This window comes from Dipodomys ordii, unplaced genomic scaffold (genome assembly GCF_000151885.1).
Source record: "Dipodomys ordii isolate 6190 unplaced genomic scaffold, Dord_2.0 Scaffold139, whole genome shotgun sequence".
Lineage (NCBI taxonomy): Eukaryota > Metazoa > Chordata > Mammalia > Rodentia > Heteromyidae > Dipodomys > Dipodomys ordii.
The window spans coordinates 2510846-2571737 of NW_012267355.1; the positions used below are offsets into that span (position 1 = coordinate 2510846).

At 36.3% G+C, this 60892-nt stretch overlaps 1 protein-coding gene across 1 annotated transcript; it reads left to right on the top strand.

The window, feature by feature from the left end:
• The first annotated feature begins 9560 nt into the window (after window positions 1–9560).
• Window positions 9561–56677, top strand: Olfm3 (olfactomedin 3). Its single transcript, XM_013031407.1, has 6 exons — window positions 9561–9796; window positions 21251–21397; window positions 28829–28984; window positions 34393–34612; window positions 53898–54004; window positions 55345–56677. Exons 1-6 carry the CDS (start codon window positions 9668–9670, stop codon window positions 56020–56022), a joined length of 1437 nt encoding a protein of 478 aa, XP_012886861.1. The 5' UTR covers window positions 9561–9667; the 3' UTR covers window positions 56023–56677.
• Window positions 56678–60892: the final 4215 nt, after the last annotated feature.

Here is a 60892-nt window from a genome sequence, read left to right on the forward strand (position 1 = left end):
AAAAAAAAAAAAAAACAAGATTGAGATTCCACCTCACCCCAGTTAGAATGGCTATAATCAAGAACTCTAATAGCAACAGATGCTGGAGCGGATGTGGACAGAAGGGAACCTTACTGCATTGTTGGTGGGAGTGTAAACTTGTTCAACCACTTTGGAAAGCAGTATGGAGGTTCCTCAAAAGACTATACCATAGAACTTCCCTATGACCCAGCAATCCCACTTCTGGGTATTTAATCAAACAATCACAAACAAGGCCATACTAAAGCTACCCGCACAACTATGTTTATTGCAGCATTATTCACCACAGCTAAGCTTTGGAACCAACCCAGAGGCCCCTGAGTAGATGAATGGATCAAGAAAATGTGGTATATATGTACAATGGAATTCTGTGTTTCCATCAGAAAGAATGACACCACCCCATTTGTAAAGAAATGGGAAGACTTGGAGACTGAACTTTGGAGTGTATGTTTGGTATTGTGTAGCAAATTCAGTTGAATCCCTGTTTAAAGAACCTAAAACCAGACAGTCAGAGACACTAGCTAAGCTGAGGGTCTCTTCATCAAATCACCTGACGTCCCCCTTTCCTCTAGCTTAATCTTATGTTTATATTTTTTCACCTATTCAATTTTGTGAACAAAGTCAAAGAAAAAAATAAAGTCTGCCCTGAATCCATTCCTCCCTCATGCATCCGATTTTTCTTCTTTGAAGCAGTAGCGGCTGCCAAGGCAGGTTCCCTCGGGCCTATCGAGCATCAGTCAGCTTCGCAGATGAAGGCCAAGATGGGAAGACAGAAATCCCTCCTCTAGAGAACATTGCTAATGTTTTTCACTCTAAATTCAGTCTTTCATTATTGAGCACTTTTAACACAACGCTGAAACCTGAAAGGAAATAATGCAAAGTCCTGGATTTCAGGAAACAATGGATGCTTTCCTATTGACTGCCTAGGGCCAAACTGAAGTTGGAGAACTGATCGCTCAAAGGTCTGATTCATTTTCAATCTGTTTTTTTCTTGTCTTGTTGTTTTTAAATTTTGTGCTTAAATTTTAGCATATATATTTGAGATATACAACAGGACATCTTCATATGCATATACATAGGAAAATAGCTTTCCTTTAACTCATCCTTCCCCATTTTTCATTACTGTATTAGAGACAAACTTGATTAGCCAAAGACAAGAAGAGAAATCTGCCTTCACATTTATTTAAGACTTCAGTGGCCCTAGAGCCTTATCAAGAGAAAACAGAAGAGTAAGAGGCAGTGTTTTTTAGCTTAGATAAGAATTGCATATTCTAATCTGAGTATTGAAAGAAGAAAAACTAGAGAAAGAAAAAACACTGGTAGCTATCAGCATAATGTTTTAATATGTTACAATATTATTAGTCATATATACTTCTGTAATAGTTATCTTTATTGTCACCCAACTAGGTTAAGAAAAATCTACATTAGTAAGACAAAACTCTAAGTGTTTCCAGAGAGAATATTAGATTTTGTAAGCTCTGACTTATTGGGTCAAGGCTGGGAAGTTGGCTTAGTGGTAGAGTGCTTGCTTCATATGCATGTGGCCCTGGGTTCAATTCCTCAGCACCACATAAGCAGAAAAAAGCTGGAAGTGGCACTGTGGCTCAAGTGGTAGGGTGCTAGCCTTGAGCTGCTGCTGAAGGACAGCACCCAAGCCCAGAGTTCAGCCCCCACAACTGACCAAAAAAAAAAAAAAAGAAAAAGAAAAGATGTACACCACTGACTTATTAAGTCAGAGTTTAATGGTTTAATTGTTTAATCCACTGATGAATTTGAAATTTCAAATAGATGAGTAGGAGACAGTAGAACTTCTTGTATTGCATAGTTAAAGGAAAACAGTCACTGGGACATATCCTCATCAGAACTATACCTGGCAGGTCCCTTTCTGTTGCTTGTCTTCTTCCTGGCTACCATGATGTAAACTACTCTGCTCTGACAGTATGAGTCAAAATAAATCCTTTCTTCTTTAAATTGTTTGTAGCATGTATTTTGTCACAGTCACAAGAAAAGCAAATAAAAATGCATCCATCATACCTTCAACAATATGTAAAATGCAATATGTGAAGATTTTACATTGGCTTACTTTTATAATAGGCTCTACTATAAATTTGTCCTAAAATTGGCCTCTTTTTAAAATGGAGAACAGATTAGTAAGTCAACAATAATATATCATTTACTTAATTCTTAATACCTATTTATTGACAACTCTCACTACATTAAGCACTGCCTAGGCATTGAGAATTTCTCAGGGAACAGAAAATACATCATTCCTGGATCTTGATTGGCAGTGCAGAAAACAAACAAGACAAATAGATAAAATACAGTAGACTTGTTCCTGCAGATAGATGGTTCCAAGGAGCAAAAACCAGGAATGCTCAGGATACACAGGATTTAGTAATATTCAGTAGGTGTTTGTTTCATTTTTTCCCATAAATATTGCCCAAATTTCACTAAGGAGATATTTTTCAAATATATTAAAAAATAAATGTTTGTTTTATGACTTAAATTAAGCACATTCACTTTTACTTTGCTTCAGGGGTACCATATTTGATTTGGAATGTGAATATTTTCACAAAATTAAAGAACAAAGCAAAACAGAAAAAGACAATATTGTAAGTTGCCATCTGGAAGGATGGCAACTTCTTTTATTATCATCTTTAAGTAGTTGTATAAAGAAGTTACCATCCAACAAAGCAACTTATGAATAAAATATATCTTAATCTTTTTTATAGTGTGATTAAGAGGACCTGATGAGAAGCTGATCTTTGAATAGAAACAGGACAGAAATAAGAATATATTTGGCAGAATAGAAATTCACCAGCAAAGAGCAAGTGCACAGACAATGAAGCAAAATCTAGTCTCACATCACTAAGAAATGATCAGAGGCAAACAAAAGGAAAGATACAAGAAATTAGAACAGAGGGGGAAAAAAGGGGCCAGATTCTTTGTAATTATATAATGACAGCAAAATAGATTTACTTTCCACGTAAGTAGGATGGGAATCTCTTAAAGAGTTTAAGTAAAGAAATCACATAATCTGATTTGCATTAACACCATCTGACTTATATTTTAAAAGGATCATACCGATTAGATTACAAAAGACTGAAGTAGTTTAAGGTCAATTGCTTTTATAATAATCCAAATGGGAAACTACATTGACCTAGCTGATTGCAGTAGAAAAGAGTACTATGTAAAAATCAATGAATTTTAATGATATCTAGAAAGTAGGAATTAGACTTGCTGATATACGTGTGTGTGTGTGTGTGTGTGTGTGTGTGTGTGTGTGTGTGTGTGTGTGTAGGGGAAATTTTGAAAACTAAATGTTTGACCTGTGTAATTAATCCGTGGTGTTACCAACTATCTACTTAAGGAATGTCATGTTTGTGGGGGTCTTTGTTTACTTGTCTGGGTTTTAATTTATTTATTTTGATCTATTTATTTTTGTCTTTCCTGGGAGTGGCAGAGCCTGATCAGGAACTCATTTATGAATATGTTCAATTTAAGATGTCTATTAAACATCGAAGTTGAGATGTCAAGTAGATAATTGGATATGCAAGTCTAAATTGATAGAAGAGGTTTGCAAGGAAGCAAAGAATTTGGGAGTCATTAGCATATAGATGAGGAAGAATCACCAAAGGAGACATAAAGAGAGGTCAGAAAGTTAGAGAAAAACTAGGTGACTGTCATATTCTGAAAACTAAGTGCAGAAATTAGTAAAGGAGAAAATAAAATTGATGGATGCTGTTTATAGGTGAAAGGTATTAAGAACTAAAAATGGCTAGAGTTCTCATTGGCAGAATTCATACAAGTAGTATGGACATCATATAGAGGCATAGACTGAAGTCTGATTAAGAAGAGAGAAATTAAATATAGTAAGTCTTGACAACTCTAGGTTGCTATAAAAGGTATGCTATAAAAGAATGGAAAGAAATAAGGGATGGATTGTAAAAATAAATTGGACTAAAATTTGATTTACAGGGTTAAGTATATGTTACTCATTATGGGAGGGAAAGGAGAGAAGAAATAGTCTTTATGACTCTGAATATTAAAGGGGAAAATACTGATGCTATAAAAAGAAGAAAGATCTCAGTGTGGTAATGTATGCTTGACATCTTGTCACTTGGGAGGCTGAGGCAGGAGCAAGTTTCAAGCCAACCTAGCTGAAGAAACAAGGAAGGAAGGACAAAGAGAAGGAAAGAAGGGAGGGAGGGAGGGAGGCAGCAAAGAATGAAGGATTGATTTACTGATTTAAGATTTAAGAGAGTTGTTAATATGAAAAGTACTATACCCAAAGATTGGTCCAAGAATAAAACAAGCTGGGAGATGGTTAGAAATGCAAGTTATTTTGTGTTTTGCTAGTGCGGTCAAAATTTCTTGATGTAATCCTAAGAATCTGGATCTTCTCAAGTTTCTAGGTAATTCTTATGCACGATGATCTTAAAGACATTGACCTAATGCTAAAGGGTGAGGTCTACCTGGCATAGGAACACAGACAGCTTATGTTTGGCAACAGGAGAGGGGATGCATATATGGGCATAGGTGAAAATGGGAGGACAACTGTGATGGTAAAACCTTATGGATATTGTCTTGCCATTGCTTTAGCTTCTCAATTGGGGAATCAAGATCAATTGTCCCTTTCATCTATCCATTTTCTAGCACTACAGCCCCAGAATATCTTGGTGTTCTGCAGCTATCTTATATTATGATCTTCCCCCCATGACCACTGAGTTGCAGAGCAGGACTTACTCCCAGCTCAATTCACCATCCCCTTGTTAAGCCCCACCCCTGTCATCATTGTTCTTCCAGCTCAGCTACTCCTTTTGACCTTCCTGAATGATAGTCTTATCAAAGATAGATAGAGTTGACATGAGTTAGGCATCCAGCAAAGACATATGTGAGCACTTTCAAATACATGCTCTTATCAGGTTTTTCCAATGACCCTTCTACACAAATACTTTCAATCTCATTTTATAGATGAGAAAAGTTGAAATCCAGAGTTCATCAATGTCAGTTTGCTAGCCAATGAAAGAATCTGTAATACTATACCCTAAACTGCCTTTAAGGTCTTGCAGCAAAGGGAAAGAGACTTATTTGTCTAGTAATTGTCCTAGCACACCTGCACCAAGGTACACAGCATCCCCAAAATGATTCCGTCTCCCACCCTTTTCCATCTTTTGTGACTTTTCCTGCTTTTTCTATTTAAATTGTTAGCCACTGTCCACTGCTTTTTCTAGAGTTCATTAAAAAAAAAACCTTTTGTTTACTGTAAAGATGTTGTACAGAGGAGTTAGGGTTACATAAATCAGGTATTAAGTACATTCCTTTTTGAATGGTATCTTCTGCTCCCTCAGTTTCTACCAGTTGTTTCCATCCTGACTACCCCCAATTGTGTAGTTTATACCAACATTAAGCTGTTCTTACAATCTGTCAATCAGTGAAATCCATCAGTGTTCTACCCAATTACTAACTTCATCCTTTTCTCTTTTTTTTATCACTCCTCCCCTTCTTTCTGCTCTTCTTCCTTTTTCACCTCCTTCATCAATAATCTATTAATCTCTGTAATTATTTTTTTCTTTTCTTTTTTCCTTATCCTGGTACTGGGTTTCAACTCAGCTCTTGCTTAGCTTTTTCACTCAACGTGGTGCTCCACCACTTGAGCCACATCTCTACTTCCAGCTTTTTACTGGTTAATTAGAGATAACTGTCTCTCATATTTCTCTGCCTAGGCTAGCACCCAACAATTCATAGATCTCAGCCTCTTGATTAAACAGGATTGTAAGTGTGAGCCACCAGTACCAGTCTTATTGTTGTTTCTTTACAGCTGTATCTAATTTACAATTTCTCCTTTTCCCTTAAAAATATTATAAATTACAAAATGTAAGTTCACATTGATTATTTCTTTTTCCCTTTTTGGTGCTTCGTGGATATTCTTAAATTCTTTAATTTATTTTTCCCAAAATCAAATTTGGAGTACACAATTATCTCTTTATCTAGTTATTTTCTACCATATTTTGTGTGACAATCAGCACTTTTGCATTTATTTACTTTGCCATATCTGCCTGTGCTGTGTTCCCCAGGAATCCCCAGCCATCTATTACACAAATGGATCCAAAACTTAGAAACAAACATGGAGAATTAAAAACTATATGCTATGAATCAAAAGAAAAACTTTTCTGTTACAGAACATACCTAAATTATATGTCTTGCTTACTTAATATTTATTTGCTTAGTAATTATATATTACCTAAGTCTAACTTGAAATACTCAAGGTAATAAAAAAGACATCCTGGCATTTAAAAATATCTAATGAATAAATATGGTAATCAATGTATTTTAGAATTTCATGAGCAATTACGCATAGTTGTAGATTTTATAGCTATTGATCCACCTTGAGATTCTATAAAGAAAATACATTTATAATCAGGACATATTTTCAGTGTGATTACTAGATTGAGGCAAGTATTTGTTACTTACTGGAGATAGAAGTTGTTTCTGTTTCTAACTTATTGAAACAGTATGTAGATAATCTAAAGATTATCATAAGTTAAAATTAAAGAAAATCTCTGGTTGTTTGAAGATTGGGATCTATATAGGCTACACTGGTTTGTTTTTGTTTTTGTTTGTTTTTAACTAGACCATAAAGGTTATGAGCCTTAGGTAAAGTAACCTTTTTCTGAAATTCAGATTACCAGTCTTTGATGTTCTATGCCGCAAGCAAGTCACTCTTGGTATGGATAACAAGGAAGTCTACTTCTTTGCCCCATCATGATTCTTCGGATGTTTTTCTATCCCGATAAATGATACTCATCATCCAAATGCAAAGCTGGAGGCTGACCAATTACTTCTTCCTAACTTTTCACACGTACTCAACCACAATGAACTGCCAACTCACTTACAAGCCCGCATGGAATCCATCCACTCACATTCCACTGACAGATTCCTTATGCTTGGACGCCACCCATCTTTTACCTAAACTATATCTGTAAGTGACCTCCTGCTTTTGCTAAGGGTTGTTCACCCTGTAGCCCTTACCTGTCTCTTTTCATCATAAAAATGTCGAAGTAATAATTTACATGTAAGACGAATGATTTCACTGCTTTGCATTAAACACTTGCATGTCATGCACAATTAAGTCCAGATACCTCCGGGTGCTCTGAAGCCTTGGGACTGGTCCAGCCACTATTTCCAACCTTCGTTCTTACCATTTCCGTCACAGGGCAGCCGTTACTTCTCCATAGCAAAAGTCTTTTCTATCTGTAAACTAGATTTAAACTTTTGAAATGGAAATCACAGCAGGGCATAATGTTGTACAACTGTGATCCCAGCTCCTGGGAAACTGAAGATTGTGAGTTTGAGGATAACCTATGCAATATGGATGTCCAGACTTTGCCTCAACTAACCTAAATAAATCCAATGGAAATCACTCTGAATCTGAGAGTTCTGCAAACTATTTAGTTCTTTGCAAATTGTAGTTATTTTATTTCCTCCAAGGAATAATCATTATACTTTAAGGTTTTTCTATTTCTATTTGTGCATTTAAAGCTCTTCTCATAACCAGATATTTTAGCTTTCATGTTGTTTGTAAACATCAATAAATCATATACCTCATCATTTTTTTCCAGTTCTTCAGTGTACTTACTTGCGTCTCTAGGAAATTGAAATAAGCACTGCACTTATACTGTTCTGTATTTCTTCCTTTCTTTTTAATTTGCAAATAAGAGATTTGTTTTCCCCTGACAGTCAATCTTATACTCTTCTAAAGATGCTATTATTTTGTTGACTGATCGTTCATTAATAAGTAAAATTACCATCTGCTGCATGACTTCCTAAATTATCCAGTAATTGAATGTATATTAATTTTCCATTTTGGAAATTAAACTATCAAAATGACACCACTGTTCTTTGTTGGAGTTAGATAGAGTTCCAGGTATGCTTAGATTTGCACTCTGACATTACCACACTTATATACTAATGTCCACTTTCCCAGTGCTTTCTATGAATAATCTGCTAACTTAATACATAAACTAGTGTCCTTTATCCTTCTTGGTTTTTAATATGGTATAACTTTTGAATCACCAAAAAAGAATAATACTTGTTTTTCTGGGCACAATGATTATATATATATATATATATATATATATATATATATATATATATATATATAGCCTCGATTCCAAGTTAATAGATGCAAAGAAGATTTAGAGTTTCTTAGACTCACCCCATTTAGAAATGGTCTGGAAGTCTAAAGTACATACACACAGTATAAATATGCATGCCTTTCAAATTTATTATAGACATTTTTCTTTATTTGTCCTGTCAAAACTGTTAAGAAAAACATGTATCTTTGGTTGAAAATTGCAGATGCAAACAGTTTCAGAATTCTCCTAAGGAATCAACAGAATATTTTTCCTTTATATGATCCATTCTATTTCATTTAATTTTCATGCAGCTACATTTCCTTTTGTGTCTTTTCTGTTCTTTGTTTTAAAATTCATTATTGTATATAACGATGACTGCCGATTTATTCCTTTTGGGGCCTGAAGTTTGGATGGATGCAGTTTGTAGACTTTGTTAAAAATAAAAATAAAAAGACTACAACAAAATTACAAACTAGCTTTGAACACGATATCCTGCATTTGCCAATGGAGTTCTAATAAACAGATTATTGAATTTTAGAGCTGAAAAGGGCCTCAGAGAGCATGGAATCCATCCCTCATATATTATAGAAAAACAATAAAGCCAAGGAAGATTAAGTCACTGACCACTCACACAGCTAACTAGGGAACAAGAACCAGACCCTCAAACTTACAAATCCAAGTCCTGTGGCCCATTTAATAAATCACACATCCTCTGAAGACAGATTTTCAGAATTATCAGACTGTCATTCCTCATAAAGTGAAAATACAATTAGCTGAGTTTGCCATGTGACTCTATACCTACAAAGCAAAGCAAACATTCTCAAAGACAAACCTGGGAACATGGAATTTCTATAACATAAAGTTTCTACAAGGCCACCCTCTCTGACTGTTCAGATATAATATGCCTTAAGGAAATGATCACACAGGCAACGGCTATTCATTTTTAACATGGTAATTTCCTATTAGGATTAGTATCTGCTTATCTTGGAAATTATATACAGACTTCCATTTTCAAAAGCCCTGTGCCCTCCGTTGTCCAGAGAAATCTGTAAATATTAAATTTGGCGTTTGAAATGCATGCTTTGGCAGATCTCCATTTAAAAGGAGGTTTGTGGTGTTTTATTTTTCCTATGAAAGATAAAGCACAGCTGATTATACTTGTACAAACCCCAAAGGAAATGGGCTTTGTTGATGGTAACTGACTGCAATGAAGCTGGAAAAGCTCTCATTTCTTCTTGCCCTCCAACCTCTGCTCTGATCATGACAAGCCAGCCCTACCAGGAACACAGTGATGATCCAGCAAAGCGTCTTTACTTGGGAGGAAAAAGAAGGCAGGGCACTCCTCAGGAGGGTGGGCATTGAAGGTTCTGTATGCTTTCCCTAGTGATTAGAGCTGGGATGTTGATCTCTTTTCATACTGTAGAGGTGGCTTGCTGCAGTCACGCCTCCCATTGCCAGCCAGGTTCCGGAATCCTAATCAGTCACTATGAAAACTCATTAGCTCCACAGCAATGAGTCCTCCACTGCTGAAGCTTGGTGCTCTGCTCAGTACCATGGCAATGATCTCAAACTGGATGTCCCAAACTCTACCGTCTTTGGTAGGACTGAACACCACGAGCCTGTCGACGCCAGATATTTTAGTAAGTCATTCCCATGGGTTTGACCATCTTGGGATGAGAATTTATTACATCAGTGTAAATTGCAAAAGCTAAGATTTTTATGTATAGTCTGACTTCAAAGAGATCTTATCTATACGATAACTTTAATCATAGATATTAAAGAACAGTTTAAAGTTATGCCAAAGTGGGGTGGGGGGGTGGTGAATTGACAATTCTTTGAGAAATTAGCTGTAAAAAGAGGCACTAGACTCCTTAAATTCTTACGAATAAAAAGCTTTAAGTGGACTATATTAATTTGCAAATTGCAAGGAATCTTAAAAATGCATGGTTTACTTTTGGATTATCATTATTTTGCTTCCTGTGATGTCTGTAAATTTTCCATAACATCTCCCACAGAATGAGATGTCCAGTATATTCTGCCCAGTTTTTTTTACTACAGTAGGTTTTTCTTTGAAATGCAATTAATGCAGTGAGTAAATAAAAATAAAGAAATAAGCTCATGTATTTAAAGCCTGCCCAAAAGACCTGCAAGAGAGCTAAGTAACACAAATGATAGAAAACACTATATCATTGTATTATTTATTACTTTATAGACTTTCCTTGTTACTGGTTTAACTTGCATAGTTTTCTGTCCCCTGAAACTAATGGAATTTAGTCCTTCCCACTTTATTTTAATAAAGCCTTTTCTGGTACTTTGAAGCAAAGTTTGATTAATCACACTCTGAAATACTTTAAAGACAAATAAAAACTCTGTTAAAAATAAAACTTTAAAAATTCAATTAAAAGGAATAGGCTAAGCAAAAAGACAATTTCCTTAATACAATATTTTTAAAAAATCTACAGAAACAAATAGGCTTTGAGGATTTTTAACCTTTATATAGATTGTTTGAGAAACTAAGACCTGAAAAGTAGCCTTCTATTTTTAAGAGTTGTCTGCAGTTACTAATAATAATTAATCTATCAATCAATGTGTAATTAACTGAGTAAAGCTAGACTGAATTAGTTACATAATATGTTAGCTTCTCCTAGGGCTTAGGGACCAAGGGAATAATGTGAGGAAAACTTCTCCTGCCTTCACATTTTACCACCCTTAAGTCATTCATAAGGTATTACTGAGTAAAGTCTCTTCCTTACTTGCAGGTGATGGCTTGGCAGAAAGGATTTAAAGAGATTCATGGTTAAAAAGCAAATATGATATGTCATTAACATTACAATTATAAAGAATTCTATACTATTTATATTTAGTGAATCAAGGTTTTCCAAAGCCTAGGTACCTAATTCTTTCCATAACATAGTGTTGAGTTAACCCTTTCAGAAAACAGTACCCAAGGAAGAAAGTGATTGATGAGTTAAATTAAAAATTTGACACCATTATCCTGAGGTGTGTTTTTTTTGTATTTAAACATTGGCTTGGTTATTCTTTATTGTTAATAAATGAAGGGATGTAAATTTACAAAGCCGTAAATGATTCCTTAAGGACTTCTAGTTACCTTGCAAGTTTAATCTTAGTTATTGCTACTTTCTGACTGATAATGTGTTCAATTAAACATACAAAGCATTGCTATAAGTATACATACTTTTGATACACTAATGCTTTGGATATTTCCCCTTGGCGAACAAAATCTCAGAATATCAAGGAAGTGTTCACAATGGCTAGTGTTCATAAGTTAATAAATGGTATTCTCTAGAAAAACAAAGAAACCAGAAACCAAAACTTTATTTTTGCCTTTGTCTGCTTTATAGAAGAGTAATATCAGTTCAATAATTATTATAGATGACTACTCATAACTTTAATTAAAATACTGAATGAATTGGTATTTCTTAGATACAGCATAAAAATATTGATGCAGAAAGTTGGATAGAATGTTTAAAAAATCACAAGCATCTGGATGGATTATTTTAACTTTATCTTTAGTAACAAAAACTTTTTTGGCAAAGTACATCTTAGATAATATATGCAGAATAGATATTGTTTCAGTAAAGCTGTAAAATAGATAATTGATCAAATAACATGTGGGATGATCACTTATTAGGATTCTATCATTTTCTTCCTACCCATTCAAACTCTAAGCCCAGTGAATATACTCCACTGAAGCCTTAGAGATGAATACATCTCTACTGGGATTTAATCATGTGATATAGAAAAGTCACATTTTGAGAGGTCGAATTGGTAGTCTGTGTTAGGAAACTGGTGACTGTAAGGCAGAAACATGTCTCCCCAAAACTTGCAGCCTCAAATACTTAATTCTGTTAGGAAACGGAGCCATGAGGGTGGGAGTGTAAAGAAAGAGCAGAAAAACAATCTCAATAAACCAGATTAACTCTAATGGGGAGTTGAAGTGGGTCCCCATGGTGACTTGAATCAGGAGACACCAGGCATTGTGCAAAAAATGGCAGCTGAGGTGGTCAGGGCTTAAATAGGGTCATGATCAGAGGGTAGGGTCACAGGAAGCTCCAGAGTTCAAAGAGTCTCTCTAGTTCATGGTACAAGTCTGTCAGGTGCAGTAATCCTGACTCTAGGAATTCAGACAAACCTACCACCTGGGGTTGGAGGTGGGGTTTCACCTCTAAGAGTTTTCAGAAAATCCCCATCCACCAAGGTGCCAAGATGGCATCAGTTAGACCCAGTATCCAAGTTTCAAAGGTCTCAAGATTTTCAATGGAAATACACCTCCTATAACCCATCCTTGTCATATTGGAAATGAAAAACAAAAAGTCTCAAAATGGACAAGTGATCAGTGAGATTGCCTCCAGCTGGTTAAGGGCAGAACCAAATATGGATCCAAGTCAGTGATCTGCAATTCTGCCCAAAGAAGTCATTTCTCACATCACTTCCATTGCTAGGTTTCACCCTGCCTGGTCTCTGCTACCCCACTAGATTCTCCCTGACTCTTATGAGACTGTTTCCAAAGTCCTTCTACTCTCTAACAAAATCCTATTACTTAAAATATGTCTTTTCATCTCTTTAATCATACAGAGCCAGAAAAAAGCTATAAACTCAGCTAGGTTGTAAGCCTTCCAAAAGGTTTGGCATGCATAAAGAAGACAAGATTTGGGAGGGTAAAGGAGATAACATAAAAGGTGGGACAAGGGTGAACAAATACAACAGTGATGCTCACTAGATACTATGTGGAAAATGAAGTGGATATCTTGTGGTTGGGGATGGGAGAGAAAAACCGGATGAGAGTGATGGAAGGGGAGACATGGTTAAAAAGAATTGTACTCATTATTCATTACCTGATTCATGTATATCAACTCTACAGTAACAATTAATAAAAAAAAGAATCTCCTCTGTGGCATCTTAGTCATTGGGACAGAGCAGTGAAGGAGATGTTTCTGATCAGAGTCTGTGCTTCTAGAAGCCTCTCACAAAATTCAATAAAGAGCCTTATGATTATTTCTATGGAGAGGGTGGCTGGGACTCTTAGCTGGAAGCATGAGCAGATCCTTAACCAATAGGTATATCTGCATGATAATAAGCAAAGCCAGCTTTTTTCTTCCATTTTCCCCCTCACTTTCTACCATGAATGTGATCAGCCTTCAACCAGCACATACCACACATGGAAAAGGAGGTCTCCAAATTTGTTTTCATGTTTGTCCCTAGAATGTGCAAGTAATAAAAAAATGCAGCTGTGAGTATGAATGTGGTCTTTCTTAAAAATAATAGCTTCAAATGACCTGAATGTATATAATATGTATTATATACGTGTATAAGTGTGTATGTGTGGGTAGATGTACATATGGATATATATTTTTTCTTTTTAAAGGAAAATTTGAGTCATTAAATCATAAAATGGCAATGAAATTTGCTTCTGAAATAGGCAGGATTTGATTGTCTCAAAAGCTGAAAGACTTTTGAAATTCCCAGAACATTTAAGAAAATAATAAATCATTAAATACAATTCATGAGGTGATAAACACTCTTTAGGTACGACTTTTTAAATGAAACTTTCATTTATTCGTCTCCTGTGGCCCTCATTTCCATTTTTGTTTGTTGCTCGGTTTTTCTATTTGCCTTTTCTGTGCCTTACTCCCCTGTTGTTGTTATTATCGACATTGTTGTTTTTCCTTCTACACTGTAGCATGGGGCTTGGCCTTTGGAGAGATTGGGTGTCTGAGAGGAGAATTCAGCTCTCTGAAGACTTAGGCTCCCTCTGGCTCTTCCCTCTGATGCACAGTCATTTCCCCAGGAGGCTGAGCTTCTGAGAAGTCCCTCATGCTGTGGACTCCACACCAGGAACAACACAGGAAAGAGCAATTAAATAAAGCTAGAGGACATAGAACAGACACAAGCTGTTCTCAAATAGTCATCCTTACCTGCTGTTGGTGGTAGGACAAGGCCTGGAGGGGATTTGTGGGCATAAACCATTTGTTTTATTACATTTTAAAGTATCCATCTGAATTCTCCTTATAACTACTTTGATGAATTACTCAACTTGAAAGTTCTGAAATACCTCCAAACAGTCAATATCCCCTCTAAGTTTCTTATCCTTGACTAACCAACCTGTTTTTAATTCTAAATGCAACTGTCTGACTTTAGTAGTTTTGGTTTGCTTTATTTATGTTTTGGAGGAGGAATGTTATTTTGATTTGTAGTGCTGGAGGTAGAAACACAGGGCTTTGTGCATACTAGGTAAACACACCACCACCGAGTTACATCTCCAGGCTCTACTTGACTGACTTAACTGTTTCATTTAATTTGTTGTTGTTGTTGTTTGTTTGTTTGTTTTGAGACAAGACATCACTATATAGCTCAGGCTGTTCTCCAATTCAGCCTCCAGGTGCTCAAATTCAAGTGCAACTAAATTCAGGCATCTTATTGTGATTCATATGATCATTTTCCCCTGAAAAACCATTATGAAATGTATATTTCATGGTGAGCAACTAAACAAATTAAGGAGAAGAATTGGGTGAAAGAATAGAATGGCAAACAAATCATTTTTTGAATTTATCTTTAAAAATTGTACCAAGGGGTTTTAAGTCACCATGTCAAGTACTCTATGTACTTAGGCATATTTATTATATGTATTTGTGTGTCTTACATTGATCAATATTTTGATCAATATCATCTCTTCTGTCAGTCTCCCTCACCTTCCCATCTATCCCAACCTCACCCATTGTCTCAAGTTTCCTAGTTCCGTTTTCACATTGCACTTTGAGTCTCGTGACTCTATTTGTCCACAGAATGGCAAATATTGTTAACGGAACAAAATAGGATAATTGTCTTTTAATACAAGAGTTACCCAATGGACAAGAGTAGGTTTATTGTTAAGTGCCTGAAACAGAAATAGGGTCCATAGAGAAGATGACAGAGAGAGAAATTCAGCTTTCCATCAGGGGAAGAGGCTGTGGTGGAAGTACTGAACTCTCTATGGTACAGTGGTCCCACAATTCTACTGAGAATGGAAACACAAGAATTTAGGGCTGAAGTTTCATTGAGTAGAAAGATAGAGGACTAAATAAGAGTTCTAAAGTCCTTCCTAACTCTTAGTCATTATGATTTGTAAAAGAGCTGAGCAGAACTAACTACCCTGAAGGTAATGATACTTTTTTTGTTTCTTATTTGTTTTGTTTTGATAGTTTTTTGTTTGTTTGTTTGTGTTTTTTTCCCTCTTAAAGCCTGGAGATTTCACTGAAGAAGGAGTATTTATTTATCTCAGTTCTAAGTATTCTTATAAATAACAGCCAGAAAACTGCTCAGGAGTGACATCTTTATTAACACCTCCTCCAGAACACAGCTTCTTTTAGTGTGATCTGTCAACCTCTCTCTAATTCCTTCCCTCACATCTCTCTTCTCACCACAACTGAAGTCATTAGCATGCCAAACCACATTTCCTTCTCTGGGACCAAACATATCCTTAGATAGAAAATTTATGAAGGGTTTTCATCACTCAGGTATCTCTACTCTAAATCAAATAGGTTTTCATAAATGAAATTTTTTCTGCTTTATGGCTCTACCTTGTACACTATTTTCAGTAGCTTTATCACTTTTGCCTAAGTGTACTTTATGTGAAAGACCTGGGAACGCAGCAGAAAGCATAAAATGCAACAATGTTCAAGTCACTAATTTTCTTCTGTCTAAAGGATTGAAATTCTCCCCTTTTGTCTGCTGCCCTGCTCCTTTGATTTCTCCTCCCCACAAAATCTAGCCCCTTGCAAATGATCATAATACCTTCCATGGGAATCCTCTGCTCCATCTTGCTGTTCCTAATCACTGCTCTGCTGGGTGATAGCCTGTGCTTATCTGGATGTCATGAGCTGCAGAGGTGTCTGTCTATTCTAACAGTCCTGCTATGGCTAACAGCCCTTGAACATAGATATGCTATCTACATTGAGTTACAGAATGATCATTTAGAGTTCTGGCCTGAAAGTTACAGTAAACTTATATGAGTCTCATATATGACATTTACTAAATTGGATCACTTGGGGAAAAAAATCCTAAAAATCTTTGAGTTTCACTTCCTTCATGAGTCAAATAAGATATTGTCTATTTCTAAGTGCAAATTGTTCAAAAGGCATAAGATAAATGCAATTGCTAGTGATTTGGTAAGGGAAAAATGATCAAAATCCAGGTATTTTGATTTATTTTTCATTCCTCAGGGTATTTTCTTACTGATATGAAAGATTTACCAGGTGATAGCTTTATATTTACAAAGCATAAATTTATGATGAAATTTTAAGCAAGGAACCTAGAGTTGAAATAGTTGTTAAAAGTATCATTTTAATTCCTCTATTTAGAGTATTCTTAAATATTTCATGAGTTTTATCATATTCAGAATAGCTAACCAGTTCATTTAGTTCTTCTAATTAACACAAAAGGTTCAAAGAGAATGGCATCAGTAATCAGATTCAGGATGCTTTGAATAGCAATAACCTATATGGGCATCCCAGTTCAAAGTCTTGGGGTTCCCAGTAGCCAGAAAATGCTCTGGGATACTGTTACATATTAGGGGAGGGTAGAAATGATTGGGGGTAGATCGTAGTGGTTAAACTTCATATTCTGAAATTAGGCTATACAAGAACAAATCCCAGTTCTGCTGACTTTCCTGCCTGACTTTAAGCAAAGTCTCAGATTCCTCATCAGTAAAATATGCAAAATGACATCAGCTGCTCCATGGAGTTATTATTCAAAGGTAATGAAACACAAAAAGTTAAGTAGTAGGGTTGTACACATGCTCTTTCTAGAGAAACAAAGGTTGCACATTTTGCATCATTTGTGGTAGCTAGAATGTACCTATAACTCTGTATATAAACCCATTGGGCGGTATGCAAGTGGTTACTAATGAGTTAACTGAGCACATTAGACTGTATGGAGAGCTCCAACAGTATATTCTTTTAGAAAGACTAAATCAAATCTCAATAAAATCAACACCAGGAAAGGGATACATGTAAGAGACAAGTATGGAGCCAAGCAGAGACGGGTACATGAGTAAAGGGAGGAAAGGGGGAAAAATGTAGTTAAGACTTCATTGTCTGTACCACAAAATTAAGAAAAGAAAGGGAAGAGGTGAGCTGAAGATGGGTGAACATTTTAAAAGAGGTGTCAATGATCATGATTGTAATCCTAGCTATTCAGGAGGCTGAGATCTAAAGATTGCAGTTGGAAGCCCTCCCAGGCAGAAAATCCATGAGGCTCTTATCTCCAATAAACTACTCAGAAAAAGCCAGAAGTGTTCCTGTAGCCCAAATGGTAGTGCTAGCCTTCAGCACAAAGAGGCTCACAACAGGCCTCAAGCCCTGAGTTCAAGCCCCAGGACTGGCCAAAAAGAAAAAAAAAACAGATGCATTGTATTCATAAACTGCTTTGTTATATTTGTTGTATGGTGCTTCCTTTGTACAACTACTTAAAGATAATTTTTTTAAATCACAGAAAAAGAATAAATGTTCTTCTATTACATGAGTTTACTGATACTTGGATCATTGCTCTTGAAAGTAATATGAATATCTAGGAAACATCCAAATATGTCCTTCTTCCTAGCTATATTTTGGTTCTTTTTTCAAAACCAGCCTGGATGCTCCCAAAGCTTCCTCTATTTATCACTGACCCTAAGAGAGAGGTCAATAGTAAAATCCACAGGATGATTAGCACTGATCTTTTATATAAGGTTTTTCCTCTTTCAGGTTACCTTTTCCTTGCTAGAAGAGGTGACTTTTTACAGTCTAAACCATTGAAAGTAGCTGTGGTACAGAAAGTCATGCCTCTTTTCTGTGTATCCTCCAAGGAAACAATTGGAAGTACACACAGGGCTTGTGTCTTTAACAAGAAATGTACTCATTGCCTTACTCAAATAACTGTAACCCCTCTGTACAGTATCTTTACAATAAAATGAAATGTAATAAGAATGAGGAAGATATATGGCTAATGTTGATTGGGATACTTTGTATATATGTATGGAAATGTCATAACTAAAGCCTCCCTGTATAACTAACATGTGCTAATAAAAAGAAATATAGAAAAAAAAGAAGCTAACAGCTGACTGTTCACCTTTTCCCTGCCTCACCACCTAGCCTTACAATGATGAGCTTCACTTTCAACTAGCAAACACTTGGCAAGTGAACACCAGTATTAATGGTGCTGGATTTAGTAATCAGTGTTTACATCCCTGTTAAAATATTTCAATATTATAATTAGGTGGTCCTGTCTCCTTCATCCAAAAGCTAGATTTATTCCATCTGCAAGCCTTAATTTTCTGACATATTTGAAATTTACATCCAATGTTGGGAGACAACTCCAGAGCCTATATTTAGACAAACTAATCCCATCCTGTTACTTGATTTAACCTTGTAATAATATCAGTGAAAATACTCGGCTAAACTGTTGCTATCTTTGTTCTGGAGATAATCTCTTTATTTTCCCTATAACTCCAAAGAATATGCTAAGATCTGTAAGAGATTACCAGATTCCAACAACGTACAATTCTAAAAACATCTTTCTATGCTAACTAAATATTCAGGCATAAATGCCACAAAGAAAGAGTAAGTGGAATAACAACAACAGAAAAAGAAGTATAATAATGAGTCTGATCCCCCTCAAGAATATAAAGCAGGAAGTAGACAGATAAACACTGAATCAACAAGTCTGGCTCAATTTGCTTTTAATAATAGAACAAAGACAAGGATAATGTCTTTATGATTTTCTCAAATTTATAGCTTATGGGCATCCAAATATTAGTTTATATTGGAATACCTGTCAGTATCCCAGATTGGTTATCATTTGAGCCTTTGAAGTCAAAATGACCTGTGCATTGATTTATAGTAAGTACTTGATAAGCTGGAACTTGAGACAGAAAAAAAATGTAGATAAGATTGCTTTCCTTCATCTGTAGATTCAAGAAATTATTTTTATCTATCATATCTCAGAACAGTACAGAATTAAAAATAGAACCAGGATAAATAGAATTCATATCCTAGCTATACAAATGGACTCAGGATAAGTAGGAAAGACCCTTGATTTCTCTGATTTCCTCAGGAAAAAAAACAAATTCACACAAAAGGAGATGATTTACCTGTACAACATTTGGTAAGCATTTTATTTTCAATATTTATCTCAGTAATTTCTTAAAAATTACATTTATACTTACCACCATGTTGTTATGGGGATATAGCATACAAATTAAAAATCACATACCTAAAAATCTACTTCTCCCCGCCCCCAAAACAAGCTTTTCATGTCTGTGAGACATAATCAGCACAAATGGAAATGTGCGGTAAATGAAAATACACACATAGTTCCAAAGAGAGGACACTTCTTTTCTATGAAATTTTACTAATATTTCATTAACAATTTTTATAGTAGATATTGAACTGAAGGTATTTTGGATAAATTCAAGTAAATACTGAAATTACTGTCACTACTTTCTTTCCTTGTCAAATGCAGTTACTAGAAAATTTGACATCACACATGAAACACTTGTTACACTTCAATTATAATGTACAGCTTGGAGCAGAGCACGTGTCATCAGACTGGAGACACTATTTACATTTTGCACATTCTAGGCAGGTTGGGCATCATCACAATCATAGTAGTAATACTCAATACCTGGAATCAGGCTGCTGTTGTTGTTGTACCATTGCATCAACAAGTCAATTAAAATAAGTCTCTCCTGAAATGTAGCCCAGACAATCCTCTAAGCAGACTCAGTGCAGACATGAGCCACCCAGTGCTCCCAGTACTCATAAGAATGGGAGTCACACTAGTATAGCAGCTCATCTGTTATAGCTTATATTGTACAATGGCAGGAGCTATTCATAAAAAATTAGGAGAGGCAAGCCTTTCCCCTGTGTTAATGCAGATACTTCTATTTCACTCATTTTCAAGTCTGGTTACAGTAAAATTCTTCTACAGCTGAAGAATGAAAGTAAGTGTTGTCTGCTTACATTATTTGAGAACCTATTAAACTTCTTCTTGAAAGAAAATGAGACAAACACTGAGGTTAATTATCTATGCACTTGCTATGTATAGACAGGATGTGTTCATATATCCAATAGCCAGGCATATGTAATTGTTCAACTAAGGTATCTGAACTAAGACAACAGTACTCTACACATTTAATACCTAATGAATAACACAATTCTTCCAGTAGAACTAGAAGGAATGGATAAACTCATAGGTATGAAGTAGACAAACGAGGTAACAGAAGGGAAATGAGCAATGATGAGGGTCAACATGACATGCTTGTATGTTGGCTGGAATGAGGGTTTCTATTGGCCAGGAGGCAAAATTATGAGTATAAATGTGAGGTGGAACTGAAATGACATGCCATGGTTCAGAGAGAGAGAGAGAGAGAGAGAGAGAGAGACTATGATATGGTTAGGGCATAGATATTATTGAAGGAACAGGTTGATACTTTTTCCAAAAAAAAAAAACAAACTTTTACTCCCTCTAAAATTCTGTCTTTCACAAAACAGCACTGGTTTATTACCCTGTATTACCATGTAACTTATTTCCCATCTTATTAATAATTACTCCCTCGATATATAGGAAGCTCCTTGTTTTATTTCAGAACATCAGACAGGAGTAATGATCAGGAAAAAATATACTATTAGTTGACATTTGCTGTTAAAAATGACAAGCTAGCAGATCTGGGGCAGAAAGAAGCCTATAAGTTATGTATGATTAAGTGGTTATCAGAAAGTTCTAAAATGGCATTAAAATATCAGACAACTACCAAAACCAAACCAAACCAAAGCAAAGCCAAAAAAAGGAAGCAGTCAATGTGAGATCATCAAAGAGTTGTTCATTGAGAGTCTAAAGAAAAACAAAGGATTTCCATCAGGGCATTCGTTTTAGAAAGGTAGTTAAATGAAGTCACACTGCCTATGTAAATCATTTAATCTTTCTCTTCTCACTTTAAAGGATGAAGACATCAACTTTATACAAGCAAAGATGCTTTGCTAACGATGTTACAAACTCACATTCTCCTGATCCTATAACAAGAGCCTGTGTTTTGTGTGTTTGCCATTGGTTTTTCTCAGACTCAGATTAGCCCTAAGGAAGGGTGGCAAGTATACAGCTCCGCACAGGATCCTGATGGGCGATGTATCTGCACTGTGGTGGCCCCAGAACAAAACCTGTGTTCCCGGGATGCCAAAAGCAGGCAACTTCGCCAACTGCTGGAAAAGGTAGGTGTCTTGGGTCCTCTCTGCATATGTTTATTGAGATCTATCATTCTTCGGGGAAGAAGTATGACAGATCAGGTAGCTGAGTAGATCCCTCTGATTTTTGTCATCTTTTTCAAATAAGTTTTTTTCTCACTTCTTAGGAGAAGTATCTCAAGCTTTCTACCATATTTTTGAACTTCGAGAACTTTTCCTTTTCCTAACCTCCTCTTCTTAAGACAAGGCTTTCTAATTCTTAATAGTCAGTCTTTCCTAAAGGCAAAAAAAAGAAAAATCAACAAGCCTTCTTGTGATACCAGAAATTTATCTCTAACTCAGGATCAGATCACACTTAGCTCTTTGAGCTCATGATTTCAGATACCATTAGTAATCTTGCAAGGAAGTTTAAATAATGGCATGCAATATGCAAGCTCTCTGGGCAGATAATGAATAATTCCAAGTATTTATCATCATTCTCCAAGTCATTCCTTAGAACATTAAGCTCTTCAATTTCATTCAGGACCATTCCCTCTATAATTTACTTAAGCTGAATCCATAACAATCAAATGCAGAATGCCCTTGATGTATTCTCTTCTACAGATAAAAGTCAGCTCATGAGAGGTTATTTATGTTTATTTAGGAGGGGGAAAATCCAGTGACTGGTTCTCTCAATTATCCCATTCAGGCTTGCCCTGTGCTCCAGGCAAGGATGAAAACATGCTGGAATTTTAAATATCAGGAATAAGAAGATAAATTCAATAGAATGGGCTTCAGTGGGTACCGTGTTCATGAATTCACTCCATGCCATATTATTTCCATGAAGATCCAAACATTTATGACATTACATAGGAGCTATTCAACATAAAATCGAGACAGCAAATAACATGAAATCTAGCTTGTTCATATAGACAAGGACATTTTTCACTATTTCAAGCCCAATTCTCATGACTTTCTTTCACCTGCCATAGAAACAACATACATTTCTTTTAGGTACATTGTTTGGAAGTCTGCTGATGATAGAACTTATTGAGAAGTTTGCTTTCATGTTTTTACACAAAGCTTAGTTTGTTTCTCTCTCCCCTGTCTTGGAACTCTTAGTGTCTATTGGCTGAGTCTTCTCAGCTCTTGCATGGTGAGATCGCAGTCTCCCTGCTCCTTCACTATCCATCAGCAGACAAGAACATACTATATATCACTTCAGATCAAATTAATGACTCTAGCTATTTTGTGTCCTAACTGTTAAATGTCATTGATTAATAACTATAATAATCTTAGGGGTATTGTTTTCCAATTAATTATCTTCTTTTTTAAAACTTTAAATATATAGTGGTTAGAAAAAGATTTAATATTTTAAATTCATTTTTGCTTTTCTATTAAATTGTATAACTACTCAAATGACTGACAGTCTGTATCAATCTTGTGTGTGTGTGTGTGTGTGTGTGTGTGTGTGTGTGTGTGTGTGTGTGTGCCAGTCCTAGAACTTAAACTCAGAGCCTGGGTGCTGTCTCTGATTTTCTTTTTGCTCAAGGCTAGCGCTCTACCACTTGAGCCATAGCTGCTCTACTTCTGCCCTTTTTTTTGTAGTTTAGTGGAAATAAAAGTCTCACAGGCTTTTCTGCCTAGTCTGTCTTCAAAGTATAATCTTCAGATTGCACTCTACTGAATGGCTAGGATTACAGGCGTTACTTACTGATACCCAACTAGTACTGAACTTTTCATCATATAACTATCTTTTTCTATGTCAAATATGCAGAGAAACATTTTAGCAGCATAACTTTATCTCATGTGTCATTTTTTTCAGTATAGCATTAGATATAAATAAACATTTCTTCAATAATCAGTTGAAAACATTCAAATAAAGTGTAAATGTCACAGAGTAAATAATCCTCTCTACAGGTCCAAAGTGAAACATATTTCAGAGATATGGTAGAATTAGAAATTAGGAGGGGATGAATAGGGGAAAGAAGGATAAATAGGAGTTTGTTTGAAAATAATCATGGAAATTAATATTCTATTTAATAGTTCATTTGGGTACATACTTTAAAGGGATTCCACAAAATCATGCCTTTAAAAATTCATCAACACCCAAATGAGAGAAAATGTATAAAATTATTAACAAAGTCTAAATCTGAGCATGCAAGGTTTATCAAATTTGCTATAAAGTAATTTTATGATAGAAGAGGACTAATAAATTGTGTGCATACTTTTATAGTGGCCTGAAGGACATAAGCTGTAATGATCAAAAAAAATTTCAAATAAGCATTATTTTTCAGACTGAGTAGTCATTGGTGTCTATTGTTTTATTTATACCCAAGATTTTATAAACAAATAGAAATGAAGCAGCACACTCACCCTTTACCATAAAGCTGAATAAAAGGGAATATTATCAAAAGGAATAATAATGAACTGGTACAGTGTCTCAGGCCTGTAATCCTGAATTCTCAGAGTACTCAAACTGGAATCTGAGAATTGAGGTTCAAAGCCATCCCAGACAGAAAAGTCCATGAGATTCTTCTTTTTTTGGTTGGTTGTTGGGCTTGAACTCTGGGCTTGGGCGCTGTCCCTGTGCTCTTCAGCTCAAGGCAAGCAGTCTACAGCTTGAGCCACAGCGCCACTTCCTCCATGAGATTCTTATCTCCAATTAACCAGTAAAGAAACAAAAGTGAAGGAATAACTCAACGAGTAGAGTGCCAGCCTTGAATGAAAAGCCAATTGAGAGCATGGGACTGTGTTCAAACTCCAGTATGTGGTACATGTATGCACACACACAGAATAATAATAGTAGTCCTCATTATTATTGTTATTATATTATTTTATACCATTCAATCTTTGCAGAAAAGATTAGCTGTTTTTGTAAGTTTGCATAAAAGGAAATTGGAGCTTTATCAGTCTAGGAACTTTCCAATATCACTAGACTTATATCAGATCAATTTTTTTTCTGAGACTTTTGTTTTTTTAAAAAAAACCACCCTGAATGTCATTGGCAGCAACCACACCAATTTAGTAATGTTTTGTTAAGCATTTTTACAAGTGTGTATACCACTAAACATTAGAAAATTAATTCTAAGGTAAGTCAGATCATATGCTATACTATAACTGTTCATCTAAAAAATATTTGGTAGCTAGTTGCTCCTACTTTATTTAGGCCAGTATTTCCTGACTTTTGGACTACTGCATGGACAACAGTCTCTTTATAAATACAAATGAGAAAACCTATATATAACCCTTTCTCACTGAAGATTTCCAAGACACAGTTTAAAAGTTTGTAAAATTCATGGTGAACAAATCTTATTGTTGTTGTTTTCTTTTAAAAAAAATGTACCATTAGTAGGGCTTGAACTCAGGGCATGGGTACTACCCCCTTAGCTTTTATTGCTGATGGCTGGTCTTGTACCATAGCTTTAAGCCTCTGTTCCACTTCTGGCTTTGTAAGTGGTTAATTGGAGTTAATTGTCTCATGGATGTTGCCAGAGCTGGCTGTGAACCACAATTCTCAGACCTCAACCTCCTGAGTAATGAGAAACCCATTCTTTTTAATAAACTCAAGCCTACCCAAATATATTGATCCATAATGCTTTTTCAAAAATAAACTGGCCTTCATTCTAATCAATGCGAGTGACAAAATGTAAGTTAATTTTTGTTCAGAGAGATACTTAGCTTATAGGCAGAGGCACAAAATGATCAGTGAATGCAGACAAGAAGTGGGCAAAATTTTCTAGTGTGTCTCTCTTAGTCAGATTTTTGTCATTGTGACGGAAACCAGATAAAAACTAAGAGGAGAAGGATGTATTTTCGTCTCCCAGTTTCAGAGATTTCCGTCCATAGGCATGTGGCTCCATTATTCCTGGGTCTTGGTGAGCAGAGCATTGTAATGGGAATGTATGGTGGGACAAAGTCCTCTCACCTGGAGGCAGACAAGAGGCAGAGTGCAAAGAAATGGCAAAGAGGGAAGCAGAGGCAGCAAAGTTACAGCTTCTAATCACACACACACACACACAGACACACACACACATACACACACACATCTATGATCTACTTTCTCCCTTTAATACCCACTACCTAAAATTTCTAGAACCCTCCAGAATATCATTTCTTGTTGGGGATTAAGCTCTAAATATATGAGCTTGTAGGATACATTTCACAGTCAAATTCTAACAGAATCCCAGCAGGGGGACATGCATGGAAAACTGAATTTCAGCACAACTGCACACTAAAAGAGGAAACACAAAAGATAGATCACCTTCCTACAAGTCAAACAATTGAGGTCCAGTGCCCTGTGTCATTAGAAAAACGATGCTCCACCTTCAGTAGGAAGCTTCAACCAGCAAGAGAGCTGGCTAAGAGCAACACAGAGCCAGATTCCATTCACTTAGGAAGCTCTCCCTCTAGCCTTCACCCCAGCTGTAGCCTTAATAATTACTCATAATTATCATATATGAACTATCATAATGAATATCAGCAAAAAATTTACTGAATGTATTTTTCCACCAACACAAATTAATTTCAAAATTAGCTTGATATTTTGAGTCAAATGCAAGATAAAACAGAAGCCACTTTAACTCTTTTCAGAATATCATTTCTACTGGGCACCAGTGGCTCACACCTATAATCCTACCTACTCAGGAGGCTGAGATCTGAGGATCGCGGTTCAAAGCTAGCCCGGGCAGGAGAGACCGAGAGACTCCTATCTCCAATTAACCACCAGAAAACTGGAAGTGGCACTGTGGCTCAAGTGGTAGAGTGCTCACTTTGAAGAGCTCAAAAGAAAGCTCCCAAGCCCAGAGTTCAATCCCCACAACCAACAAAAAAGAAAATCATTGCTCACACATCATTTTCTTTATCTAATGTATTTTGCTTTAATTATATTTTATACCATGATAATAGAAACACAAAAATACTTTTTTGAAATTTGTCACCAATCATTATTACTATTGGAAAAGTCCATTTGTTAGACAATGTACGGACACATTTGGTAATAAGCATTGTGTGTTCTTCTAAGTGATGGATATTTGCAATTATTTTCTCCTAGCTAGAATTTTTATTATTTGTTTAAATAGGTTTCAATTCAACCTATCAATTTATGAATACAATGCATCTTGATCAATGTCATCCCTTCCATCATTATCCGCCCCCCATCTTTTCCAAGCCCACACATCTCCTTAAGTTACCAGGTTCCATTTTCACATCTGTACCTTGAATATTGTGACTATTTTTGCCTAGCCTTTCTGTTTCCTTTCTTCTTCCCTCCTTCCCTCAACACACCCACCCCGCCATGATAACACATGTTGCAGTTTCCTGGTATTGATATTGTTTAACTGTAAGTTTGTTGTTCAAAGGAGTTACATCATTTTCTAAATGGACTCTGACTGAGTACAGAGTCTTAGGAGGATATCAGCCATGTTTTATAGTGGATATCTTTACAGACATATGCCATATTTAAATGGGTCATCAATTTCTATTAAACAAATGGCTTTTCTTTGTTCATGCTTAGCCATCAATGAAGTTAGAAAATGATTCTGAAAGCACTGTGTTTATACACAATGGAGTTGCCCAGCTTTCAATGTTGGCTCAGTCATGTTGTACTGCACTAAAAACTTTTTTTTTCACCAAAAGCTTTCTGGATGTAAAATTGATAGTAAAATAAGAAATCTTTGTGGTCATATACTGCTATGCTTTACAAGCAGAAGGGAAGGGCGTTCAGATCCTCCTAAAATATGGAGATCTTAATTACCTATTGTTATTCTTGGAAACCCAAGTCCTTCACAGTGACAGAGCACTTGCTCTGTATCTGGTTCTGTGTAATGGCTTGGAAATAAAAGACATGAATAAAACACATCCCCTAACCACACAGAGATCAGCACATTGAGAGCCACATTCCTGGCACATCCCCAAGAACACATTATACATCCAGTTTTAAGATATGCCCTAAAAAAGACAGGATTCATACAGGGCAGGGATTAGGGATCAAGACAGCCACGGGAAAAGAAAAGGGAAAATTGACTTGTCTGAGAAGAATGAAGGAACTAAGGCAGGTCAAGGTAAAAGTGCTCATTGTCTTTCCTGAATTTGACAATTCTATGGTTGTATCAACCAAAGGTTAAACTTGTGACTACCTGGTGGCAAAAATTGTTCCCGAGTAAATCATTCCTTTGTAATCCACATTTTCTCCAATGAAATGAACATTTTTGGTCCTTTTACTAATTATATAAGGAGCACATGCTCATGAAAAACAGGCAGAACAACATGTTTAAGTGTGAAAAATAAAGCAAAACTCATTGCAATCTCACAACCATTTTTGTACCCACAGTTTAGGATATTCATTTGTGGAAGTAAAAATATTCAGTGGAAATAGATTTATACATATGCTATATCAATTTACATATGCCTTGCTCTTTAGTATTTATTTTCTGTAGCACTTCAGAAATCTAATCAGTCACAACCACCACCATATATACATACATATGTATATTTCAAAGACTTCCATATGTTTCCTCATAATGTTTCCTTATATATTCTCTTTCTTGTTATACGTGTGCATTTATTTGATTTAAAATGAAAGGATCAAATTATGTAAAGATCTTTACATTTGCTTTCCTGTGGAGATCCTGCGTGATAAAGCAGTGCTTTTCAAACTTTAATAGTCTTATGAATCTTTGGGGAATCTTGGCAAAATGAAAATTCCAATTCAGCAGCATAGGGTGAGTCTCACAATTCTGTACTTAGGACAAGCTGCTGGCACATGCTGAAATTGAAAACAACACTGAGTACAGATGTCTATCTAATCTCTAGAAAGCTTCATTGAACTCTATTGGAGCCTTTCTCTTTGTTTTCAGATTTTTGCTGCCACCAAAATTAGAGGTGCTTTTCTTTCTTCCTCTCATTCCCGGATGGTTTCTAGGCCTCTTGCTTCACGCTTGCATTAGCACAGGGCTGACTAAACCTGAGCCGATGCCATCATTTTAACATGTGTTAGTTGCATATCTACCAATGTGGTTGCCAGCACTGTAGATCCACCATGAAATAACTGTACTGAAAGTATTGCCTTCTAATCTATCAGACTCTGTGCTGCCACCCATCATTGCCTAGAGTCCCTGAGCTTTAGGAGGGCAGAAATACAACTTACAGAAGCAACGTATTTTGACCATTTTTTCCCATTTCAGGTATTGCAAATTTGTGAACTGTGGGGATGATAACTCTATTTTTAAACTTGTGTATTAAACTAAATTTATTAACTTCCCATTTACATTTGGCCATTTCTAATGATGCAGTGTCCTTCTTTTAAAGATGTCATGCTGAGGTATAACTTGGTTTTGGTAGATTTGTTATGGGTTTATTGCGGGGAATGCAATCCTGGATCACTGGATCACAACATTAATCCCATTTTTGGTACTAAAGAAGTGATTTCATATGCCCATAAACAGGCAATAACTTACAGCTAATGATTTTATCTAACAGGTTCAGAACATGTCCCAGTCTATTGAAGTCTTAAACTTGAGGACGCAGAGAGATTTCCAATATGTTTTAAAAATGGAAACCCAAATGAAAGGGCTGAAGGCCAAGTTTCGGCAGATTGAAGATGATCGGAAGACACTAATGACCAAACATTTTCAAGTAAGCATGACTTCTACAATCTTGCCACACCAGATGAGACACTGTGTACAATGTACATGGTATAGCACTCAGCTTTCTATAACCCTAACTTGGCCCACACTGGGGATTCAATCATCTCTCCACTACAACTACTCATTAGCTGTTCAGAATGGGGGGAGGATGGGAAGGGATGGGAAGGGGAAACAAAGGAGGAGGCAACAATGCTTGACAAGAAATGTACTCATTATCTTGCCCATGTGATTGTAACCCCTCTGTATGGTATTTTCACAATAATAAAAAAGAATAGCTTTCTAAAAAAAAGTAAAGAACACACAGCATACTGCTATAAAAGGAGCCTCCTTCTCCTAGAACAGATAGAGTTTCTGAATAGATTTTCAGATACTTCAATAGGTAAGACAAGAGGAAATTAATAATTAAATTAACAAAGCTTTCCTACTAATATGGGACAAGTGTAGAGGCTATAAATGATTAAAAGAGACAATAATTCAATTACGAACAGTGTATTAAAGAAACATTGTCATGTAATTTTACAAAAATAAATTCTTTTTAATTTTAAGTGGTTTATTGGCAATTATCTGGAAACTCTGAAAATGGGAAGAATGTTTGAGGTATGCTGTGTGACCTTCTATTAACTGTATAGGACAGAGTCATTAATTTAAAAAGAATCTAGGTCTGATAATGCCACTTTGGCCTATATTAAAAGTAAATAATGTGCTTAAATGATCTGAATAAAGCACATTTTAACATGGCAGAAACTGTTGTAATTTGAAATTTCCTTTTGTGGTCTCAGTAACCTGGATTTGGGGTGTAAGGTGACAGATATTCACATTGAGCCAGTTTCAAAGTTCTATCAGCAGGTCACAGCAGAAGGGAAAGAGGAAATTGACAGGTCAGAAGGCTGAAATGGTCCACAGTATGGTTAAATTGAAGACAGAAGCAAATAAATCCAGACAGTCAACAAATTAGAACAGGTTGGAGATAGATAGGAAAGATACAGTAAATTAAAAGATTATAGGATGTGAGACTATGAATGGAATGAATGGAGAATTCATGAGAAATGGTAAACAGTGAAGATTATAAGGCTAGGGGAAGGGCGTTGATTTTAATCAGGATTGATGGGGACATATACACTGAGCAAAGTAATGCCAAACCTTGTTCTCAGTGTCTAATGATTACACCCTCTTTTCCATGGAAGTTCCTAAGAGGCAAGGGGAATGGAGGGCCTATAGACGCCTAAGCATCATATAAGAGTACAAGGGAAAGGTGCTTAATCTTACTTGGAGAAAGCATGGGATTTAGCATGATTGAAGAAAGCTGGTTTTGCAGGGCACCTGTGGCTCACGCCTGTAATCCTAGCTATTCAGGAGACTGAGATCTGAGGATCACGGTTCAAAGCCAGCCCAGGCAGGAAAGTCCATGAGACTCTTATCTCCAATAAAACACTCAGAAAAGCAGAAGTGGTGCAGTGGCTCAAGTGGTAGAGCACTCACCTTGAGCTGTAGAGCTGAGAGACACCATTCAGGCCCAGAGTTCAAGTCCCAGGACCAACAACAACAACAACAAAGAATAATAAAGAAAGCTTGTTTTGGTGTGACCCTCACACCCATACCAAAAATACTAAATTACAGAGTGGGTCAAGAAAACCAAGACAAGTGCCTATGGTTCATGCCTGTAATCCTAAACTACTCAGAGGTGGCTGAGATCTGAGGACTGTGGTTTGAAGCCTGCCAAGGAAAGGAAAGTACGGGTGACTCTATCCCCAAAATAACCAGCATAAGTCAAGCAGGAGGCATGGCTCAAATAGTAGAGTGACAGCTGTGTACAAGCCAGCCAAGCAAAACAAGCAAACAAACAAAAAATATTCTAACTTAATTTAGTACTCATATTTAAGAGATAGGCGGCAGCAGCAGAACATCATGGGATGCCAAAGTTGAAGTCATCAATAAAGGAGGAAATGTAAGCTGGAAGTTCCCCAAAAGGAACATGCTCATGAGATAGGAACTCAGGTTATTGGTGCAAAGGCACAATGCTGTGAATATTCTACAGAGCACAATAAATACTTGAGGTTGTCCCGCTAGATAGGGTGGCAATTGAGTGAGGGAGCCCAGGTATGATTGGGAATTCTTGGGAGAAGTCCAAAAATGAAAAAATCAATTACAGACAAAACCAAAAGAAACACAGAGAAATAACTTTCCTAGTTGACAAGTTTCATTGCAGGAGCCACAGTACCAATGAGAAGCATTCATTTTTAGACATCACCATGTGACGTAGTGATGTTTCTTAGTCAATGTAATAGATTGGAGCCATATATCAATATAGTCCCAATAGCATTAATTACAATAACAGTAGCTATTTTTTGAACAATATTGGATCAGTAAAGCCTGTTTTTGAACGGTTTAAGTATGTTAAGCAATTAAATACTCACAACAATCATACAAGGTAAGCATTATTTTTTAATCTCCATCAGATAAAGGAACTGATGTGCAAAGATGATGTGTATTTTTCCAGAGTCATATTATCTAGCATGAATATTACATTACCTATGCAAACAGGCCTTTTCTCACAAAAATCAAAATCACAATAATGATTAGATGTTCAACATATGTTTGTTGAATTTCTTTTCTTTTTTGCAGTGTGTGTGTGTGTGTGTGTGTGTGTGTGCATGTGTGTGATGTGTATGTATACTGAGGCTTGAACTCAGGGCCTCAGGATGTTGCTTGGCAATTTCCACATATGGCTGGCACTCAACCATTTGAGCCACACCTCCTCTTCTGATTTTTTTGCTGCTTAACTGGAGATAGGAGGTAAGAGTCTTCATTGGGTTTTCTTCCCAGGATGGCTGTGAGCTGCTAACTGCAGATTTCAGCCTTGTGACTAACTAGGATTACAGGTGCAAGTTTCTAGAACCTAACATTGTGTTTTTGTTTTTGTTTTGTTTTGTGGTCGTTCATGGGGCCTGAACTCTGGGCCTGGGCACTGTCCCTCAGCTCTTCAGCTCAAGGCTAGCGCTCTACCACTTGAGCCACAGCGCCACTTCCTGCTTTTTCTGCTTATGTGGTGCTGAGGAATAGAGCCCAGGGCCTCATGCATGCAAGGCAAGCACTCTACCACTGAGCCACCTTCCCAGCCCATTAATTTTTTTTATTCATTAAGTTCACTATGAATCCATGAATCCACTTTATTTTTGTTGTTGATATTTAGTCTACTTCTGGTCCTGAGATTTGAACTGAAAACTTAAGTCTCTGAGCATTTCTGTTTAAGGCTAGCACTCTACCACTTGAGCCACAGCTCTACTTTTTTGGCTTTTTTGTTAATTAGAAATAAGAGTCTCATGAACTTTCCTGCCTGGCCTGGCTGCAAACCTTGATCCTTGTAGTTCAGCTTGCTGAGTGGCAAGGATGATATGTGTGAGCCACCAGCATCTGGCTGAATTAGTTTTTACTACAGGTACAGAAATGACATGCTTTAGAAAGAGAAATGCAAGATTCCAAAAGCAAGCTTTGTTTTGGAAGTTACCTTTACAAAATCCTCTTCTGCTGCACATTTTTCATCTTACACAAATACTAAGGTATCTTCCCCCTTACAATTCTTCAGATAAAATGTTTGAGCTAGCCATCATACTTGAGACTATCATTTCTGTAAGAAAAGATGGTTTGTGAAGATTCCAGCTACCATCAGGGTAGCACAGCAGAAAGTGAGACTCGGGAAGGGATTCAAAAACATGGATCTGTGCTATTATACTTTAATCTTTTATGTATTTGAGTCACATCTTGGTTGGGCTACTATTACTTCCTAACAGTTTCTGGAATATCAAAGTTGATTGTTGAAAAATGTAGTTATGAATTTATGAGAAGTAAAAAGATTTTAATGTAGCAAGGATGAATGCTATCAAACTTTTGACACAAACGTATCATTTAAAAGAGGCCCAGAGGTAGGATATAAAAACCTTCATTGTAACAGCGGTTATAATATGCAGCAAATATTACCAACAGATCTCTTATATTAAAATCCTAATGAAACAATTGTGCCTCCCATTAGGGGTACTACAAGATGTTCAAACTAATAAGTTCATTTCGAAATGAACAACCCTCTGCAATTTTGCCTTTAGAGTGTGAGAGTTATGAATCTTTCTCATTACCAAGATTCTTTATCCTCCCACGCAATATGCACTTGTAGATACATTCGAAGATTTCTGAATTTATACCACAAATGGAAATTTCCCCATAAGAAATGCAAGCTAATAAATCAGGGTAGCCATGGGATCTCCTGCTATTTTAATGCATTTATGGTAATAACATCTTCTCAATGTAATTTTCAAATGCAATTTTAGCTCCTTTAAATTAGTGTCGAGTACGGTTTCTGACAGTATCTATGGATTACACTCACATGATCATAAGTATGGTTAACTCCATAAATAGTATCACCGGCAATGAATTCACAATGAATCAAACTCCTGAAATATTGTTACTGATCACAGCTACTAAGTTCAAGAGAAATACATTCCAGGTAAAATTGAAGTTTGACCTTAATCCTTTAATGGCATGGGATACAGAGCACTGCTTTGTCCACATCTATTTTTCTTGTTCACTGGACAAAAAAAATTCAATATTTACTTTTCAAGCAACTGAGCATGGCTTGTTTGTTACATAAACCACAGCATCTCTGTCTCTTAAAGAGTTAATTCACTACATGGTTAAACCATTCTGCCTTACATAATGACCTCTAAATTATCTATGCCAAGACAAATGGAGTCAGAGTAGAGGCAATAATTCAAAATGGTAAATAGCAACATACATTTATTTGAGCTTTGGGAAGCTTTGCGTGATTTATTATGTTTGCTGAACTTACTTCCCAAATGAAGTTGTGCCAAGTTGGATATTAAAAAGAGCTCGAGATACTTGAACATAGGAAGGACAAAGGTATGAGTGGCCAGACTAGAAGGCCAAGTATGAGGACAGAGTTTATGCAGAATCCCAAATTTCCCATATGTAGTTCAAGAACACAAAGATTCGATATATGGATAATTAATCTTAATTAAATAGTCATAGATTTTACTTACCTTTACTAACTTGATTCAATACACAATTAGAGAATGGGATCCAGTTTCTCTTTTCTAACTAGATGATGCATTGTTCATTTTATGCAATGCTGACAGAATGTGAGATAATGTAAAAGCCCATAATTGCAGCGACAGCGAGGTATTCTAATTATGATAAAGATCAATTGGTTTCATAGAAAACCATGTAACCATTGAAAGAGAAGCTGTTTTATGGAAAAGGTAGGCTACGTGGAGCGATTACTAATTTCAATAAAAAAATCAATGAGGAATTTCGGGATTTGGGAGTAATACACATCATCACACAAATGAGCTGGTGTGTTTTAAAATGACTCTCGCCTGCTTTACACAGGAATTGAAAGAGAAGATGGACGAACTCCTGCCCTTGATCCCTGTGCTAGAACAGTACAAAACAGATGCCAAGCTGATCACCCAGTTCAAGGACGAAATCCGGAATCTTTCTGCGGTCCTCACTGGGATCCAGGAAGAGATTGGGGCTTATGACTACGAGGAACTGCACCAAAGGGTGCTCAGCTTGGAAACCAGACTGCGGGACTGCATGAAAAAGCTAAGTGAGTCCAACACTCTCTAAGCCATGGTTTGAAGTAGGTTCAATGATAGCTGTGTCATTACTGGTCAGAAAGTAGCTCGTTAGAGGAACGCCAGTAGTGCCTACTTTAAGTGTGTTGTGTGCCTTAGTGATTACTCAGGAATACTTGATGAAGACATTTTAGATCACCATGTCACCATTTGGTGGTTTGAAATAAGTAGCCTCAAAAATACACCCAATTTTATTGGCTGAATGAATAGAAATAAGTTGCAGGGAATTTTATAATATGTGATGACAATCAATATTTGACTAGGGGAAGAGAGGAAGATGTGGATAGATGAAAGCTAACCTGGAGTGAAGTGGAAAACAGCATGATTTAAACAAACCAAACAACTCAATTACTCTACAGAATTGCCATCTAATGCTTTAGTCTACTAAAAAAGCAAAAACAAAAATCCAATGAGGAAATACCTATTTAAATATAGGTATTTCTCCGTGAGGACAAAGAAACAGATTCTAGCTGTGGCCTGCTAAACCACCTGCTTCCATCTGGCTAGCATTTCTAAGTCTTCTCTTACATCCATGAACTAACTACTCAATTCAAATCAACATGGGACTAGTCTACAACTTGAACATCATTATTAGATGACGGTAGGTGGCCATGAATTGAAGAAGGAGGGAATGTAACATAGGGTCAGTTGTTGACATGGTTAACAGGGTAAGAAGGTAAACTCAATAATCCATATTCTTTCAAGGTACAAACATACTTCTCTGGATTAAGAAATGAACAGGCAAAGTAATAAAATATGAAAAATAATTAACTTCTAGCATAGAAAAGTCCATGGCTAATTATATTTCTATATAATTATATTTCTAATTTTGTTTCTAATAAAATCTGAACATTTGCAAGAACGTGTTAAAGTATAGTCACCTATGTGTTCTGAATGATGAATGAAAAACCAAATGACAAAGCCCTGCATTCAGTCATCAGAATCTCAACAAGTGTGGGGATTGAAATATTGTGTATGAGTGTGTGAAATACTGTGGTGTACCCCTTTGCACAAATTGCATACCCTAAAAGATTACATGTCATGTCGATAAAATAGGTCCTGGGAATGAGTACCAGTGGGAGGAATGGGAGTAAATGAAAAGGGTGAAGGAGGGTAAATATAGTTAAAATACATGATATTCACATGTGAAAATGGGACAATGAAGCTTGTTGAGATTGATTTGGAGATTTGGAGGGCAGGTGATGGAGGAGATAAATCTGATCAAGGAATTGTGTGTGTATACCTGGACATGTCAAAAGGGAACTTCTTTGTCTACCTAGTTGATGCTAATAAAAAATTCAGGGTGGGAGGTAGAAGAGATTTTTAAAAATGGGTATCGTTATATGAGAGACTCTGCTATAGTTACCATAGATTTTCTAACAGAATCCAGCAAAAATTAATGAGAAAAATAGTAGCTAAACTCAAAGGCTAATTTCTCATTAGCCAAGATCTACACATGTTCTTCTGTAATTGGTCAACCATCAACTATCTAGTCCCTGCTCCTCTCCAGCCCTTCCAGCATGGGCCTTGCTACTTCTCTAGTCTGCCCAGGCCCTTGTGCCTTCTGCTTGCTTCTCACTGGGTCATTGTGAGCCATCATGGGTTCCTGCTCCTGAAGTACCTTCACCCAAAGACCCGTTCACTCTCAGCATACTTTCACCTACCACACATAGTACATGCTGCTTTCTTTAGGCCTTAGTTTCAATGTTGTGTTTTGCCAGATTCCTTTATTGGCTTCTACATCCCTGCAAAATGCCCCCCCAAAACACTGATCGCTCACGAAAAATGAGGTATTTGTATCTGTCATCAGAATTTCACGCACAGTTGAATATCTTTGCCCTGCCAGTGGTCCATGAAGACCAGAATAATTCTGTTTACTGTTAGTTGCTCTGTATCCAAATGCCTAAAACACTTACTGGCAAAGAAGTTATTCAAACATATTTGTTGAATTAATTAATTATTTAGGTAGCCATAGGAATGATTGCTAAACCTATTCACAGAATATTAGCTCTTTCAAACCCCAAAGGATGATCTGTTTTGCTTGTTAAGATAAAGGGAGACTAACCAGTTATGATGTCTCATGCTGCAATGCCAGTTACTTAGGAGGTGAAAATAATGAATACTGTAGTTCTAGGACATTCTTCCCCTAACCCTCCCTAGCAAAACATTATTGAAGCACCTCATCTCAACAAACAAGACTATTGTGGTGATACTCACCTGTAATCTAAGTTATGAGAGATGTAAATAGGAGGATGATAGTCTGAGGCCAGTCTGAGGCAAAAAATGGGAGACCCTCATTGAAAATAACTAAAATAGAAAAGGTCTGGGGTTGTGGCTCAAGTGGTACACAAGTGGTACATGACTTGCACAGCAAGTACAGAAACAAACAAAACAAACTTAGGTATCCTAGGGCCATCTTGGAATACAAGCTTTGAAGCAGAGACAGTATGATAGCGATTCAAAAACTCCAAAGACCATTCCTCTTAGCCAGTTAATATTTATGCTAAAATAGCATAGGTTGATTAATATTAAGCAGAAAAAAAAGTTATCGAACCTAAATAGCCTATATACCTATGGAGTATCAGCCATATTGTATTTGATTCTATTTTTAAAAAAATTTACTGTAAAGGTGATGCACAGAGGAGTTATAGTTACATAAATAAGGTAATGAATACATTTCTTTTTGAACAGTGTTGCCCTCTCCCTCATTTTCTCCCATCCCCATTCTCTACCCCCCCCAAGTTGTAAAGTTCATTTCCATCATAGTGTTTAGTGAGTATCATTGTTGCATTGGTTCACCCTTTGTCCCACTGTTTCCATATTTCCCCTTCCATTTCCCAAATCAGATAAACTTATATATAAGACAAAAGGCACAGAGATTTAAAAAATGACCTATTTTTTAAAACTGAGAAATAAGTCCCAGGTAGTACTCATTACCAGATTATGTCTTAATTAAGTGGTTCACGCCTGTAATCCTAATTATTCGGGAGGGTGACAACTGAGAATCATGGTTGAAAGACAGCCCTGTGAGGCTCTAATTGTCAATTAATCACTCAAAACCCAGAAGTGGTGCTGTGGTTCAAGTGGTAGAGCACTAGCCTTAAGCACAAAGAAGCTCAAGCACAGTGCCTGAGTTCAGGGGCCACAACTCTCTCTCTCTTTCTCTCTTTCTCTCTCTCTCTCTCTCTCTCTCTTTTTCACACACACACACACACACGATAAAAAAATATTGAACTGCAATTATATAGCGTTCAAATTACTTCAGGAATTACAAAGAAGTATCCAACTGCTTGCTTTTGGAGGGGAAGTTGTATGATTTGAATCCAGAGCTTCATACATGCTAGACAGATGCTCTATTACCTGAGCAGCCAGGTTTCCAGTCCTTTTGGCTTTTATTACATTTTAGGTGGGTCTTGCTATTCTTACCCAAGCCAGCCTGAGTTGCTAGCTCACTTCCTGCTGGGAAGCTGGGATGAGAGGTGTACACCATTACACCTGGCTTATTTGTTGAGGTGGGGGGGGTTCCACCAACTTTTACTCAGGGTGATCTTAAACTGTGATCATTCCCCATGTCTATTTCTTGAGTAGCTAGAATTCCAGATGTGAGCCACTGTGCCAGGCTTAAAATGTGTATTTTATTATCTCATAAAATATCTGTTGTTTGTCCTATAGGAGATTTGTGTAGAGCTTGTGTGGAGCTTTGACTTTCTTTGTGAAAGAAAGTTAAAGATGTTAAAGATGAACCATTCCCTATCTTGAGAGTCAATTTGGTCTTTCATTCCCAGTATCTCATCATAAACCCAGACACAAAACATCAGCTAAGGATTGATGGGTCTTCTGGAACAAGGACAGTGCTAGCTAATTACCCCTAGCATATTGAACAATCTTAATAGGGAAAACGTATTAATGAAACTTACTTCCATGTAGTCTCAGTCTACTGAGCCAGAAGCATCTCTGCTATGAATGGATAAGTCTGCATACCTCTGTGCTCCATCACACGCAGCTTCCTTTCAAAATCCACATTCCCCTCCCTATACTCACCTGAAGATTATATTTGAAACAAAGAAGGAGAATAGGTGGACGACAAAAATCCTGCCTTTTGGTTCTTACTGATATTACAGCAATGGCATCTGTAAGACTTGATCCTGAATGTATTTATCATCCTAGGCCATTTTTATCCTTTCTTCATGAATCATAAGTTGCTTTTGTTTTTATTTTGTTTTGGTTTGATTTTGTGCTAGTAATGGGTTTGAACTGAAGGCTTTGCACTCTCCCTTAGCTTTGTGCTGGCACTCTAGTACTAGAGCCATAGTTCCAATTTGGGCTATTTTCTGGTTAATTAGAATTAAAAATCTCATGGAATTTTCTTCACAAACTGTCTTCAAACCTCAATCCTCAGATCTCAGTCTCCTGAGAAGCTAGGATTACAGGCATGAGTCACTGGTACTTGACTAGACCCCAGTTTTGAAAGAATATGACAAATTTCATTGATTAATATTTATTTTCTTTTATTATTTTATGTTGATGTATTTATTTATTTATCTTGTAGTACTGGGCATTGAAACCCCCCGGGCTTCATATATGCTGATTTTAATTACTCTAAAACATATGTTCTAGCAGTGAATGTAATGTAAATATCAGTTAAGAACAAATTGGAATTCATCTTTCCTATTTAATGAGATGGCTATTCGTTGAGTTAGTTGGGATGTCCCCATAAAATATTGAAACTATTATTAATTTCTCAGTGTTTGTGAGGAACTGTCTCCAGGAGTCTCACAGATGTTCAGATCTGCAGGTGTTTACACCTCTGTAACAACGTGAATAGTGTCTACACATAACCTACACACACCTTCCCATACATAATAACCTCTAGATCACTTACAAGACCTAACATACCACAAAGGTTACATACCGAGTTATTACACTATGTTGTTTGATTCCAGATAAATAATCTGTGCCTGTTCAGTATGGAGGAAAATTCTTTCAGATGTTTGGGATTCCTGGTGGGTTTAATCTGAAGATAAGGAAATAGTGAATATGTGGAGGTTGGGGAGGAGGGAAGCTAACTACAGTTCTTACACTTCTTAAACTTGTTCAAGTTATCAGCAAAACTGCCCTCCTTAATCAGTGCAGAGACCAATGCCACAAGCAATGAGTCTATAACTCTCTTGGGTTTTGTCTCAAGAACTATAGTTTGGTTCTTATTTATATCAACAAATTGCTTACTGAGCATCTCAAAGCAGAGAGGATATTTATCAATTGACCGGATTATACCTACTAACTACAATGTGAAAAACATTTTGTGAAGAAATAAATCTCTATATTTTTCCATTAAAAAGAATTACTAATTAAAAGAAGGTATCTAATTATAGATAGAGAGATAACAGAGGATGGTAATAGATGATAGACATATATGCACAATAAATATATATATATGATACATATACATAAATATATACATATAAATACACAATAGACATAGATTAATACATCTATATGAGAAAAAGAAGTTGAAGAAATCAAATATAATTTTGAAAGTGGCCCTAGGTTATAGTTTGATTAAAATATATCTGATGTTGGGAGAGAAAATATCCATTTATCCAACTTTAAGGCTATGAACACAAGGAGTAGCAACAGACTGACAGACAGACAGATAGATGATATATAGATAGAGATAGACACAAAGACAGAGACAGAGACAGAAATAGAGAGGGTGCCATTATGGCTTGGGTCTTATAGCAACAAGAGCCAGCAGCTCACATCTTGACTCTTCACAAAGGCACAACCAATTAACAGAAAGCAGAAATGGACTAGAGAGAGAGAATAAATCGCAACAATGATGAATGCATTTCCCTTTGTCCCCCCCTTACTTCCCCCAGTGGGTTTGCTTTTAAGTAAAATGTCACAGGGTATATCACCTGCATTTTAACATGCTACAAAACAAACCAGCTTCACTGCTTTCAAGGTCTCTACCAAACAGTAAATAAGGACCTGAGGGAACTACAAGTCATGAAAAGCACCAGGGCTTCTTTTAGTTTGTTTCTCACAGCGAATTAAAGTTTTGGAGAAAAGAGAACTCAGAAAAAATGTTTCCACAGCATCGCACCCTAGTGGTCTGAACGGGATAATGTTATATTCTTCCCTAAATGCTTAATTTTCTCCTGTGAGAGGCTGAATAGACTAGTCCCCTGTGCTTAATTAAATCATATCACATTCCTAGACATGGAGAAAATAATTATATGCATGTGAAAATTAGCCTGAAAAAAACATGGTTAAACCCCTTACACATCCCCTGAGATCACCAATGGACATTTTATGCAGATTATAACCAGCTTTCCAGTCCTCTCCTCCCACCCACCCCTCTCCACCCAGTCCCTCTCCTCAGTTCTATTTTAGGGCAATGGTTTGGTGCCATCTAGTGAATGAATTGGAGCCATCTTTCTACTAACACAGTGGCTAGAGAGGTGATGTTTAAAAGAGCCATCTGAAAGCATGAGAAACTGAGGGTCACAGTGATGATGAGACTTAGGTTCCTGTTCTTACTTTGCCAAATTAGTTCTTCAAAATCAACACCTAAGGAAGCTGATCATCTTTCTACACATTCAGCAAACATTTCCAACGCACTAGTATGCACTTGCAGTTTGTGAGATATTTGCTGATGCACAGATAAATAGGAAGCTATGTTTCTGTGGTGAAGAAGCTCTTAGTTGTACATTACAGTGCACACATGAGTAGATATCCACAGCAACACTCAGGTATACTGCTTGACAGGTCCATAGCAGCTATTTTGCATTCATTTAAAAAATGAATGTAAATGCAAGTACTGTGCATTACAATTGGCAATTTAAGGAAACATTCAACAAGAATTCAATTAACTGCCAAAGACATACTTTGGAGGCAATAACTTTGAACTTATGTTTTTTTCTGAATTCCCAGAGAACTTTTTTTTTTGGTTATGGGATTTGAGCTCTAGGCCTGGGCACTGTCCCTCAGATCCTCAGTTCAAGAGGCTAGCGCTCTACTCACTTGATCCACAGCACTACTTCCAGTTGTCTGGTGGTTTATTGGAGATAAGAGTCTCCCGGACTTACCTACCTATGCTAGCTTTGAACCACAATCCTCAGATCTCAGCCTCCTGAGTAGCTAGGATACCAGGCATGAGCCACTGGTGCCCAGCTTCAGAGATCTTCTTTACACATGTAAAACAAAGAAAGATGAATACGTTCTAGTGTAGGGAATAGCACCACCATCCATTCAATAGTTTGGGGGAGGGGAGGAAACAAGCCACAGTCTGTTATGTGTGATTAACCCCTGAACTTCTGCTCTCCATGAATTCACCACTTCTTTTCTGTGTGTTCTCATCCATTTCTCATGGCCATCTTCTTTTGCATTCTTCTGTAAGGCATCATTCATTGTCTTTCAAGAGCACGACTTCTGTGGTCTCCTAACCTCTGTGTGTTTGCTGAAGGGAATTCTCTCTCTGTCATTCTAAGTAATTAGTGCACTATTTCTCCAAAATGTCACACTTGTATTTAAGTGGTTTATCTAAACTGATTCCAGACATGTCTACACGTCTCCTCTTAATGAAGTGGGTTCTCCAGCTCTCTTCTCTCAAGTTCTCTTTGCACCCTAAACATTAGTCATTCCATCTGCCAGTTCCTCTATCTAGCAAGCCTGCCTTCACCTTTCTGGACATTGAAATAGTTCTTCCCTTTCGTGGAACTCTTTGCCTCCACACCCTATCTTTCTAAATGCTTGCACTTCTACATTATTCACACTGGCACTAATTCTTTCAAGAAGCTTTTCCAGGTTGTCTTCAGGATAGTTCAAGTCCTTGTGTAGTCATGAGTCTGTTTTATACAAAGCACCCATTTGGGACTTTAAAATGGTTACATCCTTACAGATATGTTGTAACTTCCCTGAAAGGCATTTTTTTCTATTTTTGGGTTGAAGAACAAACCTCATTTTTTTTCAAATAAAGAATGTTAAAAAGTCAATGTGAATTGAATATAAAACATGTGTCTGTATTCTTACAAATCCAGGAAGCTTTGGGAGGAAAAAAAATGGTGACAAAAGCATACCATCCTTTTCATCTTTGTTTTCATTTTCCTGTGTTCTTTCTTCAATGGCAATTTCAGAATTTCTTTCAAAACACCTGATAATTTGTCAAACTTTAAAGCAAGAAACACTGCAAGTCTCAGCAAAGGTGAGAACTAACAGAAAAGTCAAACTGTGCGTGCCTGAGGTGAAGGAGTGAGAGTTAACTCAGAATCGTAATAGGAAAAATTTATGACAACTTTCTCAGATTAAATAGAGAGAATTTCAAATACCTCATTGGGCGCCATTTTATAAAGACAGTCCTGCATAGTCCCATATCATAAGCTATGCCATCACAGGGCAATTTCCCAGTGTCCTTGGACTTGACTACATTTTTTCACTAGTTGGTAAATTTTGATACACATTGTTTTTAATTATAAATCTTCCTCCTTATGTCTTATATACACTTAGATAACAACTAGATTATCAACTGTTTAAACACATGATACCTATATTTCCAGAGGCAAGGATGAATCTCCAAAGTATTTGAGATTCCATAACACATTTTCCACTTAGTATTGTACTACATACACTTCTCTTTAAAGGCATATTCATAATGTAAGTTTTAGTTCAGAAAACATAAAATGAATAACAGCTGCCTTTTTAAATAAGTAAGATGATAAAATGGTGTTAATTTTGGATCATATGAACTATGGAGATACATTTGTATTATTCTTGATTTTTATTTACCAAATTCCCATTCAAACAGAGTCTCATGCTCTGTTGATTTTTCTCCTCACTACTTTCTGTCAACCATGTCATTGGTGAGACTAGAAATACAGACCAAAGTTAATATCAACAGGGCTTTCTGTATATTAAATGTATGCTGGATACTTACCTAATTGCAAGTAAGGAGGCTGAGATCTAAGGATCATGGCTCAATGCCACCCTGGGATGGAAAGTTCTTGAGACTCTTCTCTGCAATAAACCACCAGAAAAGCAGAAGTGGTAATGTGGCTCAAGTGGTAGAGTGCTAGCTTTAATCTGAAGAGCTGACGGACAGTGCCCAGGCCCAGAGTTCAAGTCCACAGCTGACAAATAAATAAATGAATGAATAAATAAAAGTCAAGTCATTTCTATGTCTTACAAAGTTCTCCAATGGCCTTAAGTAGATAGAAATATCATTCTATCCATAAAGATAGTCACTATTCCATCTAAATTACTTATATATGAGTATGTCCTTTATATGAGTATGACCTTCTGGTCTAAATCGAGATGTTATACTAGGAGATTACAATATACATTCATATATTGAAAGAATAAACACAAGACAGGGCAGATGGATTTTAGGCTTCATTGGCCAAACAGCAAATCTTCCTGCTGATATTTTTTTCTCAGCTAATGATTAATAATTATGGCTGTAGCTGCTCATAAAAAATAACATATGAAAGTCATCAGAGAAATAAACCAGTTTCTTCCCTCTACAACTTATATGATTTGAATATATTCAGATTCACCATATGATCTGAATACATAAAATGCATATATGCAATGTATTATAAACGCTTTTTTATTTCCCTATGTCTCACTCCTGGCAGAGTTAGAGCAAGCAGGAAAAGATCAGAGAAGCAAGACTCTAGATTTCTTTCTTTGCCTTCCACTTTTAAAGGCACATTTGTTTCCTAGGCATTCAAAAACATTCTTTCCTGTTGGGTTCCCTTTGTCTTCCTAAGAAAGTGAGTGTGAAGTGAGAAAGATAAAATGACTCATTTGAACAAAAGCTAGTTCGAGGGAGATGGGAAACAGAAATGACTGTTCTTGTTTATTTTGTTTGCATAATTTCTGTGCTCCATTAGAATCTGCCGCTACCTGTGTTTTCCTGACATGAGGGCCCACAAAACTATAATTGAAAAAGCGTCCAGGAAGGTTATGAATTCCTGTAATTTTAATTTTACTCATTTCATTTGATGAGAAAAACAATTACTAGCCATTTAAAAAGACATTTCTGTGGGGAAAACATCAACCTTGAGATCTCTTTCTGTGATGTTTCTGCCTGGCTTTAAAAGCACATGATCAAGCAGATGATAATTCTTTTGTTTGATGACAACCACAGATTTCACTTAAGTTCTCCTTATCGGCATATAAAAGTTTGTTGATGGACTCTCTTTAGTGAAAATGACAAGATATTAGACTCCAGAACTTCCATTTCATAGATGATGAAATCCCATTCCATCATATGCTTAACATATGGTGATTAATAGTATGACCTAGATTTTCCTCCCTCCTTGCCTCAGGGTTTTAACTGCACAAAAAGAGTATCCCTGGAAAGTGAAGGGGAAAAGAGCACGTGCACACGTACAGTCTCAAAGAACAGCTAGAGACCTGTCTGCTCCTGGCTACTAAATTGATGAGCTGTCATCTGCTCTAGGGCTTCATTTACTTAATCATTGTCTTTCATATGATCAACCGATGATGTCCCCTCTCCACTAGATAATTCCTAGAGACAAACAAAGCTGCATTGAACAAGGAGAATAACATTAGCACAATAATAACAAAAATTTCCCATGACCCCTTGTTTCTCTCCCCATCTCCCCCTCCTTCCCCACCTTTTCAGTAAATCTGCTGAATCTGCTACCTTGGTTTATCATTTCTCCAAGCTTATTCTTATCCCAATTCTGACTCATCACTGTGCATTTGAGTCACACAATCACTGATGAGACCTTGCCACCATAGACTACAGATGTTTCTTTGATTGTATTTTTTTAGCCATCCCAGTGGGATTCTCCACAGGTCAGTAACACATTCTTCTCAAAATACTTTATTCTCTTGGACATCTAAATAGCACACTATTAGCTTTTTTTCCTATTTATGGCTTCTTTTGGGGCTTTTCTGCTGGGCCCCATACCACGGTGAATCACAGAGCTCCACTCTAGATACAGAAACTATACATAGCCCTGGTTTTCAGTACCATCATTCTGGTCAGGAGTGTCAACATCATTATCTTAAAAAGATATCTGCTCCTTAGATATATACTATTTCCACTGACATGTACACTAATCAAGAAAAAGTTAAAGTAGCTTGCATCTGATTCTTGATTTTTTTTGGCTCTTCAAACCATTCCTTCTGAAGTCATTTCATCTGAGTAACTGACACTAAAGCATGCCAAACTGAGGAACACAAAAATCTGAAGGCTATTCTGTAGTTTTCTTTAGATTTTCTTTATTGTTATGATAGAGGTGATGTACAAAGGAATTACAATTATATGAGTCAGGTAATGAGTACATTTCCTCTCATACAGTATCTTCTGTTCCTTCATTCTCTGCCAGTCCCTCCCTCTTGTCTTCACCCACTAGTTGTATAGTTCGCTCTCATCAGTGTCCATTGAGCTCCACTGCTGCATTTTTCATCCTTTCTCCCTCAAGTACTGGGTCCTCCCCTGCCCTCCTGAAGAGATACATGCCCATATACCATATGTAAAGAAAAGAAGACAGAATCATCAGAAAATTAAAATTAAAGAGATCACTTGTTTCCATGTCTTGGTGTTTGTTTTTATATAAATATAGAGTTTTATATTTATATAAAATTTTATATAAATATAATTTTATATAAATAAATTTTACATAATATATAAATTTCATATACATTTATATAAATATTTTATATAAATATAAATTTATATAAATTTTATATAAATATAAAGAGGCATGTAGGGATTGTGCCTTTGTGGTCTTTTCCTAACCCTCACTGTGTGTGTGTATGTGTGTGTGTGTGTGTCTAGAATCCTGTATCACTTAATCTATATTAGATTTTTACTTGAGCTTTTTTTTTAATTTTTATTTATTTATTTTTTACTTGAGCTTTTTGTCACCCATCCTCATGTTCAATCCACAGGCTGGTCACACAAACTTATCTTTAAACACATAGTCCAGTTATACTGTGTCTTCCATCTCCATCTCTGCCTCCATATTCTATCTGCACCAATGGGAAAAGCTCTACATGGGACTTTCTGCCCTTACTTTGTCCTTCACAATTAATTATTCACATAAGAGCTGGGGGGGGGTCATCCTACAAAAATGCAGTTCACATTCTATTGCTCTCCTCCTGTTCTCTTTTAAACTCCTACATTTTCTTTCAATCATGCTTAGAATAAAATCCAAATATTCACTTAGATTTCATAGACTTCATGTATGAACTATTCATCTCCCCAACCTTCATCCAACCTTCAACTGCATTGCAAGAATATTGACTTAGTGAATATCTTTTAAGTATCTATGTACCAAACAGTATTCTACACAGTTAGCAGGTGTTTCTTCTTTAATCTTTCAATTATACTGTGAGATAGATTTGATTAATAGTTTTACACATGAGACATTGAGTGGTCAAGAAACAATTCAAGGTCTTTTGAGAATAAAGGAGAGAATCATTATTCAGAAGGGTGAAACATACCCCTCCCACATAAATACTTTTACATTTCTATATTCCCCTATCAGATCTACAGAATGGCTGAATCCACTAAATAGATTTTCTAAATAAACTAAATGCCTGTTATCTTACCCTTTAAATTTTTTTTTATTCCACAATTCACTTCTTGTCAATTAAATCTCACTTTCCAAGAGGTTTTCCTTAACCTTCCATATAAAGTAGCTCCTCTAGCATAGTGATTCCAACCTGTAATCCCAGCTACATGGGAGTAGTCAATAGAAGGATTTCAGTCTGAGGCCAACTTTGAGCAATAAATAAATACTGTCCAAATTGGAAAAGAGTAAGAGAAGGGGTGACATTGTCCAAAAAGAAGTAGAAGTGTACTCATTCACTGACTTACGTATCTTTAACCACTCTGTACGTCACCTTTCCAATAACAATAGAAAAGAAAGAAAAAGATACTGTCCCCAAAATAGCTAAATAGAGAAAGGTCTGGGCCATGATTCAAATAGTAGAGTATCTACTCTACCTCAAGTGTAGACCCTGAGTTCTAACTGGTATCAAATAAAGTAGCTCCTATTTATTCTTTATCAGATGGACCTATTTAAACAATTTACATTTAATGTGGTTTTTGCTTGGCATAGTTAGCTAGCTTGCTAGTATATTTGATCCAAAACATAAATTTCTTTGCACCAGGGGAAACACACCTTCCTTGTCACTGAAAGTAGAACAATGCTTAGGGTTCAAAAGTCTCAATGGAGTTATGAATTAAAAAAGTGAATAAATATGACACTCTTATTTTAAACACCTAAGAACTCTCTTTAAAAGGTAGAACTGACTGGAGTAGGAATCAATTACTCTCAACAAAATAGCTCCCTATTAGAAAAAAAATCAGTTCACCAAAAGAGCAACCCACCAAGTTATTCAAGGGGGAGACACTTATGAAAATTATTTTGTCCACAAGTCAGTGGAAAACTAAAGTATATTTGTATAATACAGGAGGGAGCCAATGAGGAAAGCCTGGCATTGTCTAATGTGTTTTGGGGCAGATGAAAGACTTCCAGAAGATGATAAATAGGCACAGAAGGGCATGATAAAAAGAGGATGGTATGTGGAAGAACCAGTGAAGGCAAAACACAAATTCCTGAATGCTCACAGATCCTCCCTAGCCAGAGACTGGATATAAAACGAGAACTCATAAACTTTCACATACCCGTTTTGAAAACACTTTACCTATCACTTAAAAATCTAGTTCACAAAATGTCCACAAAGTTTGCAAAACTAAATTGATTTATGTAGTCTTATGTCCTTCATGTAGATAATAGAGTTTTTACTAGGACATATGTATAGGACAAAATCAGGAAATTTAATGAAACATACAACTCAATTCAAAACTCAAGGCAACTATTCCTTCTGGAGTTGGAAGCGTGGCTCAGTTGGTAAATGAGCAAGTGTCAGGTACTGAGTTCAAGTCCCAGTCTCAGACCTTCACAAACAAAAGCTAGTCATTTGTAAACCGTCAGATTGATTGTTTGGAAACACCTATATGTAGTTAACTGAGGAAGGTCATAATTCATAGAATTCTTATATTTTTCAGGATGAAAGTTTAAAAAAAGAGATTGCTTTGTCAACTTCAACAGCTGGAAGTTTAAAAAACACAATTTCAGTCAAATAAATGCAAGAAGTAAGATTAACTATAAATGTAGGATAATGGCAACTCCTTATTCTGCAGGCATTTTACATCTTACATTTCTACCTACTGCGCAGCTCTGCACAGAACTGTGGCACATAAAGCCTGGAAAATATTTTTCAACAGTCAATATATGAGTGATTTTTATTTTACTTTTTAGGTTTAACAGCTATGAAGTTTGTGCAGCTATTTTAATCTTTTAAATTATAACTTAAATAGTGTATTCACATGGATAGAAAATTGTAGGCTTCAACTAAAATAAAAAGCTTGGAATGGAAATTAAGAGTCATCTTCTTCCGATTTGCTTCCCAAAGCTAACCACATTTAATCCTTTAATTTTAGATATATATTTCCAATAATGTTTACTTTTCTACAGTTTTTAGCAATTTTATATATCTTATTTATTAACTTCCTGCCCTACAAGAGAAAGATTTGCAGCCTTACTTTCTTTCCTGTCTTTTCTCAACATGATTTTTATGACAATTCATAGTCTAACCAATATCAATTTTGTGAATATAGGTCTTATTTTTTCTCCATTATTTTGTCATCAAGTACAGGAAAAATCTTTTACCATATTTTAACAAAATATGTCGACAGACTTTTACATTTCCATCTCTTGTCACAATTTTATTTTCTTAACAATGCAATTTTTATCTGTCTTCTATCATTGGAAACATTTTGTCTTTTCTATGTTCACAGAGCAGAAGAAAGATCTGTCAGATGTTCTACAGTCAGCTTATAAGCTGATGGTGCAAGTTAAACACACATGCTTACAGTGCTACAATGATGCTTTTTTTGTTCCTTTGAAGCTGAATGATGAACTCAGACATTGTCCCTTCCTCTCTAAATTCAGTATTATAATATCAGTCTGAATCAAAGGATATACATAAGGAGAGTTAGGCTAAATAAAGTCTGTTATATACATCAATAATTGCCTTCAGCATGTCCAGCTTTTCCTAGAGGGTCTTAGTATCTCTGCAGAACAATTCCACACTCTCTTTTTTAGGCTTGTTTCCTTGCTTTTCCAGCTTAATGTCATAGTCTTTATTTGTCCCAGTTCTGGGGGCTTGGTTTCAGGACCTGAATGCTGCTCCTGAGCTTTTGTGCTCAAGGCTAGTGCTATACCACCTGAGCTATAGCTCTACTTCCATCTTTAAAACAATTGATTGTTATTAACCAAACGCTGGTGACTCATGTCTATAATTCTAGCTACTCAGGAGGCTGAGATCTGAGGATCACGGTTGCAAGCCAGCCCAGACAGAAAAGTCTATGAGATTTTTATCTCCAATAAATCACCAGAAAACCAGAAGTGGGGCTGTCAAGTGGTAGAGAGCTAGCCTTGAGCTGAAGAGTTCAGGGACATCACCAAGCTTAGAGTCTAAGCCTCACAACTGACAATATCTATCTGTCTGTCTATCTATCTATCCATCTATCTATCTATATTTTACATATATGTATATATATATATATATATAGAGAGAGAGAGAGAGAGAGAGAGAGTGTAAGGTGATGTATGGGAAGTTGCAGTTACATAGATCAGGTATTAAGTATATTTGTTTTTGACCAGTGTCACTCCTTCCCTCACTTTCTCCCAGTTTTTCCTCCCACCCCCCTTCACAAGTTGTATAGCTCATTTGCAGCATAGTATCTAGATTATCATTGCTGCATTTGTTCACCCTTTGACCTTCCATTTCTGTGCCCCTCCTTGCGCTCCCAAAGAGGTACAAAAATAAGCCCTCTAAGAAACAGCAACACAATTAATAAATGGACTAACAACTTCAAGAGAGACTTCTCAGAAGAAAAAGTAAGAATAGTCAGCAGACACATAAATGTTCAACTTTTCTGGTCATAAAAGAAATAAATCAAAACAACATTGAGATCCCACCACCTCAGACCAATTAGAATGGCCATTATCAAGAAAACAACAATAACCAATGCTGGGTGGTATGTGGCCAAAAGGGAACCGTTGGTGGGAACCACTCTGGAAAGCAGTATGGAGATTCTTCAAAGACTAAATAAACATAGAGCTCCCCTATGATCTAGCAATTCCACTCCAATAGTCTACTCTTTTTATTTAATTTTTATTTATTTTTTATTGTGAAAATACTGTACAGAGGGGTTACAATTACATGGGCAAGATAATGAGTACATTTCTTATAAAGCATTGTAGCCTCCTCCTTTGTTTCCCCTTCCCATTCCTTCCCATCCGTCCCTCACCTCCCCCCCAAAATCCTCCCTGCCCCCCCACCAAAGTTGTAAAGTTCGTTTTCTACATAAGGACTTGTACTTCTCATTGTTGCAACAGGTCCACCTTTATCCTTATTGAAACGACTTGTTTTTCCCCTTCCCCTCAAAAAATTATACTGACATCAAATACAGTGAACACAGGGGTTATACTGTGGGGGAGGGACATACAAAGCAACAAAGAAATAATCTTATAAATGAGTTAGAAACAAATGCATGAAAGAAAAAAAACATTTGAATACACATCTTAGGGTTCATTTCCCTAACATCACCTTATCTGACCTTTTCTGCTTGACTCAGACATATACTAGATATTGCAAATAAGACTTCAATAGTCCACTCTCTTTTAAAAATTGGATTTATTTCTAGGCACTGGTGGCTTACACCAGAACCTTAGTTACTCAGGAAGCTGAGATCTGAGAATCATGATTCAAACTCAGACCAGGCAGGAGTCTGTAAGACTCCTAAATCTAATCACTTATCACAAAGCTGGAAATGGAGGTTTGGCTCAAGTGGTAGATTACTAGCCTTGAGCAAAAAGGACTGCAGACTCTGTCTGAGTTCAAACCTCAGGACTGGTAAAGAAAAAAAAAGATTTCTATTGGCTTGCATGCATGTGAAAACATTGTGCATAGTGTTACATGATAATTCTATGCAGGTTTACATTATGCAATGTTTAAATCAGATTAAACATGTGTATCTTTTCAAACATTTATTATTTCTTCACGAGGAAATTTTCAAAATTTTTGCTTTTAGTCAATTAAATTGTAAATTCTGGTTATCTATAGTCACTGTCCTGGTTAATAGCACACAAGAGCATCTGGTGCCTGCTAACTCTAAGTTACTACTATCTGTCCCATTCCCAATATTCCTTTCTCTCTTTTCCCCAACCTTTCATAACCACTATTTTACCCTGAACCTCTCTACAATCAACTAGTTTAGATTCGATCTAAATGAAATAACTTGGCTCCTATCTTTCTGTGTCTGGCTTATTTCACTCCACATAATGATCTCCTGTTCTATCCAGGTCCTCCTAAATGTCATGATTCAATATTGTTAGCTCTATAGCTTTCCATTATATTGCTGTATTTTCTCATTTACTTTTTGTTGATCAAAACTTGGACTGTTTCTATTTCTTGTGTATCAAGAATAACACTGCAGTGAACAGAGGAATGTAGAGGTCTCTTCAGCATTTGGATCTCATCTCCTGTGGATCTATCACCAGTAATGGGATGGATGGATAAAATGGCAGCCCTACTCTGAATTTTATGAGGCACTTCCACATTGGATTTTATAAAGGCTGCATTCATTTACATCTTCATGAAATTGTGTTAAGACATCCTTTTTGGAGTCATCTGTCTGTTCTGGAGCACATGTTCTCAAGGTCCACAGAATAATGGTCATTCTGGGACACAAAAGGTCTCATTTACTTTTTACACATAAATAGAAGGATAGGTGTCTACTATGTGTGCTTCCTAAATAGCTGGGCTGACAGGTGTGTACCACTCTGTCCTGTCCAGCTATTAGTTTAGACTAACGATGGACCCCAATCATTAACCTCCTCATCTCTGTCTCCACCTCCCAAATAGAAGGGAACAGGGATGAACCCTTGTCCTGGCTAGTTCTCAAGCAATTTCTTCAGAAAGCACACAACACCTTACTAACCATATGGTTTAGTATCCTGCTGACCATGAATATTGCTCTGAGAAACATCTACAAATAGTAATCAAAATAATCTCAAAGCTAATCTTACTTTGTCTTTCCTTTTTTTCTTTAGTGTTCTTTGTCTTCCAAATACAAGAGAATTCCAAATATAATAAGAATTAAACAGACATTTGCCAGTCTAAGAAAAGGCAGAGCAGGACAGAAAAAGCATGGAACAAGTAGGACCCTAAAAAAGGAAAAGCAAAGCAAAGAAAAAAATAAAATGAAAAAATAGACTAACTAAACAGGAATGAGTATTATTTTGTTTAGACCAAAGATCATCATTTTTAAACAATCAGATTATCATTAACAACATGAATAGCTAAATCACTTTTAAACTTTGCTATCTGAAAATCTCATACAAAATAGGTTTATCTTAGGCTTTTTGCTATTTATGATTTCCTTTCTATTCTTTGTGCACAATAAAGGTGATAAAAATATAATTAAAACATCCATTTTTATTATGTGTTGCAGTTCAATGTATTTTACATCATATGGCTTTGTAGTCATAAATGTAAATATGATCATGTAATATGTTGTAAAAATGAAAATGTGTTGAGATTTTGAAAGTTTGTCTTTATATATTAACTACTGCATTGCCAGGTCGTGTTATATACCTTTTACAGGTAAACAGTTATTTTATTGTATTATACACATTCGTACATGCTATATTTATTTATACATAAAAGATATTTTTCACAGGAACTTCTCATTCTATATTTTGTATTCTGATACAATTTGAAAATTTGAAAGCTTTTAGAGTTCTGGCATATGTAAATTATCTACGGTCACAAGGTGAAGGGAAAAAAAAATAGAAAGCTCCTGGACAATTATATAATATTTTGATTTCTTTACTTTGGATGAAGCAGCTGTTAAATTAGTATAATGATGATGACTTTCCTCATTCGTTTCTTTACAGATTATACCAGTCATTTCCCCATTAAAAATCACACACACTTTAGAACTACAGATTGAAAAAGCAAGTGATGGTTCCAAGGGCGCTGAAATGTGTGAATATAAAAGCTCAGCCATACAGAATATGCAACATAAATCCAGGGATTTAATCTGTCTTTCCATGCCATACTTTATTCTTGACATGAGTGTATGTGTTGGAATCATTGCTCTGTTCATCCAACATATTTATCTTCCTCTTGTTTCAGCATGTGGCAAATTGATGAAAATCACAGGCCCCATTACAGTCAAGACCTCTGGAACTCGATTTGGTGCTTGGATGACGGATCCTTTAGCATCTGAAAAAAATAACAGAGTATGTTGATTCTACAAATACTTAGACTTAAAATTATGTTTTATTTACACCTTTTTTTTCTCCTGACTATTCATTCTCTTCCGATATATTAGTTCTAATTTGAAAGTGTCACACAATTTGCATGTATCTCCTATTTGATAATACTAGCATTTCAAAAAGTATATAGCAACCAACAGTTAGTAAAATGTTTCATTGTATATTCTATTTTTTATTGAGTTGAACCTGTTATTTGTTTGAAAAGTGCCAGCGAAAAGCACATAAAATTTACTATATATTTTTAATGAATCATGGTCTTTAGTATGGAAAAATAACACAAAATGATGAAAATGTCAGGAACTAACTAATTGACTAAATAAATTAATATATCCTGGGGATCTAGAAATTGCTTTTAAAAGAAATAACGGAAACTTTGAGAAGATGTTTTCAAGTGTTAGTAATACCTCCAGAGTTTAATCGAATACATTAGAAATTCAACATATCTCCATTTAGTACACAACTTAGTATCAATTAATGGTTTCAACCAAATGAGATTAGTTACTAAATTAGTAAAATACTTTCATTAAAAGGTTGTATCTGTAGCTGCTTCATAGCATAAATGTTGCTTGAAGGTTTTGTGATATGCATAAAGTAGAACAGGTAAAATTCAACCAGGCATTTTTCAAAGTAAAGGAGAGAATAAAACAATTTTCAAGCCAGTGCCAGTGGTTCATTCCAATACTCCTAGTGACTCAGGAGGCTGTGATCTAAGGATCACAGTTCAAAGCCAGCCAAAGCAGGATGTCTAAGATTTTTATCTCCAATGAAACATCAAAAAAACTGGAAGTGGAGCTATGATTGAAGTGGTAGAGCACTTACCTTGAGCACAAAAACTTGAGGAAAGTGCTCAGGCCCTGAGTTCAAGCCCCAGAACCGGCACCAAAATAAATAAATGAATTACAATTTTCACTATCACTGATATCTTATTCCATCATAAGTCAGATAGTATGCTTTACTTTGGAATATATATATATACATATAGAGACATATGTATACACAAACACACTAATAAAAAATAATTACCAAAACTCTCAAAAAAAAAACCCAAAAGGAAACAGAAGGCCGAATTCAAGGCAATAAATTCAGTTGTTTCTTTTCCACATAGACCATGCTAATATTATTTTTTTTACAAAATCCCACAATAACTTCACATTTCTGGGCAGCAGTTAAACAGCAGGGTAATTTGGCTTTGAAAGCTGTTTGTGATATTAATGTGCCTGACTCTCACTACCTTTACTTTTTGAATTCTCAAAGAAGTACACGATGTCTTCAAGTCCCTTTGCTTTCCTTCTCCTTCTCCTCAGGTCTGGTACATGGATAGCTACACTAACAATAAAATCGTCCGTGAGTACAAGTCAATGGCAGACTTCGTCAGTGGAGCGGAATCCAGGACTTACAATCTCCCTTTCAAGTGGGCAGGAACTAACCACGTTGTGTACAACGGCTCGCTCTATTTTAACAAATACCAGAGTAACATCGTCATTAAATACAACTTTGACTTGGGGAGGGTGCTGGCCCAACGGAGCTTGGAGTATGCCGGTTTCCACAACGTTTACCCCTACACGTGGGGTGGGTTCTCAGACATTGACCTAATGGCTGATGAAATTGGGCTCTGGGCCGTCTACGCAACTAACCAGAATGCAGGCAATATTGTCATCAGCCAACTTAACCAAGATACCCTAGAGGTGATGAAGAGCTGGAGCACCGGCTATCCCAAGAGAAGCGCGGGGGAATCGTTCATGATCTGTGGCACACTCTATGTCACCAACTCCCACCTGACCGGAGCTAAGGTGTATTACTCCTACTCCACCAAAACCTCCACGTATGAGTACACAGACATCCCTTTCCACAACCAGTACTTTCACATATCTATGCTTGACTACAATGCCAGAGATCGAGCTCTTTACGCCTGGAACAATGGTCACCAAGTCCTCTTCAATGTCACTCTTTTCCACATCATTAAGACTGAGGATGACACATAAGCACACGTGATTGGGTTGCAACTCTCCAAATGGCATCATTTGTGACCAACTCTTATAAGACCCTCTCTGTTTACTTTTTATCATCATTTCTCCAACAGGATGCATTTATTTTTCTGTTGTAAAATCGGTGTTGAAAAAAAAATAAGTAAAAACAGCCTAGTCTGTCTAAGTTAATGTATGGCAGACACATCTCAATGGCTAAATTTACAAGGCCTATCATGTCCTTGTCATGAAAAGCACTAAAATAAAAGAGTTTAAGAGGCTAAAGTCGTAATTGTGCAAATGATTAATGTTCTGCCTTATATTGCAGTCAGAGACTAATGGTTGCTTAAATGCATGAATGTCTTCTTTTTTTTTTTAATCTGTCATTTTTAATGTCTTTTTTGCTCCACATCAGGAAATGTTTTAGTAGGAATTAGGGTTAGGAAAAAGCACTTCCCCATTTATTTCTAGGAAAAGACTTACATGGAAAATAATAGTAGATCATTTTGCTGTTAACATAGTTCTCTGATGTGGTGCTGTAATAGTCATTTTTAAATCTCGTGCTAACATTTTATTGACAATAGGTATTTCTACCATGGTAAGCATCATTGTACAAAGGTGTATTTCCTTCACTTCTGTGAAAGTATTTTTTTTATAAATAACACTGAAATTTATCCTCAGTTATTCTTTGAATCAATTTTTAAGTGTGGTCAGGAAGACTCTTTTTGGCTTACCCCTTTGCATAAGCATTATATATATAAAAAAAAAAGATAACCAAACAACCCATTCTTAACAGAGTTTTTATTTTATCCCAAGTTTATTGGACTTTGCTTTGAAGGCAAAAAATGATCCTGGGTAACCAAGTTAGTCTGTTCCCAGAAAGCATTCCCCATCCCCAAACCCCACCCCCAGAGATGTCTACAAAAGATGCCACCGCTTGAACTATAACAGTTGGATTTGAGTTGACACTCATCTTTATTTTATACCAGATGATTTTGTTCTTCACAATTAAACATATGGATGTTTTAATTTTTTTCCTATTTTAGATATGGCTTGAAATAATGTAACTCCTGTAGGAAAACTAGAAAAGCCCATGGAAACTCTTAAAGTTGAAAATTCCATAATATCCTCTAGATTTATATTACGCTAGAGAATTATTGACTAATGTGCAATAGAGGGAAAAATGGAAATGACTTGGACATTGCCTGATTTTGAATGTGTCAGTAAGCAATTGGAAACTGAGGTTGGAAGGTGATTCCTTGTTACCTGCTTTATTGTATTCATAGAAACAATGTACCTTAAAAGGAAAGCTTTAATACTTTATGTTAATGATTTCACAAAACATATATCAATATATAGTGACATGTCATTGACTTTCAGATGTACTTACTTTCCATGTATAAAAAGATTTCTTCTAAGGCAGCCTTATGAAAACTAAGAGGGTTTGATCAATGGTGAATAATATGTAACATATTAGTGTCAATATTTAGTTGCACATATACATAGTGTCACAGTTTTCTTTGAAATGTAAGGATCAAATAATGCAGATTAAACACTGTATAAAGCAGCACTAATATGTAGGGTAAGTCATTTCAATGTCGTAAGTGAGGAGCCATTCTCAACTAATAGCACTAGCTAACCTATAGTGTAATAACCCAGTATCGAAACCAACACAATTTAATAAAGATTTTTCTTTTGCCTACAAAAATTAGCATGATCTGATAAGCCCTGTGGATCCTTTTGTACCATTGTCTTCTCTTTTTTGAAGTTTATGTATGTTTTTCTGTATTATCAAGAGATGGCAAATTTAAGATTTCATGTATCCCAATATTTGACCACCATACATCTAGCCAGACTTTGTATATAGCATGTGTATCAGGAAAGAAAAAAAATCTCATCAGTTTGAGCAATGAATCAACTTTTTTTTGTGGGGGGTTCAGGTCATGGGGCCTGAACTCTGGGCCTGGGCGCTGTCCCTCAGCTCTTCAGCTCAAGGCTAACACTCTACCACTAGAGCCACAATACCACTTCCAGCTTTTTCTGCTTATGTGGTGCTGAGGAATAGAGCTCAGTGCCTCATGCATGCAAGGCAAGCACTCTACCACTGAGCCAGCCCCTGATAAAAAAAATCTATTTCATTCCTCATTTACTTATAAAAGATGTCATGCAATATGTACATTCAAAATGTGGATACTCATGGCTTATGTGTGAGGTGTGTAGCTTGTAAAGAGTCTCAGTGGTTTCTATGTAAAGTTCTGTTACCCCTTCCCATTGGCAGTGTATGCATTGCCAAAGCACGCAAAGATCTTAGTGGCACTAGAGATGTGTCTTGCATTACATGTTGACCATTTAAAAATGTTTTCCTTAGTAAATTATTTTTAGTTTTGTGCTTGAGTTAAAAAAAAAAGAACTCAGCTACTGGATTTTTTTTTGGTTTTGTTTTGTTTTCTCCTAAATCTCTAAAAACTAAAGTAAATTTGGTGAGCTAACACAATGAGTATTTTTCAGTCAGTTGCATAATCCAAGCAATGAACGAGTCAGAACTCTGAAAGTCTTTACAAAGTAAACTGGATAATTGGTATTTTCTGAATAACCAGACTAGCAACAAGTGTCCACGTTATCCAAGTGACAGTATATTTGTGATCTCATTGTGTTCTGTGGTACTGATATTTGTGGTCCTTTGCTCTTATGTGTATGACTGGTCCCTATATTTATATTCATGATGTCGGAAATAAAAGGTCAATTAATGAGATTGATTGCATACACAGGGAATCCCACGTGACTTCTCCTGATCTACCAGAGTCTCCAAAGATCAGATTCCTTCCTACAAACTTAGTCTTTTTATCTTCATGACTACTGACAGGATTTCTTTCACCGAAATGTCTTATCTTCAGAAAATGTTAACTTTTGTTGAGGCTGACTTATCATCATCATTATTATTGCCTTTAAGTAGGTGAGTTTTCCATTCAACATGTCAGTTTATGAGTACACTACATTTTGATCCATGTTACCCCTTTCTCATCATTCACCTGATTCTTAACAAGAAGCAGGTCTTCACATTTGGGAACTACTGGGAAACTTTCAATTACAAATTTTTCAACAAGAATCGTTGTTAAAATATAACTGAATAAAATTGTGCTATGTTCACTTTGAAGTAAAAATCAGTTATTTCCCTACTACAGTTTTTTTTTTTTTTGCTCGTGAGGCTTAAAATCTGGTGCTTGGTGCTGTCCCTCAGCTCTTCAGCTCAAAGCTAGGGCTCTACCACTTGAGCCATAGTGCCACTTGCAGCTTTTTTTGGTTATGTGGTGCTGAGGAATCGGACCCAGGGCCTCATGCATTCAAGGCAAGCACTCAACCACTGAGCTACCTTAAGGAATAAGCTTTGTAAAAATTTTATGTAGTCTTTTAGCATTCAGGATTACCAGATCCTGTCTGTAAATGTTAAATATGAATGCATCTGACAACAAAATAAAAAGTATCCCTTTAAGTTGAAGCAGTTATGAGACATAAAATCATTGCAGTGTTTTAAAATCATGCGTTTTACCAAAGGGACACTTTTAAAAGAAAAATAAAATGACATCTTTCTGGCTGGAAGAGGTGAGTACAATTCCATCCTTTATCACACATGCAAAATAAGTTCCAGAGACATTTACAATGAAGGGAAACTTCACTATCTCCATGCTCATGATAGGTGAAATGGAAGGACTACAATTAATTATTCTGTTTGGATGCTATAAGAAAATGCAGCCCTAACCTCTGACTTCTGGTACCTGGAAACTTACTTTATTCACTTTGTGTTGATTATGAGGCTTATGCTCAGAGCCTTACACTCTCAGCTTTTATTGGCTCTCTATCACCTGAGCCACAGCTTCACTACCAGCATTTTCTAGTTATGTGAAGATCAGAGTGTGATTATAGGTACGAGACAACATGTCATGAAATGGTTTTGAGTTCTAAAATTTAACTAAAGCCAAAATAAAACTATTAGTTAATTGTGTGTCAGGAAAAGGCAGGATTTACAAAAGTCTTTTTTTTAATTGTGAAAATACCATACAGAGGGGTTACAATTACATGAGCAAGGTAATGAGTGCATTTCTTATCAAGCATTGTTGTCTCCTCCTTTGTTTCCCCTTCCCATCCCTCCCTTTCATCCTCCCCTTCACCCCCCCCCCACAGCAAAGTTGTAAAGTCCATTTTTCGACATAATAACTTGTACATCTCATTGTTGCAATAGGTCCACCTATATCCCTATTTAAACAATTTCTTTTTTCCCTTCCCCTCCACAACTTATACGAACATCAAATACAGTGAAAACGAGTTATACCGTGGGGGAGGGACATACAAAGCCACAAAAAATATCTTATACATATATTAGAAACAACCACAAGAAAGAAAAAATATTTGAATACTTATCTTGGAGTTCATTTCCCTAACATCAACTTATCTGACCATTCTGCTTGACTCGGACATATACTAGTTATTGCAAATAAGGGAAACCATGGGACCTATGTTTCTTTGGGCCTGGCTTACTTCACTTTCCAAGTCTTTCCATTTCCTAACAAATGCGGCAATGTCATTCTTTCTGATGGAGGTATAGAATTCCATTGTGTATATATACCACATTTCCTGAGGGGCATCTGGATTGGTTCCATATCTTAGCTATGGTAAATAATGTTGCAATAAACATAGTTGTGCTGGTCGCTTTAGTATGGTCTTGTTTGTGATCATTTGGGTAAATGCCCAAAAGTGGGATTGCTGGGCCATAAGGGAGCTCTATGTGAAGTCTTTTCAGGAACCTCCATACTGCTTTCCAAAGTGGTTGAACAAGTTTACACTCCCAACAACAATGCAGTAAGGTTCCCTTCTGTCCACATCCCCTCCAGCA

Bases quoted from the DNA above. Each gene is read 5' to 3' on its own strand.
- Olfm3 (XM_013031407.1), top strand. From the start codon at position 9,668: ATGAGTCCTCCACTGCTGAAGCTTGGTGCTCTGCTCAGTACCATGGCA. The intron at 9,797-21,250 runs GTAAGTCATTCC...GGTTTTTCTCAG, and splicing joins TGTCGACGCCAGATATTTTA to ACTCAGATTAGCCCTAAGGA. The intron at 28,985-34,392 runs GTAAGCATGACT...TGCTTTACACAG, and splicing joins TAATGACCAAACATTTTCAA to GAATTGAAAGAGAAGATGGA.